This window comes from Quercus robur, chromosome 9 (assembly GCF_932294415.1).
Source record: "Quercus robur chromosome 9, dhQueRobu3.1, whole genome shotgun sequence".
Lineage (NCBI taxonomy): Eukaryota > Viridiplantae > Streptophyta > Magnoliopsida > Fagales > Fagaceae > Quercus > Quercus robur.
The window spans coordinates 41,055,901-41,127,989 of record NC_065542.1 but is presented as its reverse complement, the minus strand read 5'-3'; the positions used below and the strand labels follow the sequence as shown (position 1 = coordinate 41,127,989).

Here is a 72,089-nt window from a genome sequence, read left to right as displayed (position 1 = left end):
AAAAGGCCAAGAACCAGAGCCTCCTAGATCGCCTCAAGGAGAAAGACTCCTCGAGTGAACACGGTTTAACTCTGTATGAACACCACGACTAACCACCGTCCGATGACCAAGGCCTAGCCTTTCAAACCCACGCTCTACAAATGATGTTGTTTGAGCCTTTTTACGTGCGAACCCAATATCATTTTGGGTCGTTACAAATTGAGTCCTTACATTATCTTTTTTTTTTTTTCCCTTTTACTATTAGATGTTATCCTTTGACATTATATATATATATATATATATATTCTTCTTTCTTTTAGTGGATTTTTAATTCTTTATTGCACATCTAATTTAGGTTAATAAATTTTTGTGTTGACTCTACTTTGGATTGATGCGATTTGGTTGTATTTTAATTTGTTATCCTTTTTTTTTTCTTTAACTATTGGATGTTATCCTTTGACATTATATAGTGATATAATATTATTATATTATGTAACATGACTTGGATAATTTGGTAATTACAACTATACATTTTTTTTAGTATTTTTCTACTCATCTTCTTTTATATAATTTTGCTATTTCTCCCACATTCTCTCCCCAAAAAAAAAAAAAAAAAAAATTATTCTCTCTCCCTATCATTTATTCTTTCTTGCAACTCTACTTTAGATTAATGAATTTTTGTGTTTTTTGTATCTCTAATTTGGGTTGATACATTTTGGTGGTACGTTTTTTGAGTTCTCCATCACGTGTACTCTTTCTTCTTCTTATAATTTTGGTTTGAGTTAATTCTTAAATATTTTGGAAGTAAAAGTTTGAGTTTATATAAAAATACAATCTACATGACTATGTATTTGAATGTGCCTATCAATAATTTGAGTAATGTCAATTGTAAATTTGTGATGAGGTTTGATTATCATAATAATCTCCTTAAGAGAACAAGAAATTTAAATAATTAATTTGAAACTTAAAGTTTAGCTGTCAAAAAAAAAAAAAGAAAAAAAAAGAAGAAGAAAGAAAGTAAAACATAACATACTATAACAAAAGTTTGAAGAATATAGACCACTTGAAAAAAAAAATAATATCAATCAAATACACCAAAGTTTTTTAACCCAAAAAAAAAAAAAAAACCTGAAATAATAGAATGATATATTTGTAGAGATAAAGATAGAAAATACTTTTAAAAATAGTTCAATTTTTGAGGAGAAAAATTATCTTCAGTAAATTTTAAAGAATAAATCATATATTATACCACATTATAAAATAATTATATATTTTCAAGCATCGCGTGCATTTGCTACTAATTAAAGTTAAAAACGATGAAGTCCCACTTCTTGATACCATTATTGACTTTGATTAGTGTTACGTAAAGAAATTAATAATGTACCGGGGACTGGAAACCATTTCAGTGCAACAGGGAAATAAAATGCTTCGGTATCACTAAATACTTGTGTGGGTTTCGGGGTTATTATTGCAATGTATGTATTATTGTTTATATATGTTTTGTTCAAAGCATATATAATAACTTATTAAGAGTAAAGAGTTTTAAAAAAAATATCAAAGTCCAGCCAATAATAATTTGTAATACATGTGTACACATGCCTATCTAGATAAATGAAAATAAATAAATAAATGGTAAAGATGGAACAGGGCCACGTGGCCTGAAGCTTGAGTGGAGATATCTTTTTGACTCGTCAAGAATTTTCTATAGAGCATGTTTCTAGTCATATACAAAGTAGTAGGAAGATTAGATAATGAAAAAAAAAAAAAAAAATGTTGTACACAAGGTGTACTGCCCAAAACAACTAAAATCATGATTTTGAGCCACATTACACTTGAAAATGTGACTTAATATCGCATGTTGATAGTGTGTAAATGCAGGTATATGTACAACAGAATTTTCCAAAAAAAAAGAAAAGAAAAAAAGGTCAAGATGCAATTAAGACGGCCACATGGCCTGATGCTTCTTTTTGGCTCTCCAAGATTCTTCCATAGATAGAGAATGTTCCTAGTCATATACAATGTAGTATGAATGAATAAGACGTTATTACGCATGATCAAGAGATGTTCCTGATGGCTTAACGCAATTTAGATAAAGCCATAGACAAAGAAAGGCCAAATCGATGTATGTTTCCATATTTTGGGAAATACAGTGATAGTTCCTTTGCTTTTCCAGTTCCACCGCATGATTTTTATCAGAAAAAGGAAGTTAAAAGAGGCCAACAAGCATGGGGGCTTGAGTAGAGTTGTCCACTGAAGGAGGTGATGAAAAGTGCAAAATTGCATTTGTCAAAATCTAATAATTTTCAATTTGGAAATGTGCATGCAGGGGAGACTAGCGGCTGCAAAGATACGGGGTTGTAGTGTTCGGAATCCAATGCTAATTCATTCTCACACAACTATGCTACTGAAGTTCTTAACTTACATGATGTTATATATACTTCCAGCTGATAAGGTTGGAGTTGCTTTCATGAAAATGGTCTGTTGCAGAAACCTGAATCCTTTGACATTAATTAAAGTCCATATAGATTTGGAGAAACTGGACTTTCAAACTGAGTCAATTAAGTCACATGGATATATTGAACCCATCTTTGAATTTCCCTGCTGGATGTGAGCTTCTGTGTGTCTCTCGGACCAGCTTTACTGAAAAAGAGAGATTATTTTGATTGGCAAGGTGAGAAGACTAAAGATAGAACAGCTCTTGTGATGCCAGTGGAATGAGCATTAGCCAGTTGACATCTGAGTCTCACCTGATAATCTTCTAGAAGTTGTAGTGGCCAATGTTTGCCAAAGTGGTATTGATGTTTGAGAGTTACAACAACTCTATATGTTTAGACCCTAAATTAATTAGGGCTTAGTTAATTTTAGGATAATTTAACAATTTAAGGCCTAATTGTGCTCATGAATCACAATTAACATAAGCATGCATGGAATAATATCTATAACAATACAACCACAGAAAATTACAATCACAATAATACACAGATGTGTTCTTGAAGAGAAAAATCCGAGTACCGAGTATAAAACCTCTTTGCGAGCTCATCACTGAAAATGATCCACTAGAAGAAATAGTTTCAGTACATCTTACATACAAAGCCTCCAAGCTAAGAAGTAAACAATATACACAAGCCCTTTAAGCTTCTACTCACAACCGACTCCTCGAGTCCTTTCTCTCTCTAATCACCGGATTTGTAATTGAGCTCCAATTACAATCTCCAAGTCTCCTTGGTTGTTTTGTGGTGACTCTGATGCTTCCCAAGCTCCAATCAACACAATAACTCTGAAGATTTGTTTATATATATATATGATGGATTTAATCTCCTCCTTAGGATTTGGCAATAATGAAAGGAAGAAAATATAGAGATAGGTCTGGGTTTTTCTTTAGGCTTTATAGTTTCTCTCCAAATCTTCAAATGGGAATTAGGTCTTGCAAATTCATGTGAAATGGGGCTTAAATAGCTAGGTAGGCAAAGGGGCCGTAATAGCAAAGAATATTTCATAATATAATTATTAGGGTTCAGTCAAGTTCATACCTACGAACATGATATGAATAAAGGGCGAACTCATTATCCAGCAGAATTTCAAACCTAAAGTTTGTATCTTAGTTCATCTTTGGACTTTGCAGTTTGTAGGAGTGAAATCCACTTCAGTTGTCCTCCATTTTTTGCATTTTGACCACTTAACTATACAAGCCCAATACAAGTAGAAGCCCACAAAATTACATGAAACAATGAAATTTTGAAACCCTAAATACAATCAAATTTTACATGAAATTAGCCAACACTACAAGACTTAACAATTTTAAAAGTGAGAAACCATTCTATAAACTATTGCAGTCTCTATTAACAACAAAAGTCAATCCAAATCCTTCTAGCCATACTATAAGCATATTATTACGTGAGTAGCGTATTCATTTGAGCAATTCACTCTTGTAAGGGATGATTAACAGCACTGCTTCAGCTCATCAGGGGTTTGTGGGGGCAATATTCCAACGAGTTTTTGTGAGAGACCGCGCCCCCAACTCACCTAATCAAAGTTGGGTTAAACTTGTGTGAACGAGTGGAGTCATGTTAGTATATCTCAAAATGGCGGTTTGATTGATTATACATTTCCCCCTAGGTTAAGGGTTTTACATTGGAGTTGTCACCTATTTTATTTAAACAGAAAAGAAAAAAAAGAAAACCACATGAAAAATATATCATTTTATTGATTGAAAATTTGTACATCAATTTGAACGTACCTAGGGTTTTACATTGCTTTGGTCCAATATACAATCTAAAGAAATGTACATGGCTTTGATTCTAGATAAATTCTAGAAATTGAAAATTACATAAACACGACTCTAGTTTATGAAGTGTTCATGGATAAGAATGGTTTGGAGAGGTCTATTTACTGTGGAGGAGAGAAGATTCTGGAGAGGGAATGCATTAAAGTTGGGGTTAGTGAGAATTGAGGTAAAAGATGGAGCCACAAATTTGAAAATCAAAATCTATTGGGTCCAAGTGTCGATTGACATTTGGATCCCCATTTTATTTTTATCTACGAATTGTCACTTGGATTTTGTAATGACGCAATTAATTCATTTTTTTTTTCTCTAGTCATACTTATTTATCTTGATTTTCTTCCGTATTTTAACCCAATTAATCTCTAATAAGGTATTAATAAACCCCAATTCCCTCAAATTAATTATAATTACCAATCAATTATAATCTATTCAAACCAAAATTAAGGAATTTTAATGTTTAACCATCAAATGGAATTTTATATTAGACTTAAAATGGATCAATTAAAATTGATTGTTCACAATCTCACATGGTTGGGCCCAATTTATGCAGATACATCTTTACGTGCTAAAACGTGATTTGACAATATCTTTCAATTTGGTGGTTCGATTGGGGCATGTGTGCTATCGTTTTAATTGTTATGACTTCGAGATTTATTTTGTCTAAAGTAGTTGGGAATAAAATGGCCAAAATTACAGTCTTATCCCTGGCATGAAATTACCATTTTACCCCATATGTGAGGTTAATTGCAAGTTGCAGAACGGGATGTCTACGGGTTTTTCATCAAAATGTCCACGTAGTAAGCAGCTGGAGAATTCATCAGAACCAGCTAAGAACAACAGAAAAAGAGCCAGGCCTGGTGAAAATTGTAGGCCTAGGCCCAGGGACAGACAATTGATCCAAGATCGTATTAAGGAGCTGTGGGATCTGGTGCCCAACGATCAAAGGTAACTTTCTTGCAATCTGTTCTGCCTGCTGAGCTTTGGTCTGGCGATAGTTGCAGTTATTTATGAATATTGTGATGAAATTTTCGGGAGCATTGCACAGCGAGGTATTGATTCACTGCTGGAACGCACAATCAAGCACGTGCATTCTGCAAAGCATAACTAAGCACGCTGACAAGATAAATAAATGTGCCAATTTGAAGGTAAAGGCTTAGGCATCCAATGCATGTGTCAAGTATCTTCTATCTAGACCGGGCTTGGTGGATGATGATTACTTATGATTGGAAGTATAATCAAATGCTTGTAAATAATCACTGTCGTACTCGTACGTGGAGAAATTGAGTGTTACATAATACATATACCGATATACGTTTCCCAACTTTCTGCTATGTAACAAACAGCCAGCCTTCAAATTTATATTATCCAACTTGGATTTTTGAGTTCTACTGCCTATGAGAAAGTTTTAATGTTTGACAACTTATATTATATATCACTCTCTTTCTTCTTATATATTACGGCTGAATTTGCAGTTGCGTAACAAGGAACCAGGTATGGTAGCATGCTATAGATCTGAACATGGTTCAATAATAGTAGAGAATCTTAACAAGAATGGGCAGATGCTTGTAGAGGTACTATGCAGTATGCACAGGTCATTAACTTTTGTGAAAGGTCTTATTTTATATTGGGAAAACGAAAAGGAAAAAAAAAAAAAACCACAGAACAGAATATTTATGCATGCTAGTCCAAGGAAGTTGCTTTCTATATATTTCCAGTATTAATTATTACTATAGCTGATATGGGCAGATGTTGTGTGAATTAATTATGCAGCCATTTTCTTGAGATAGCATAGGTTAGATTTTAAAATGAGCAAGGGCTGAGTTGCCATCCAGTCCCTTTGATCCAAAGTGCGCAGGCGCAGCGTATTCATAAAAATGAGTTTCCCTGTATATGGGTGGGTTGTTGTCAGATAGAAACTCCATTAATGGCCCAAATTTTCGTGCAGTAGTTAGATTGTAAAAGCATGCATGATGCAACTGAAATTCTGTGCCCAATACGTCTAGCCAGTACGCTATGCTCCACGCTTCTGAACTTGTCGTTGGTGATTAGCTACAAAATTTTTCAAAAGAGAATAAGGGTCTGTTTGGGACGTGTATTTAAACAATAGTTTTCAGTTTTTTTAAAAATACATGTAGGTGAAAAAATATGTAGAAATACGTATAATGTTGTTATTAAAAACATATGTTCAAAATTGTGTACCAAACAGGACCCAAGATTGCGATGTAAAATGGATTATACATTTATATTAAAAAAAAGAAAAGGAAAAAGTAATAGCATTCAAGCAAAGTATTTGCCTCTATTATATTATTGGATGTACGCACCATCTCTTTCAAAGCATGATGTTGAATTCTATAGTCATGTGGAATTCATGTGTTATAAAAAGAATGATGCATATATAACAACTGTATGATTCAAACATTGCACCCAAAAAAAAAAAAAAAAAAAAAAAAGAAAAAAGAAAAAAGAAAAAGAAGATGGTGCATATATCTTATTGCATAAGATACCTTCTCAGGGTAGGGGCTCAATGGCCATTCTTATTGCATATGATACATTCTCCAAGTTTTTATTGGCTTTTCCCTTTTGCATTTTTCTACTTTCTCCTATTTTTTTTACAGTTCTAGGTTCGTTATCTTATATATGTTTTTTTTTTTTTTTTAACAAAACTTACATTAATATTTGGTGAGATTTTTTATTTTAACAACATAGAAAAATAAATAAGGAGTGACATATTTATGAGAAAATAAATGAGAATTGTCAAATTGATCATCTGGATCAAATTTTCTTATATAATTTAAACTTTAACGGTTAATACAATTAATTCTAGACGTAAATTTATTGGGTAAATAGTATTTTACAGTTTAAACTTTAACCATTTTCCAATTTATTTCTTTATGTCAGTGAAAGAATTTATTAGTTTATTTAGGGGACATAAGTGTTTTGAGGTTAACCAAAGACTGAAAATTTTCAGTTTAATAAAAGTTGGTATTTAATGCCAAAAATCTTGTAGCTTGGTGATATTATCTACACTTTTTATGAGGAAAACTAGAATTTAAATCCCCTTTCTCCTATTGATGTAATTATTAGAATATTTTATTAAAAAAATAAAGATGACATCTAATTCAAGACAAGGATGAATATGGTAAAAGCTTTATTAGTTTATTTAGTGAACATAATTGTTTTGAGGTTGACCAATGAATGACAATTTTCAATTCATAGGAAGTTGATATTTAATGTCAAAAGTCTAATAGTCAAATTATTTCCCAACCCCCTCGTCCCTCGTTAGTATAGCTTAAATATGTGTGCAGGAGTCCATTAATCCTAACCAAGGATATTGGGTTACAAACCAAAAAGATACTCATCACACTTTGTTCGCTCGAAAGACTTTATTAATAGAACATATAATAAAGCTGTTACTTGACTGGATAAAGAAGTATGTGAACAGAACAACTCTACCTGCATAAAGTCACCAATGTTGGCTACTAATGCTCCTTGCACTGGAGGACCTGCAGGCCACCAATATTGTCTTGCAAGAGTAATGTTAGAGAGGATGGGTCTACATGCTTTGCTGTGCCAAGGGTCAACTCCGGTTCAGGACAAAGCGGGTAATACTGGCCCACCAACCATTCATATTTCATGCATTCTATGTTTTCTAGGTAGTCAGTGTTAAGCCCCAAAGCCTCTGATAGTCACTTACAGCCTCCCTGAAAAATAACTCATAATGTTAGGTCATTTTTCATTGACGGTATATATATTGCATGTCTTTTTCAATTCATTTTCACTAGCTAGTACTAGTAGTATTATTAGTACCTGCATACTATTACTAGGGGAAGTGCTTCAGGGTTTAGGGGACCATCTTCGAAATTAAATGCAATTGAATCCCTCCAACTTGCTTGTTTGGACACTAGGAGATCCATATTGCTGTAATACTTAACTCTTTGCATGAAATCACGTGAGTACCACTCCATCTCCTCTTTCTTTGGTTGGTCATGGAATTGTCGAACCGCTTCTAACATTTTGTCCAAAACACTAACTGGAACTCCATGATTAATCATTTGAAAGAAACCCCATGTTTCTGATGCTTTACGTATTTCATCAACTATCTCCATCCGCCGGCAACTTTGTTCAAAGCCTTGGAGATCTATCACTGGAACTTCGAATTGGGTAGTGGCCGGAGATAGCATTGGAAGGCTCTCTGGTGGATGGATGAGGAACCTTGGGACCTTGGTCACTCCAGAGTCTACTAGCTAGTCCATTAATTCCAGCTTTTGTTTCATCAAACTCCTTTACTTCCTTGTCTCTGTCATAGTCCAATTCAACTCCTGGATCTCCTGGAGCAAGTTTTCGAACACTAGAAGTGAGTTCCATCCTAGGGGTGGTGGATTTTGGATTATGGAAATGGAATTGGTTACAAGTTGAGGGCTTCGAAGTGGTCATATATATAGAAAAAGAATGGTACTATATGCGTATGTTGAATGAACTGGTAAATCAGATGCCTATGATTATAAAAATGTAAAGGCTATATACGTAAGTTGGACAAAGAGTCCAATAGATAATGGGATACCCACTCTTGTCCTTTGCCTAACAAACACAATCTTTGGACGTTTACAGTAGTATATGTTGAACAGATAATGCTTTGCCTTGGATTTCTTTAAATTTTAATTTTTTTTTTTAATTTTATAGAAACTTTTTTTTTTCTAACTTGATTTCGCATCCCCCCTCCCCTCTCTTGAAAGTCTTTTAATATAATGTTAAAATGTTTAGGAATGACTAACAGTTTTAGACTATTTGGTTGGGATGATTTGGTGGGATAGAAAAATGGAGAAAAAAAATATTTTCGGGAGTTTGTTTGGGAGGAAAAAATATGTGTGCGATTTTGGTGGGATTCAGGTGTTTTTCCCTGAACCCACCAAAATGTAATCTTTTCAATTCAGAGAAGAAAAAAAAAAAAAACGAAAAAAAAAAAAAAACAAAACTAGAGTGATTTTATGGACAATACTTCAGTCCGCGACTTCTATTTTTCTACCCATATTTATAACATGCAACTACCCTAGTAACCATACACTTCTTCCTTAATCTCTTTCTTTCTCTTTCCACTAAGTTTTAACAAATAAATGATTTTCAGCATTTAAAAATTGCAATATTCAATTCAAACTATAAAATTTTACTTCTAGTTGCTTTTCTAACCAAAACTTTTTTCTTTGTAAATTTATTTCTAATTTAACTTTCGCATCCTCCCGCCCCCTCTCCTTAAATGTCCTTTAATATAATGCTTAGGAATGACCATCAATTTTAGGCTCCATTTGATTGGGGGTGATTTTGGGGATAGAAAATGGGGAAAAAAAGTGGAGAGAAAATAATACATATTTTTGGGTGTTTGCTTGTTTGGTTTTGTGAGGAAAAAATGTGTGAGATTTTGGTGAGGTTTGGGTATTTTCTTTCTAGACCTACCAAAATGTATCTTTCCAACCGCACACTTCTTCCTTTATCTTTTTCTTCCTCTTTCCACTATTGTATATATAGGTATATATATGGATAAGTTGTAATAATGATGTTTGAGTTTTGAGAGTATTGTTTCATAAAGTGAAAATTCAAGTTTTGAAATTTTCTAAGTGACATTCGAACTAAAGGATTTTCGATCGGCCGAAACTTTTGCTCGATTGATCGAAATTATGAAGAAAATAATCATAGTCTCTGGATGATTTGATCGCTATTCGATTCCTATTTGATTGATCGAAAGAAACTCTCGACTGATCAAAACTCATAAAACTAAGTTTTCTTTAGAATTTTCTAGTAACTATTCTGAATGCTTAAAGATGTTTCAACAAGCCTTGTGAATGGTTTTATAAAATATTTTGACTCTCCATACGTGTTTTTTGATAAAATATAACCCTATGGATATAAATAGAGAGAAACAAAAAAAATCCTATGGTTATTCTCTAAAATTGCTATCTGTAAAACCCAAAAACTTGGTTGTATATCTTGGGAATAAGTTTGCGATAACCTTTTGGCAACAAGAGTTTGGGGGCAAATATTGTTTAAGGATAACAATTTTGTACCTCCAAGTTTTCTATTTCTGTTTGTCTTTTGTGTTATCCTTATTCTTCCTTTATTACTTTGTATATTATTCCCAACATCCATTACATTCCACAAATCTTCCTCTCTACCCAACTAAACATGTCCTATTTCTTCCTTCTTTTTTATTTTATTTGAACTAATATGACCATTCAAGTTCACCTAATTGTTATATATATATATATATATATATATATATATATATTTTAAACTAACATGACCATTCAGGTTCACCTAATTGTTTTATATAATAATAATAATAATAATAATAATAATAAGGGTTCAGTTTTATAAGATGTTATTTTATTGATTTTAATTGATAATAAGTAATATTTTTGTTATTTAACAAGTTCAAAGAAATTATTTCTTATATATTATGTAATAAAGATATAAGAGTAAATTTAGACTTCTTCCATTCCAAATTTTTGGTCATTGGTGCGACTAGGTTAATTCAAACCCAAGTGCAGATTATTCACACACAATAATATCTCAGTGAATCTGAGGTTGATCCATAGTGAATGATTGACACTAATGTCAAAACCTCTATTATTATGCATAAAATAAAATAATTTTTTTTTTTTGTTTTTGTTTTCCCACCCAAAGATGGAGCAAGATAATATTGAAATTACAATTGAAACTGAAAGTTCAAATAGTGTATAAAACACTATGAACGTTTAGATCCCCAATAATAAAATTACCAATTCAAGCTTTATGACAAACAATAAGTGTGCGGAACATAAATAAGCTTAATACAGAATTGATAAACAATCTAAACCAAATAAAATCACATCCATAGCAGAAATTAAATGGCAAAGATTAAGGGAAGAGAGATACAAACACAAGGACAACACACGATGTGTTATCGAAGAGGAAACCAAAATCCTCGGCATAAAACTTCTCCACCGCCCTCCAAGCGGTAAGTAATCCACTAGAAAATGTAGTTAGGATACATGAACAGTAATAGACCCTCCAAGCCTAATCTACCCAGTGTACCTAAGCCCTCCAAGCTTCTTGCTCCAACAAGGTTGCGCCGAACCTATTTATTTTCTAGCTTCCCAGATTCCGCTACTTGACCATAGCATCAACCAATGTGAAATTGGTTCCTTCCTAACTGCTTCCCAAAGCACCAAACAGCCTTCTCACAGAAATGGATATGGTGAGAAAATGTTTTGGTAATAAGCCTCTCAAGGATTTAACAATGGAGAGGAAGAGAGTTGAGAAATTTGAAGAGTCTCTAAATGAAGATTGGGAATGAATCAATCTTGTTTTTCTCTAGGGTTTCTCTCTCAAAATTCTCTCTGGAAGCTCTCTTTCTTTCGTGGGTATAAGGGGTATTTATACTGGGGTGAGAATGGAATGTGAAGAGTTAGGTTTTTCAAAACAAGGCTGGCTCGCGGCTTGACTGAGTTGCAAGTTCCAACCGCAAGGTAACTGAACGGCCAGTTGTCCTATTTTGTCCTGTAGTGCTCCAGCTAGCATGACGCTTCAACTTCTGGCATGTCTGGCACGTGTGCAGCTTCTGGCGGCTTGTAGCTGCAAGTCACCCGCGAGATCCAGTTGCAAATCCCTGTTTTTCTTGTACACTCTTGAGCATTTCTTCACACTATCTCACTCACTACCCTTACAAGAATCCCACCTAAATACAGGGTTACTAATTGCTGAAATACAAGCAAATTCGGCATGAAATAAAACCAACAAGATGGTTAATTAAATTCAACCTTACAGAAACTACCAAAATAAATTTAAGAGAAATTAATGAAGAAAAACACTAGGGATTTAAGGATGCACATAATATTTTATCATATGAACTTAGATTATTTTTAACTCAATTAGGGTAAAGAGGCAACTCACCTAATCAGACGATAAAACATAAAAATACTCAAACAAGGTGTAAAGTAGATTGAATATGAGTGATTGAGCAAATTATTCAATTGACATGTTACAATGGAGATTAAGCATTTAGTATATTCTTAAATAATAACAAATCAAGGAGTTCAAGCAATTGATGTTTATAAAAAAAAAAAAAAATCATATTAAATCTTAAGAACATTTCAATATGCAATGATTCCAAATAGTAAATCAATTTCATAATTCAATCATCAATCCATAGAAAGCACATAGATAATCCCAAGAACGCATGATAAAAATATTAGTTTTAACCTCTAATCCTAGTTAGAGATTTAGCCACACATAGTTATGCAAAATAAATCCATAAAAACAATGCTAAACGTCTAAAACAATTTATTTATTTATTTTTAAAGATGAAAATTTTTCTAGGGTTTTTTCTTCTCTATAACCTCAGTCTCCTTAAAAAGAAAAAGAGAAAATTCCTCAAATTAAGGAAGTGAGTTCCTTAATATTCGGTTAGTTTTTTTTTTTTTTTTTTTTGAATTTGTGGTAAACTAAAAAGTTTTAGATCTTTGAGACTTCTTTCTATAGCCGCAAGAATTTGGTAAATCGAACATCTGTGTAAGAAGTTATGACAAAAATATTGAGATTGTGCAAGATGTTTCTCTATATTGGGATTTTTCCAATTTTGGCTTGAATGAATTTCTTTATTCCCTTTTTTATTTTCTCATGTTTTTGACTTATTTAATGCTTCAAAAACCATGCCCCAATTGATCTTGACCTTTGGATTTTCTTGGCTGCATGTTTGCATGATTAATTGACTACTTTTAATCTCATTCAAGAGAAAAATACACGTAATGAATATATTTCAGTGAAATCTTTCAAAGTCATATATTTACCAAGGTTGTCTGACCCGAACCGTACTCTTATTTAATTCAATGTCATTCTTTCAAAACTATCCCCATTAATTTATAATATAGAGAAAGAATGACATTGACTTTTTAAATAAAATAAAGGAAAGATAAGAATTTTATTTATTAATTTTGGAAAGAAGAATTTATTTTGGGACATCCCAAAATGGAATAAGGACCAACAATTTGGGATAAAGGGAGGATAATTTACCTTTTCAATCCTTTTACTTTTCTCTTCAATCAAATAAAAGAATTTTCTACCTTTTCACTTTTTCATCCCCCTTCCGAACACAAATAGGAAAAACTAAATCTCTTCTACACTCCCCCCCCCCCCCCCTTTTTGTCCATCCCCCACCATTTTTTGTCATCCCATTTTTTTCTATCCTCCCAACTAAGTAAAGGCTTTGGGTGTGTTTGGTTGGGGTAAAAACCAGGTGGATAGAAAATGGGAGAGAGAATATGGGTAATGGGTGTGTTTGGTTGGGAGAAGAGAAAAAGGTTGAGCCCGGTAGTTTTCTTTCCAAACCCACGAAAATTCAATCCTTCCAAAATGGAGGGAAAATTAGAGGGGAGGCACGGAGATGGGTTGATGGAATTACACATTTACCCCCAATCCTCCCTCACATAGCATTTGAGGTTGATTTTTTCCCATTTTTTTCCATTTTAAATTACTCTTTTGGCTTTATTATTTTTACCTCAACTTTTGTTTTATATTTTTTCCTAATAAGATATTATATATATAAAAGTATTTATTATACAACCTATGTTTTCTATTCTCTCATTTTTCTTTTCAACCAAATAAAAGAGTTTTCATCACTCTACTTTTCCACCATTCTAGCCAAACAACATGAGGGAGAACTAATTTTTTTTTCTATTTTCCTATTTTTCCATCCTCTCCCCATTTTCTATTCTGATACTTTTCTATTCCCAACCAAATCAATATCAATATATTACTAAAAGCTGAAGCGTAGCATTTAATGTTGCTATGCTTCCATTGAGCCACGTCAGCAGCTATGTCATTATCAATTTTTTTTTCAATTTTTTTATACAATTTTTTAACATTTAAAGTGAATTAAAAACTCTATTATATTACAATTATATTACAATCAAATATCATATTTAATTTATCTTATTTTTAATTATTCTTATTTATTATTAAATTTTCAATTCCATTTTAACTTTTCATATCCCCACTACTCTCTACCTTAACTTTCTTCAACCTTTCTCATTCCATTTCAACTTTTCATATCCCCACTACTCTCAATATTAATATTATTCTATCTTTTTATCTTCCTTTATTTTTGACTCTTCTTATTCTTACCCTCATGCTATAAAATTGTCATTCTCCCTCTTATTCCATGCATAATTTCTATTTTTCCACACACAAAAGCCCCTCTCTCTCTCTCTCTCTCTCTCTCTCTCTATATATATATATATATATATATATTTAATTTTAGTGTAACAGGTTGACCATCAAAACATACTGATGCAGTATTGAAAGCTCTACCAAATGCATCGCAGAAATCAGTTTTAGACTACTAGAAGTCAGTTAGTTTGCTAAAATTGGAATTGACAGGTAATCCAGCTTGATACGATTTAGTTTTATATTTTATGTTGTTATCTTTTTTATTCACATTGGTTGTTAAATGTTATATTATTGCATTATAAAGATAGTATATAAAAATATAATATTATTTTATTACATAGCATAACTAAAATAATATGGTGTTTATTGCTATACATTTCATTTTTATTATTTTATTCTCATCTTATTTTATTCAACATTTAAATTTAGCAACATCCTCCATATCATAATTATTTATATTTTGTCTCATTTTTTTTTAAAATTAAACGTATAATATTTTATTCAATAAATAAAAATTGTTCTTATAAAGTCTTCCCATGAAATGTTACAATGCATCAATGGAAAAATGAAATACAAAACAAATATCAATTTAGAAACACTCAGTTTAAAAAAAAAAAAAAAGAATAAACAATTTTCTTATAAAGTATTCCCATAAAAAGTTACAATGCATTAATAGAAAAAGAGAATACAAAAAACATGCTATTTTAGAAACACTAAATTTATAATAATAATAATAATATCAAACCAAACATATCATAAAATAATAAACTAATAGTTATGGATGTACTAACTTCATGGCAGCAAAATGGAGTAAAATAAAAATAAAAATAAACGTTACAATATGCATATTTAGTACATTAGAATTATCATCAAATTTTGGAAAACAATAGGATGTTAACAAAGAGGAAGAGAAAGAGATTAGTAAAAGTAATCAAACGTCAATTAAATAAATTAATTAGTAACCGTTAATTGGAAAACAAAGAGACCGATGGCTAAAGGAGTAAAAAGTTAATTAAAGATGACCCTACGAATGTTATTATAAACTTTACAATGCAAATAAATAAATCGTTTATTCACTTAATTAAATCATATAATCAACAATTAAATAAAATCATACAAAATTTAAGCTTGAAACTAATCAAACTCTAATCTAGAAAATCATATTTATTATCAAAACTAAAAGGAAAACGTTCTTCAGTAATAATAGAAACTAGTGTTTAACCCGCGCAATACGCGGGATCATTTAAAATCTCTTAAGTATAAGCAAAATACAGCTGATTGCTTTTAATATATACTATACATTGTAAAGACACTTAGTCATCACAACCCTATTTTTGATGGTATTTACGAAGGATCCTGACAAATTACATTGAAATAAAGAGGACATGTTTTTTAGTGTATAACTAACCCTCCTAAAAAACTTAAATCAAAACCAACCCAACCAAAACACTCTGAACTAACTCATATTTCTTAGTTCGTAATGAAATTAAAGGGAAAAAAAAAAAAAAAAAAAGATAGTAACGTTCAATTTCACTTATGCCGTACTTAATTCACCAAAATGACTCAAATTAAGCATCATTTACATATTCACTAAATTATTGACAGCCTTGTTCTAAATTAAGTGTTAACAATTCCAAATTAGCAATTGGTACACAGGAATAAAGTAATATAGATTTAAAAAAAAAAATAGAAACTTCATAAAAAAATTTATAAACTTGAATCATAGTAGATTTAAAATGTACTTGAAAAATGTGATATTCTTATGTACCATTCCTATGAACCACAATGAACAAAAGATTTCAATTTTAACTAAAGAAAAAACTGCTTGTAGAGGTAATCTGCTTTGATGCAGTAGCTGAACAAACATAACTTAAAATAATTGTCAACACATCATACTTCTTACTTTACAACAGAACAATAGGGGAAAATGTAATTTTTGGGAATATACAATGGCCTTATTGAATGTAATTTTTGTGATTTCTAATCTTTAAATGTCGTCCAAACTCAGGACCTTTGAGTTTTAGATACAAAAGTATATATATGTCAAAAGAAAGACTAAAGCAATCAGGTTTGTTCTTTGTTTTCGTTCTGAGAATCCAATTGACTTTGTTGTTGGCAAGCAGATCAACTTCAATAATTTGTTGTTTAACATGACAAATAACCTGTAAAATATTTAATTTCTAAGCGTGAATCATGTTGGTAGCCATAAGTACAAGACTGGTATTATAGTAGGGATGTTAGGCAATTTTTTATTTAATTAGGTAGCATAACCATTATTTGAATGAAAGTTACAGATCTTGTTGCCAGAGCACATGCTCTTGGCCTACAGGTTCATATATTTTATTGGTGCAGTAGAATTTTTAGCAAATTAAAAGAAGTATATGTAAATCAATCAAATGTTTGATACGCCTTTGCAGCTTCAGTTTTGTGGTCATGCCACATTGGCTACTGCACATACAATCTTTGAAAGTATTCTACAGTATGAAACTCAAAGAAAAAGAGGTGTGCTCCAACCAAACATGATCTACTAAATGAATTACAAACAATTTCTGTCAATTTAATAGTAATTACATTCATTGTTTTATAAATGAAAATTCACCTACCAGCAACCATAGAGTTACAACAACAAAAATACATTACACTTTCAGATTTCAAAGTCTTACAATTTTAATCGCTATTCAAAAACAGTAGATCAGGTAGGATGGAAAACAGTTTGAAATAGTGATAATGCTTTCTTTTTTTTAGCGCTCTGTCTCCCCTTGAATAGTAAGCAGTAAGTCATTGGTTTATTTTCAATAATAAGTAAAATGGGCTGAAACTGCTGTTTTTGTTAGGATGACAGCAAGTACAGATTGGCAGTTAATGAGTCCCCTATTAAAAAAAATGAACCTTAAGATCAATAGGATGCCAAAAAAAGAAAAAAAAGAAAAAGAAGGAAAGTGTAATAAGCAGGAAATCAAATGGTATCAAATTATTTTGCTCAATCAATCCAAAGAAATATAAAAAGCAATACAAATTCTGTTAAGTTCAAACAGTAATATAATAATTGATAAGAAGTAAATTACAGTCCAAACTCTAGCCATGGTTTAATAGTTTAGGAAGTTGTAGATATGAAGTTCGGATTTCTTTTTTTTCTTTTCAAGTGAGGGAGGGGAGAGATATGAAATCAGGTTCACCCAATGAGGAAACAGGACAGTGCCACCAACCGACAAAGCTCATTGTTAACTTTGATTTAGTTCGTCAAAAAAATTAAACAGAATTAGTTGAAGGCCAGTTACCTGGAGTCTCTAAGGTCAATATTGTAAAGTCCTTTATCCTCTCAACAAAAATCATTCGATTTTCCACTGAGCAGTTGATATATATGGAAATGCAGTCTTTAATTTCCCAAGCTGCTTCTGATGTAATATTTGTAAACTCTTTTATCCTCTCATTTGAAACCTTTCGATTTTCCACTGGGCAGTTCATATATATGGCCCAGAACAACACACAAGTTAAGGGCAATCCATAGAAGAGAGATAAACCAACATGTTCTGAATGAAGTAAGAATAAATGAATTAGTTCATTTTCTTCTTTTACACTAAGATTTTCCCATTATCAGTACTCTTCTTGTTACTACTAAATCTGAGATCTCTTATTAAATCTGAAATGTTTTAGATAATCCTTTCAAGCATTGTATTACAGCAGATATTAGTTTTTCTTGTCATTGGATACCTTATCAGATTTAGACCGTCATGCTGACTGGGAAGTAACATACTGTAGAGTCTGAAAAAAATTTGTTTGATCAAAATTCACAGCCTTTTGCCAATACAGAATTGTAATATTCCTAGCATTAACTCTCATCTACAATAAGATGTGATCAATTTCCCCTTGATGTTTAACCATATAAGGCCGAAGAAAGAATTATAAACATATAATGTTCCCTGGAAACAATTAAAAATACTTATGTCAAAGAAAATGTTAGGAATGTATAAGTTAATTAAACAAAATAGTTCTGTAAGTTGAAGATGCAGATATGAAAAAAAAAATTTAGATTTCTGTATCCATTTTTTTTTAATATTATTTTTTGTTTAAAAAAAAAAAATAAAACTTACCTATTAGTCAACCAAGATCATAGCAATATTGATCAGATCATGGTTGTTTGTTACGTTAACTGCATCTCACATTCTTTGATATCTGCTTCAAAGTTTTGTACTTCGTTGCGATATGAATCTGTAATATTAGAACATTTTAAACATTAGTAAAGTTTATATATAACAAGGGAGTAAAGTTTTGTACTTCTTTGTTTCTCATTGTCCCTAATAACAGTAAATAATTAAAGATTATAACTTGAGGCCAAAACATTGAAAGAAAGAGAATAAACGTCCGGATTTTTATTCAAATTCAAATAACAAAAAATAGCAGTGAGGATGTGAAATAAGAACTGAAATTAATGATTACATAATCATCACAAAAGAAATTCAAATCCTTCAAAACCAACACAATTTAATCATTGAGCTACACTGAATAGTAAAATTTAACAAAAACAAATAAGCCAAAATTAATAATTAACCCCCAATTGATTCTCCAAATAAAAACCAAAAACCCTTAATTTTTTAGTTTAAAGAAAACTTTACAGGAAGCAATTCCGGTAGTCTGATAGTGGATGGAGGCTTACGGTGATGACAGAACTTGTGGTGGTGCCCCTTTCTCAATCCATGGCGCATTAACTTAACAGTCTAATGATTATTCTTCCTATTCTTCCAAAAAAAAATCCAATCGGTCGATCTCTCTGAACTCTGTGACTAACCGACTCTCTCTCTACCGTTCTCGGACTTTTGGCCTCTAAACCTTGATTATCCAAAGCCAATTGTAAATACGCTAAAGCTAAACCAAAATCGAACACAAAATTAATTGAATCCAAATACTCCCAAAAGTTTTTAGTATTCTGAGAAACTAAATCAAATCAAAACCTAATGTAACCCAAATACCTAAATACAAATCAATTCAACCAAATTTCTCAAAACTATCAAAACCTATGGGACGTTTGATCGTATTTAGCTTTGACGGATGCCGATTCCACTGGTTCGTAGAGTCTAAAGAGGAGATCGCTAGGGTTTTAATCGCAAAACAGATCTAGAATATTCCGTAAATTGACGGAAACAGGGGAAAATTATCCCGAAATCACAGAGAAGTTTCAAAACCGAATCAAACAACAAAAACTCATAGAGAGAAGGAGAGGGAGAGGGAGAGAGAGCAGAACGTACCTAGAAAACTCAAAAGGGGATAGCGATGGTCGGCCAATCGAATCTCCAGTGTGGCCCAAGTTTTTTTTTTTTCTCCTAGCAGAGTTTGATGCAAAGAGATTGCCTCTATCGCAGTATGGCTAGGGTTTTTTTTACAGAGAAAAAATGTTAAAAAGACTGATGTGAAGAGGGTAGCGTTTTTTCCTTTTTCCTGTATCACTATATTGGCAGGGTTTTTTAATTTCTACTTTTTTTTTTTAATTTCATAGAGATTGGTAGATATTTTTTACTTTCTACGTTTTCTTTTTCCTTTAACAGCTTTTTTTTTTTTTTTTTTTTTTTGTTAATATAAACAATTACAACCAAACGGTGTTAATTTTTTGAAAACAATACAATGTATCGCTTTTTAAAGTTACACATGTCTGAATTTTAGATAAGGATTTTTCCTATTTGTCATTACCTCCTTAATTCTAGGAACTCATTTTCTCTCAGCTTCTGCTATTATATATATATATATATATATAGATATATAAGAAATAAAGATGAAAATTTTCATCTTTTTTTTTTTTTTGACATTTCATTTAACATTATTTATAAATAATAAAATATATAAAAAAGTCCTTAAATGCTTATATTCTTCACACACCATGACTTTTAAAATCTAATGAAAGGTTCGAAGAATTTAACTCTCATTTAATGCCTCTATTATGAAAATCAACAGCCAGTAAAATATGATAATAGTAAGAAATATTATAAATGAGAACATGAAAAAACTAATTAGCCACTATTATTATGGAATAGATGTCTTTTTTTTATGCATCTAAGAAAATGAACTGTATAAGGTATATATAAAGATTCACGTTAAAAAAACATGTAAAGGTTTTTTGAAAAAGAAAAGTAGATGTAAGGTTTTTATTAACTTAAAAGACAATGAAAAACCAATTTTTAATTACTACAACTGTCACTACTCTATAAATCACACACAACACTATATTCAATATCCTAAACAACATAGTTAGGCCATTTTGGATATACACCACCATATTCAACTTATAAATTACAACCCAAATCAATCATACAATTACACAATCAAAGTATGAACATGTAACATGTATAACCTTCTGAATTATTGCTTGGAATTTTCACAATTATTGAAAGAGAATCTCCAAATTTAATTTTTAGAAAACATCAAGACAAGGTGAATTTTATTCTTTTTAACTTCCATAGAAAAAAAAATATTACGCACATTATTTCAACCCTTATGGAAAAGAAGGTTTACATGTAGAATGCAAAACGTGTTTAATTGACTTAGAGATGTAAAAATTAGTCAACCAACTATGGTAGAATTAAGGTTTCAAATTTTAAATAAAACAATTCTACAATAATAAAAAATTATTTTGTAATAAATATGATTATGAAATGCATTACTTTTCATTAAATTAGTTCAAATTACAAAATAATAATAATACTAATGAGATCACCATAAAAAATAATTACGCGCAACGCGCGAGTCTGTGACTAGTAGAACATTAAAGTCTTGTCCCTTTTGACACAAGAAAAACAAATAACCATTCCCACAATAACTAAACAATCCACTCATGACCTTGGAAAGAAGAAAAACATAAAAACAAAACCTACAACTTGCCTAACACCTAAAAATTAGGCGCTACGTTCCTAAAAAATAAATAAATAAACTCACTTTTGCAACATTTAAAAATAATTATAAATAAATAAATAACTCACTTTAGTTGTTGTCACACATTTTTACCACACCACTGGCCTGTACATGCGATTTTTTTTTTCTTGAGTAATACTAGGGATGCATAAAATGACACAACTTGTACCACAACTTGCCAATATGGCGAGTTGTGAGTGGTAGAGGTGTGTCCCCACATGAATCCACCATCACACCTTTACTAGACTGTCACTCACAACTTGTCACATGGGCAAACTGTAGCACAAGTTATGTAATTTTATGTGTCTCGAGCATTACTCTTTTTTCTCCTCTCATCCTAATTAATTCCTTTCCAAATTCGCATGGGCCAAGTATGGCAACTTTTTTCCTTGTATCAATTCTAGAGATTGCATGGATCTACCACTTTTTTTCTTCTTTGGTCAAGTTAAGGAATGCTCTTAGGGCAATTGTTAATAAGTTATATTAGGAAAGTTTTTTAACACCACTTTCATTGGAAATATAAAACGGTGTCAAAAAATTTAATTTCTTTATCATTTTCCCATAAAATATTTTTAAAAATAGTTCCAAAACCAATGTCTTTAGGGCATTTGTTAACATTTCCCCTTCTTCATTACTCATAGTAAACCACATAAGATAGTTGTAATAAAGGGTTTGAGAAAGGGTGTAGTCCTAGAATTACTGCTACAGATTTATTGAAAGCAATCAAGGCACTGACACTATATAACTTTACAAGTAAATTATTGTACTCTTAACACTTTTAGATTGAATTATTTTTCAATTTTTTTTTTTTATGGAATCAAATTAAATGTCTAAACTTTATATATTTAGATTAATTTCATATTATGATTGTTAGTAACTATGAATTGGTTCATTTTGTTTCTTTATTTTAGTTATATGTAAATATATTTGTAGTTAAATTAAGATTATGGAGAATCCTGAGTGTAAATCAAGAGTAATTAATGGGAATGAAGAAATCATGTAAAGATTTCAAAATATAAAAATTGTCGAGTGCTGCTGTGTAAATCAAACTAGTTACAAAAAATAAATAAATTATAGTTTGCTTTTATATTAGATTATGTGTGATAATTACAATAATTTATTTATTTTTTCATTAATATCAATTACTATTGTTTAGGTTATTTTTTTAAAAATATTTCCTTTTAATCTTACCCTCCCTAAACTAAAATCCTAGCTATGCCATTAAGAATGGTGAAACTTTCTAGTTGATAGTTTGGTTTTCAAAAAATTAGGCCAAATACAAAAACAGATACTCAAAAGACAAACAAACTCCAACCATGAACATCCACAACAATATAATGTGGACACAATTTGGGCGTGTGTATTTGGAATAAATTTACTCTTTTTTTTGATAAGTAAGAAATAAATTTTACTTATTGTTGAATAAATTAATATTCAAATGATGCCAAAGTCGTCTTATTGCGCACTGCATGCCTGCCCTAATTTATGTTAGTCACGTTTGGTAAGATGTAAGGGAAATATCAAATGATCTTCACACAAATAGGGAAGTACCATATGGAAATGAATCTAGTAAAAGCCTCATTGCGTATATCCTGTTGTTTGTGATGAATTATATCACTCCTACCAAATGCTTAGGATTGACAGGTAATGAAAAATTAATCATTTTTATCATGCATGACATTGTTCATATGAGATTAAATTCTATAAGGACGTGGTGTAAAACCCATGTTTTACTTCTTCAATCTCAACATGCCACATCATCTTATCACATATTTAAGAATAAATACAATCACACTCAATCAATTCTAATACCTATATATAAATCCAAAAAAATTGGGAATTTATTGAGATATTATTAGGTGTGTTAAAATGTATTGAATTTTAACTAAAATGCTGACACTTATTAGATGGTGTAAAACATGGATTTTATACTCCATCCTTATAGAATTTAATCTCTATGTAATTTCTTGATAACTAATAAAAATGAGTGTTTTTCCTTGCTCTTTATTGATACCACTGGAATTAGAATTACATTTTATCATCTGGGTATTCTAAATTATAAACTTTTTTAAGGCTTTACAAGATTGTCCTGTTGTTATGTCATTTTCTTTATTAAGGAATCCCAATTCTAATCTCAATTTTTATTATGTATTGGTTTTAAGGTAGGTTTAGTGGCCCCAAAAGAAAGCTTTCTATAATCGAAAAATGGCTTAAAGGCCAAGTGACCAGTTTCTATGAGTAATTCTCCTCCCTTGGTTTGTTTTTGTTGGTAGGCAGCCGAGTTTCTCCTTGTACACAATTGTACGTTCTTGGCTACACAGTTTTTTAGGTGGAATATTTTATAATCTTAGAATTTTAATTAAAGTTTTTCTTATCTGTCTTGTGCAAATAATGTGATTAGGAAAAGAAAAAAGAAAATAAAAGAAAAAAGATTATACACCGTCCTGATTGTATATCTAATACATGGGCCATGCCCTCATTCAGATTATATTGTGTTGTTCCTGTGCTAAGAAACTTGAAAGAATTATTACATTGTGTGAGAAACCATCCAAATAAGTATAAGTGTTTGTGAGTATGGGGGAAAGGGCTAGGATTCAAGTTTTCAAAAAAAAGCTTCACACACATATACATTTAAATTAAGTTAAAATAGAATTTCTATCTTATATAAAAAAATAAAAATAAAAAGTTAGAAAAGAAAAAGATAGAATTTTCCCAAAATTATTGTCTCTTTTTTTAAGCACTTTTAAATGTTATAAATAAATTCTAAAATTGACCTTAACCACTATGTTTTATAATCCCAAACTAGTTATCTTTAAAAACAACTATGTGCTCAGACAGAGCAACTAATATCCTTTTTATAATATATAAAAAAAAAGATTCACCTACTACTACTAATAATAATAATAATCTATATATATATATATATATATATAAAACCGAAACTTCTGAAACTCCCACAATTTTCCACGTCGTCACTATTTTCTTTTTCTTTTTTATTTTAGGTTTTTTACTTTAATGTATTTCCTACTTCATTTTAGACTCTATAAAATAATAAATTTGAATTATTCCTCCACGGCACTAACCTTAAACCTAATACAACTTCTTTTTATTTGACTTATAATCCTACGGTAAAGCAAGTTAGAAAGATTCCCAAGATGAGGAGGGATCGTTCCATCAAGCCATGTAGCAAAGAGATCAAGATAAAGCAAGTTAGAAAGATTCTCAATTTGGGGAGGGATCGTTCCAACATAGTATGTATAGGAGAGATTAAGGTAAGTAAACTTATTGAGAGAACCAATGAAATTTGGGATGGGAATTTCTTGGAAATAGTTGTGGCTTTGGTCCAAGTAATTTAGATATTTAATTCAAGCAAAGAAGGAGATAAAACACCACCCAAAGGCGTCCAACATGTATAACCAGACATTTGATCACATAAAAGTTGGCCATTGAGGTCGAGTTTTATGATGTTACCTGTTCGATTGCTAAAGCCTACTCCCAACCAGTTGCAGCAATCTTTGCCAACCCAGAAGGAAAGAGTTCTTGAAGGATCATCAAGACCTTCCTTAAATTTAAGAAGGGCTTCCCTTTCCATGTCAATGCAACCCACAGTGGAGTTGCCAGCACTAGAATTGGACCATATAGCTTCAAGTGAAATAAACTCAGTTTACAAAAGAAGGAACCTTATTAGAGAGCAACCTTATTGCAAGGCTGAAGGTAATAAAAATTTTCCACCCATTTGTTTTTTTTTAATACGTGTTTTTCATGATTTCAAATCCTGATGAGAATCACTTTTGCTATGGAATACCAGACATATTTCACCATTAATATGTTACGAATATATTTGTATTTTAGCATTCATATACAATGATGCTAGGTGTAATCAAGAAACTATAATAATTTATAATAAAAAAAAACTAACACATAAAATAATTGTAAACTTTGATTTATAACTTTGTTTTATTTTTTTTTATTGTTGGTATGTAAAGAAAAGGTTGGCTAAGAGGCATGAAATACATCTTTATAGATTTGAATTTATTTTTAAATTATGAAATATGTTATTAGTAGCCCATCTTCTGTTTGAATTTAATGCCTCACCCTTTATTTATTTATTTTTTTCATATATTTGATCAATTTGCATTTTTACTCGATTAATACTCTTTTTTGCCCTTTCAATTGGTACATCTTCTTCTTTTTTACATTCATATATTTCAACATCTATTCTTTCCAAATTTCTCAGATTTGTGTGCGTGATGAGGGTTTGTTTTGTTTATTGGCTTAAAAGTGTCCAAATGAATTTTTTTTAAAAAAAATAGTTTTACTATTTAAGCCAGATGACTAAAGCAATCTTTACTCAATATTTGATACATTTATTTGTCTTCGCTCCCTAATAATGTCATTTTATTCATCTGAAGGTTGAGACTATACAACATTATTGGTGTTAGAGTTTTACTTTTGGTCTTAGTATTTTATTTTTCCTCTTAAGTTGTAACTTTTATAAGTGAAAATTTATAACTTTTGTTCGACTCTTCCGTGCATTGCACGGGTTAGCGACTAGTAATAATAATCAATGTTATTAAATCCGTTCCGTTCCGGCCGGAATGGTCAGAATATTTCGTATTGGGATGTAATCCGGAACGGTAATACCACCCATTCCACCTTAGGTCTAATTCCGGCCAATTTCGGGTCATTCCGGCCATTCCGGCCGATTCCGATCAATTTCATTTCGGCCGGTAACAGTTTATACCCAAAAAAAAAAAAAAAAAAACCTTAAACTAACAAACCCATCAGCACAGCATGTTTCCACCACTGATCACCTGAAGAAGTTCAAATCAAATCTGCTATGAAGCTACCAAATGATTTGAAAAAAAAAAAAAAAAAAAAACAAAGGAAGAAGAAGAGAACAGATCTGTGTTGTGGAGGAAGCTCAAATTTCAGCTGCATTTGAAACTTTCTTCTTCAGTCCTACACTTAAACGTGGGTCTGGGTTTCTTAAACTTTCCAATACTCCTGTAAGTGTAAGTGACTGATGGGAATATAAAATGAAGAAGAAAGAGTGGAGGAGAAGGTGTAAGGAATGCACGTGGGTGATGGAATGGGATTAGGTGAAAAGGTGAAAGAGGGCTACCTAGAAGCTTCCTATTTTATAAAATATTAACATTTTTATTTACAAAAATACCTAAATCTGAATTTTAAAATAACCAAACTAATCACTTGATTATTATGGTAATATTTATTTTAAAACACTATATTACATTCATTAAATGATGATATTACATTTATAAAATTTGGTTTAAGAATAACAATGAGTAATAACATTTTTTTTAATTACTAATATATATATATATATATATATATATATAAAAAGTGGTAATTCCGAAACGGTCTAAAACGGTATGCCGAAATAGGCCGGTACCGAAATATTCCGTTCCAATAGACAAACCGAAACGGCCACCGAAACGGTATTCATAACAATGATAATAATAACTCAAGATGCAAGAAGATCACGTGCAAGAAGACCACATGGCCTGATATTTAAGTGGAGATAAACTCACTAAATTTTGAGAAGTTTTTAGTTTCTCTAATTTATTCACCACAGTTTTTCACGTAGGTGGGAAGTGGGATTATAGAAAAAACGTTTCTATCATTTATGTACCATTTGGCAAGGGGTAATAATTTAAGATTCTTAGGAGTTAGAAGTGTTGAAGAAGTTTCACATTTGGTTGCAAATTACAATAGAGAATCAGATGCTACGAACCTGATTAGTAGGAGGATTTTTGTTTTTGTTTTCAAAACAGTATAAAAACAATTTCCAAACAATTGAACTTGAAATTATTTTTCAGATAATTTTTATATTATACATGTTTGGCTCCTACTTTTAAGAACAATTTTCAAAATACTAAAAACAAAAAATTATTGTAATTGTTTGGGAGACTATTTCTAATTTTGAGATTTAAAAAAGAATATATATATTTACAAAAAATAACGTGTAGAATCTGTAGATTACTTTTTTTTTTTTTTTGTGGATAATGATAAGGGCTCATCTTGTACTTTTTTTTAATGATAAGTTTCAAATTTGAAGTGTAACAATTTTTTTTATGATAAAGATTAGTTCATTAATTTAAGAGATAAAAGAGTTTGGACAAATATGTAGGGCCCACTGTTTTCAATTTATTTACAACTATGTTATTAAAAACATTTTATATATTCTGAAAACACCCCTTTAGCCATTTTCAAAATCTTATTCTAAACCAGGAAAATAGGATATAGTTTTTGAAAAGAGATGTACTATGTCCACAACATTTTTACAATAAATCATAGGTAGTTAGTTGTTATTGGTTCTAATTTGAACCTATCACTGAAGTTACTTTTCTACCCCACTAATAACAATTCATAACAACTTGCCACATAGGATTTGTTGTGAAAATATTGTGAACATAACATTTCTCTTTTTGAAAACTGTATTTAGAAAATATTAGCCAAAAAATAAATTCAAATGTGGGATCCACCATTTTATGGATTGCGAAACAAAAAATTATATTTAAATACTCTTACTAAACAGACCCAAAGAGTCTATATATTTTCTCTCAACACGGCAATACCCCTTTTTTGGGACTATAGATTCCATTAAAAAAAGAAGAAGGTAAATACTCACATTTTTATGCCAAGATAAAGTTATATATTGTATAAATTGACAATTTTATCTATTCTCCCTACTCTTTTACCACTAAGAATCAAATAAAATTATTATTATAAATTAACGATTTAAATAATTTTTTATTATGCATTTCATTTAAAAAAATGTTATTCTTTATTTTTTTTTTATTGAATTTTTCATGATTTATAGTTTATATTTTATTTCTTGTAATTTATTTGGAGGAAAATTTTATTTAAAAAAAGAAAAGAAAAGAAAAGAGATTTGATGTTGTATTTATGAAGCAAATGGTATTTTGGGAAAAAAAAATAGATAAGAGTTTTAGAAATAAATCAAATAGAAGCATCTCTCATATTCTCACAAATTTTATGTGATTTCAAATCGAATCATACATAGAAATAATTACATTCTCAGACATCCAGATTGCCAAGCATTAAATTTTCCAAGAATTTAGATGTTAGGGATAATGTTGATTTCCCCATATCAAATGCCACCTTCGAGTATGTTTAGTCTGGGGTGAAAATTGGGGATGGAAAAGGGGGGAAAATGAAAAGTGGAAAAAAAAAAGGGTTATTGCCAAGAAGAAAATTGCTATTCTTCTTCTCAAAAAAAAAAAAAAAAAAAAAATTTGGCATTTGTTTATGAATAAAATTTTCAGTTCATTTAAAAAAAAAAAAAAACTTTTTGAAGGAAGCTAGAAATAAAAGTTAATAAGAATGATAGGCTTGTGGCTGACATTTAGGGGGAGTACATCCAAAAAGACTAAAAAAGATGCAAGTAATTAAGCAAATTGGAAAGAAAATAGACAGGTAGGAAAAAGAGGGGGGGGGGGGGGGGGGCGACCTACTCTTTCCAAAAATGCATTGGTGGCTTAGATAATATACCTACTCTCTCCCTCAGTAGGAGTTTTTCTCTCTTGTTTTGTGCAAGTCCTTCTCCCTCTTCCATTTTCGGGTCTCTCTAAGTCTTTGTAGCCTACAAAGGTTTGTTGAAATCCTCTCAGCAACATGGATCAAGCAAATATTGGTGGGTTTTTTTTTTTTTTTTTTTTTTTTTTTTTTTTTTTTTTTTTTTTTTTTTTTGCATTTTCAACTCACTTCAGTGGAGGAAGTTAAAATCTCCATTTCAACCAGGAGATCGGACCTTTCAGAGGAGTGCATGCGAGCCTTCAAGTCATCTCTAAGAACTGCCTGGAAGATGGGTCCGGTTTTAAGGTTTGTAGATTTGAGAATAAGGGTCTTCCATTTTAAGTTCTGTTCTTGTTTTCAAATGGAGTGGCTTCCTTTCTTTTGCTTTATTTGTGGTGCTTTGGGTCTTGGTGTGAATCATTGTGCTGGGATTAAAGGTAGGTCTGATTGTCACTGGCATTTTAGGGACTGGACCGGTAAAACAGTGGTCTTTTGGGGGTTTCTGAGAAATATGGAGCTGATTGCAGGGGTGGGTCGGTGGAGAAAAGAAGGGAAGAAGTCGCCGGTGTCCAACACGCTCCAATGGGCGCTTGTTTGGCGAGTCTGGGTAAGGAGCACTCAATTGATTCATCAAATCACCAGGGGCTAGGTGGCTGGTCAGAGATGCTATTAGTGGTTCGCCCCTTGAGCCTAGTGCCCTCCTCTATTGTGCACTCTTGTGTTTCCCAAAGATTCTCAATGATGGGTATGGGCTTTCAACTACTATCCCCTGTGGCCCAAAAACTATCAAGTCTGAAACCCGCAAGTAAGCCCTCCCCTAAATATGAGCCCATCAGTATCCCTTTATGCCCAATGAGAGGGATTTTAAAAAGGGTCACTAGAGCCCAGGAAAAGAAATTCCAAAATTTTAATAGGCAAGCACAAGAATACCTCTGGGCTCTTGGGTTCATTAGGTGGGGGGGGGGGGGGGTGTAGTCGTCTGTGGTGTATTCTCCTAGTTGTTTGTTTGCTTTCCTTGTTGTATCTCTTTTCAGTTGAATGAACAGTTCATGTTTTCTATCAAAAAAAAACTTTTTACTTTTACCATTTTCCAAGTAATTAACTTTTACCATTTCACCTACTATAGATAATTTTTTATACATTTTTGGGGGGCCATGGTCCCCCTACTGTCAACGGGTCTTCATTAACTAGGAATTCACATGGCGGACAAAACAAGGAAATTCCAAAAAGAAAAATAGCAAACTAAAGAAGAAGAAGAAGAAGAACATGGACAGAGAGGCAACATGCATGAAGACATGGAAGAAGAAGCAGCAGCTAGGGAAAGGGTGGTCAACGGCGATGAAATTGAATTTTTAATTATTTGAGGTAGTGGTTATAGATAATTACTTGACTCTTTGTGAAATTATAATGATCTGGGAAAATAATCACTGTTGTACATGGAGAAATTGAGCATTACATATATGTTTCCCAATTGCTAGACGTAAAATTGATTTTATCGAACTAGCATGATAGGGCGTGGCTTAGTGGTACGAGTACTCATATCGCTTCACAGGAGTGATCATACTTGATAAAAAGTTGAGCAGATTGAATAGTAGAGTTTCAATGAATGTGTTGTACCTACAATGGTAGTCTCATCAAAGTTCTTGTGGCACATGTAAGATCTATTTGGGATCCGTTTATTTTGCTAAAATTGAAAACTTTTTTCTGAAAGTACTGTAGATAAATGTAAAAGTTAGCTGATAACTGAAATAGTATAGTAAGACACATGAATAGTATCAAAAAGTGTAGTGAGGCCATGAATAGTAGAAAAAATAAGCTGGATAGTAAAAAAAGTTGGCTTTTTAAGCTGGAACTAAACACACACATAGGGTGTATTTGGATACTGCTTATTTGCTAAAAATTGAAAACTTATTGTTGAAAAAATTATAGCAAAATAATTTTTAAAGGTGTGAATAGTGCTATGGGACTAAAAAATGCATTGGTATGCGTGTTTTTGTGTGTTTGGCTGGGTCATGAACTGTGCCATGAAACCTAGCCAAAAACACAAACGCTGGAAAGGCACCCCTCATCGCTAGCAAAAATTATTTTTGCCAACTAATTTGATTATTCAGCTTATTTTTGCTACTATTCATGGATCTCACTGTACTTTTTGGTACTATTTATGGGTCCCTATTGTACTATTTTAGTTAACTTTTACCTTTTTTTACAGTATTTTCAGCAAAAAGTTTTTAATTTCAGTAAAATAAGCAGATCTCAAACAGATCCGTAGTATTATCAATTACTGTCACACGTTGTGAAGTTGATGAATGCGCACTAGAGAGTGGAGACCCCTGTTCTTATCCAACTTGGATTTTTAACCATCTGGTGCATATCAGAAAGAACTTGTATGTTTTGATGACTTAAATACATGGTTGTCAAAATCGCGATCCGGATCATAAAATCGCATGATTTTACGATCCCACCTCACCAAAAAGTTTAAAATCGTAGTAGGATCGCAAAAATGGTAGGATCGTATGTAGGATCATGTAGGATCGCATAGAATCGTAGGATCGTATGGGATCCTACCGATCCTACCATTTGGCTTGATTTTTTTTTTTTTTTTTTTTTTTTTTTTTTTTTTTTTTTTTAAGTGGGATTCATTTGGGTAAGATAATCCACCTAAACCCACAAGCCTCATAAGCCCAATACTGAATTAAAGTCCCAAATTTACCCTTATGTCTACATAAAATCTCAAAAAAAACCTATAGTACTTAAGTTTAATGTTTTCAAAAACAAAACCTAAAATATTTAGATGATGAAATGGGATATGACAATGACAGTGATTAGATTAGAAGAATCTTAGAATGAGAATTCTCTTTTGGATTTCATATTTGTAATTAGTTAGTTTACCTTAGATTGAAAATTCTCTTTTGGATTACATATTGTAAATTTGTAGTTAGCTAGTTTTTATATGCTAACTAGCCTAATTTATTTTGGATTTGGAACTTAGAATTTGGAAAACATTTTCCATATGTGTAGATAATATTTTGGTACTTAGTTGCTAATTAAACATGTACTGAACTTTTTAGATACATTATGTCAAAAGTTAAATATATTTTGTTTCGTTAGAATGACATAAGAACGATGTAGTGCGTGCAAATTACATTTTATGATGCAATTTTTTTTTTAATGGATGGATTCATATTTTAAGTGATTATATAACATACAGTCACTATCAATAGGTTTTTTGCTTAAAATTTGAAAATAGGTAGGATCTTACGATCCACGATCCGATCCTACGATTTACGATCCTACCTACCTCCCACGATCCTACGTACGATCCCGATTTTGACAACCTTGCTTAAATATATTACATTCTTTTTTCTTCTTCGAAAAACGAGATGTAAAATAATAATAATATAAAATAAAGTAAAGATAGAAATAGATATATAGTAATACCAAAAGTTTATCAACGTACTTCAATACAGATTGCTTAAGAGAATCCATCAACTTAAGAATTAAAATTTGCAATACCTTAAACTTATTACTTTCCATTGCTAGCATAGGTTATAAAAGTTTAAAATGAGTCAAGGGTTGAGTTGCCATCCAATCTCTTTGATGTATAGTGAGCAATGTATCCACTAATATGAGGGCTTGTTTGGTAACGTTGTTTGTATTTTTTAGAAATATGTGTGAGCGAAAAATGTGTAAAAATACGTGTAATGTTGTTTAAAAACTAAAAATTATTACTCAAAATCGCATACCAAACTACCTCTTTTATTGGCCCAATTTTTAGTGCAGGAATTGGATGGAAAAAGCATACAGCTAAACAGTGACAAAGCTAGAAATTTTGAGTTAGGGGGCTGAACTATATATTTTGTCAAGATAAACTCAAATAAAAAATAGACACTCCCCTAAAAAATCCACATAATATATGTGTGTGTGTGTGTGTGAAAATATAAAATATATAAATTATTTGCAAAACTTCATCCATGTTTGACAAATCAATATCGTAATGTTATAATTGAATTATCATATGAGCTTTTTTATTTCATGATAAAATCTTGAGAATAGGAAATTTCAACCAAATTGCATATATTATCAATGTTGAATGATTTGAACGTATTAATTGGAATTGAAATTGAGCTAAAAATTAGGGATTCCACACTTCTACTATTTACTCACAAAACTTACTATCTAACTATTTCATTATATTGCAATTGTATATCAACTCTAAACTCTCTTTTTTTTTTAGGAAAAATTACTAAATTATTTGATCAATGCTTTCTTGGGGGGGGGGGCAACTCCTATTTTTTTCATATAACTTTTAAATATTTATAAAATCTAATAAAATTTTAAAAAAAAAAAAAAAAAAAAAAAAAAAAAGTTGGAGGGGCCAAGGCCCCCCCCCCCCCCCCCCCCCCAAGGATACATGTGGCTCCGCCATTGCAACTGAAATTCTGGGCCCAATACGTCCAACCAGTACCCTATGCTCCACACTTCTGAACTTGTCATTTGTGATTGGCTACAATTCTTTTTTTTTTTTAAAAAAAAAACAGAACATGATTGTGACGCAAAATGGATTATACTATAAAAATAGCAGAAGTATTCAAGAAGAGTATTTGCCTCTATTATATTACCTAATGTAGGTGAATTCCAGTAACATGGAATTCATGAGCCATGAAAAGAATGAGTCCACGTTGCGAAAGGAACGGTGCATATTATATCTTATTGCTTAAGAACGAAATACTTTAAGAGCAATCACATCCGTGTGTGAATAATTGTGTATAATACAAAAAATGCTTAAATTTACGCATTTTTCACTAAAAACTATCCACATTAGTGGGGGTATAAGAGCATTTACAGCAGTGGAGTTAAAAATTTAGCTATTTAGCTCTATCAAAAGTTACTTTATCTATTTTACCTACACACATGCTGCAGCAATGGATTTATTTTAGCTTTCAACACAATAAAATAATATAAATATCACAATAAAATAATATATCTACTACAATAAAATAATCCTTCTCACTACAATAAAAACACCACAAATTGATCCACCACCACGGCCAACCAAGAACAACCACCCACAACCACTGCCAAAAATCCAAATTAGCCAAAAACCACCACACAAATCACCACCAACACAGCCACACCACCACTGACCCACGAAACTTAGCCACCATGAAACCCATCCAAACCGCCATCACGAAACCTAGAGAAACCCACGAAATCCAGCCATACCGATGAAATCCAACCACGAAATCCGCGGCGCTCTTGAGTTCGATGAAGGCGGTGCCGGTGGAGCTTGGATCGACGATGAAGCTTAGGTGGGCAATGGAGCTTTGATCGGCAGTGAGATGGAGGACTGGGCGAGATGGGTTGACGACGTGGGACAGCGATGTGGGACGGCGATGAAGATGAAGATCGGCAATGAAGATGAACCCAGAACAGATTGACGATGAAGATGAAGATCCAGAACAGATCGGAAAAGTAGAGAGTAGATGAGGGAGAGAAAAAAAAATGAGAAGGAAAAGGAAGAAAGAAGAGAAGCCAGAGAGAGAAAAAGAAAGAAAGAGAAAATATTTTTTAAATGAAAGAGGAGAGAGAAATTTAATAATATATATATTTTAGCTCTCAGCTACAGTGCATATCTATCTATAGATGTGCACTGTAGCAATGAAGCTAAAAAAAATAGCTATACCTCCATTGCTAGATGGTGGTTTTTTGTGGAGCTAAAATAGCTATATAGCTATTTAGCTCCATTGCTGCAAGTGCTCTAAGTTTGCAAATATACAAAGCCAGTTTGTGGTGGTTGATTGGTTGAACCCATAGCGTTCGACCATGGTGGTCTAGGCTAGGTGGGATTCAGGTTTAGAGAACTAAAAAGAGTAGGGGTTTAATTTATGTGGGTTTCTGCCTTTGTGATGGTTATGTGATATTCGGCCATGGCCATGGAGCTCTAGCCATGGAGTTTTGGCTTTGTGATGTTGAAGAGAGAAGAGAGGTGAGAGATGAGAGAGAACTTTTTACCTTTTTTTTTTTTTTTTTTGAAGGAACTTTTTACCTTCTTGAGGAGATGAGAATGCACATGAAGAAAAGAATAGTCATAAAGTATAAAGTAAAATATATATATATATATATATATATTATTTAAATGAAATGAAATGTATAATAGATAATTTGATGTGGGTGCTTAGTAAAAGTGGTCGTGTAAAACACAAAAAACTCAGTTTTTATGCTAAAATGGACAGAAAATTTTACAAAGACTGATGCAAATGCTTAGAGTAGGGGAATAGGGGTTTAACGGCCATTCTTCAGGTTTTGAGCTTCACTTTTGCATTTTTTCCCCTCATTTTTTGGGTTTCTAAATTCTTTATCTTATATATATATATATATATATATATATATGTATGTATATATATAACTTACATCATCCTTTGGTGAGATTTTTAATTTTAACAACATAGAAAATAAATTTAAAATTAAGTGAGAAGTGACGGATTTATGAAGAAATAAAAGAGAATAGTCAAATTGGTGTGGATGAAGTTTTCTTAAATACTTTAAACCCTAACAGTTAATATAATTATTAATATTGGGAATACATATGTGAATGAAATCTTATATTAAATAATAATGAAAAATGTAAATTATTAATATAATATAATTGGCCTTCAACTCATGGGCTTAGAGCTTTTGCGGTAAATAATGTCCTTATATGTTATGTCAACAATTAATAAACATAAATTTATTGTACTTATAAAGGTAAAAATAGTTTCTTACACATGTTAAATATTTTTTAATTTATTTTTTATGTTAGTTGTTAGGGTTATATTTTCTATGTAATTGGTTAATCCTTTGACAAACACACTTGTAATTAAGTAGATCTAAGTTGGGTTTAATATATCAAGAAGTATGTTATTTAAACATAACAAATGATATCATTAAAGACATGAAGTTTGATCTAAGAAACAAATGAAGAAAAGCTATTTCATTAAAGCTTGGCACAAGCTCGACACTTGCTGCTATTAAGGATTAATGAAGAAGTTGGACACAAGCTCGATCTATCGAAAATTACGATTTTAGAATTCTCAGATCTGAAATTCAGCCCATGATGACTTGAATGATTAGGGTTTCTCTCTCTACAACCCTAGTTATATATAAGACTTATTTTAAAAGTCATCAAGTATGGAAACAAAGTCCTAAAACTCATATACTCTGTGGAAGCTATTGCGTATGTATGTCTTAGGGTTTTGTAACCAAGTGCTTCTTGATCTTCATTGTTTATGAAACGAAGAACTTTACATCCAACAACAATCAATCAGGTTACTGGAGTTAGTCACGTACTAGGATCCATGCAAAAGAGTTAATCACAGATTAGAGATTTGTGTAAAGCAAAGAAGTCTACTACACGATCAAGTCCAATTGGGTATTTGAGCAAAGGTTCAACTGTAGATAGGTATTTTGGGATAGGCCAAGGTAATGGTAAAATCCTTATACTTGTAACCACTTGTTCTTAATTAGTAGATTCTTGGGAGTGGAAACCTGAAGTTCATCCAATAGGATTTTTTTTTTTTTTGCGAGAGGTTTCCTCCATTCATCAACAAATCACCGTGTCAATTTAATTTCTATTGCACTTAGTTTATGTGGTAATTTGTTGGTGCCTCCACGATTTGCATGTAATTTGATCTCAATTTGGGTAGTTAAATTAATTAATCGGGGCCAATTTATTTTAACCCAACATTAGCAAAAAAAATCTTTCGGTTTTTTAGTGGAAATAAGTGTTTGGAGGTTGATTGTGGAATGACAATTTTCAATTTGATAGAAGTTTGTATCTAATGCCAAAAGTCTTTAACATTGGTGATATTATCTACTCTTTTTATGAGGAAAACCAAAATTTAAATCCCCACTCTCCTATTGTTGTAACTATCTCTATTTTTTTTTTTTTTTTTTTGTAATTGATATCTAATTCAAGGAAGGAAAATAGTGAAGAATTCAATAATTTATTTGGTGGACATAAGTGTTTTCCAATTGACCAAGGAATGGCAATTTTCATTTCAATAGAAATTGATATCTAATTCCTGAAGTCTTGTGGCCCAATGATTTTTATTTTCCCCCCTCTTTTATGAGGCGAACTAGAGTTCAAATCCACTCTCCCATATTGATATAACTAATGGATTTTTTTTTTTTTTTTTTTTTTTTTTTTTTTTTTTTTTTTTTTTAAGTTGGATATCTAATTCAAGAGAAGGAAGGAAAACAGTGTGATTTGGTGAAATCTCAGAATGTTCAATCCATGATATTTTTTGTATGATATTCTTTTGCATTTAGGCTTTTAGCACTTTTAAGTTTTCATACACATCTAGTTTGCTTGACTCATGACTGAATAAAGAAGGAAAAAGAATCATGTGAACAGAACTAGTCTCTACCTGCATATAGTCACCAATGTTGACTACTAATGTTTCGTGCACTAGAGGAAAGTCAACCCAATGATCTTGATGGAGGACCTGTAGGCCACCAATATTGTCTTGCAAGAGTATGGTTAGAGAGGAAGGGTTTGAAAGCTTTGTTGCGGCAAGGGTCAAGTCGGGTTCAGGACAAGCCGAGTAATAGTGGCACACCAATGTTTCCACTTTCATGCATTCTATGTTTTCTAGGTAATCATTACTCAGCCCCAAAGCCTCTGATAGTAATTCTGATACTGTCTTGCTTAGTTCAATCATTTGTTTGACATATTCACTTACAACCTCCCTAAAAATAAGACACAAATAAAGTGTTAGCTAATTTTGCATAGACACAGTGTGTGTGTATATATATATATATATATTAATTGCATGTAGTAGTATTATTAGTACCTGCAAACTAGGGGAAGTTCTGTTAAAGAGAGCATTGAGAGCAGCACTGAAACTAGACTCAGAAGCAACGTTTGAAAATAGAAGAGGAAGATACATAACAACTAGTTTAATCTAACGTCTCTTTAGCTAAACGATGTCATGTTATTTAATTGAATCTGACTTGATATGGAAACGGTGTTTTTTAAGTTAATGAGAACGGTGTCGTTTGTGTTCATCCTCTTCAATTATATTCCAGACATGCTTTGTGCTCTACTCCTATGTGTATGCAAGGCTCATGGTCATGCTCTTCAGTGTTGCAGTTAAGACTCCAGTAATAACTGTCATCCAAGCTGTCACTCCTAAATTCACGGAGTAAAGATCGCAATTAGTTGTAAATCTATTAGAGCGGTTGTATTATTGGAATGTTCTAGTTGTATTGTACTTAAGCTATAAATACAGGACAGGTGTTAATGTATTCTTTAAGCTTGTGAAATAGATTTCTTTAAAGTGTTTCCAGAAACTTCTCTCCCATTCTTTTTCTCTCTCTCTCTTTCTCTCATTGTTTGTTCTTGTTTTTCCGCCATTGTTGTGCAATCTAGCAAGCTTCAAATTCTTTCATGGTATCAAAGCCAAGATCCATGGCTTCAACAACACCAACTAACACAGCACAATCTATGCACACAACTCCAATTCAACCAACTATAATACCTTCTACCTCCGCACCTTCTACTTCTACATCTTCCACCTCAATACAATCACCATTGTTATTACTCTCTAATATGTCAAATCTTATGTCCATTAAACTTGACTACACCAACTACATCCCATGGAGGCATCAGTTACTCACTATACTAGAGGCTTACTCATTGGTGGCACAGCACCAAAGCCATCACCTTTTGCACTTGATGCTGCTGGCAATGCAACTTCAGTTGCTAATCCATAATTTCAAGCTTGGAAAATCAAGGATAAGGCACTCCTTTCTTTGATCAACTCAACTCTCACTCCACAAGTCTTTTAACTTGTTGTTGGTATCACTAGCTCAAGGTAAGTATGGAACACTTTAGAACAAAGGTTCACTTCCACATCAAGAGCTAACATATTGAATCTCAAGCTTGAATTGCAAAGTATCAAGAAAGGTAATGAATCTGTGAATTCATTCCTTCAGAAGATTAAAGTTGCTCATGACAAACTCCTTGCTGTTGGAGTTATAATTGATAATGAAGAGTTGATTTGCATTGTGCTAAGAGGGTTTCCTAGAGAATTTGCACATTTCTATTCTGCAATTCACACTAGGAGTGATCCAATCACTTATGAGCAACTTGCTATTATGTTGCAAAGTGAGGAATAAGCTATGACTGATCACTTGGATTCAGTTTCTCACACTCTTGCCATGTTTGCTTCCAATGGAAAAGCAAATGGCAATACATCAAATCAATCACAGAATCATGGTTCAGGAAGATGAAGGAATAATGCAAATAGAGGACGAGGTGGAGGCAGGTTCAATCATGGTGAAAGTCAGCAGCAATTCTCACCACAAGCCTCTCACAATTTCTCTCCTCAAAATTTTCCTTCTCAGAATTTCACTTATCAACATTCATCTCAAGGTTTTAAGCATGAAAGACCAACATGTCAAATTTGTGGGAAGTCTAGACATCAAGCTTTGGACTGCTATCATAGGATGGATTTTGCTTATCAAGGCAAAAATCCTCCCATCAAGCTTGCTGCTATGGCTAGTGCTTCTAGGGCAGTGATCACCAACAATCAAGATCCATTGCTTATTGATAGAGGTACATCTAACCATCTCACTACCAACTCAGTAATCTCTTTGTTCAATCTCAGTACAAGGGGTCAGAACAAGTTACTGTTGGGAATGGCTAATCCTTACCAATCAACCATATAGGTAATGCTTCCTTACACACAAAATATCATACCTTTACCCTTAGAAATGTCCTTTATTTACCAAGAATTGCTGTGAATTTACTTTTAGTTCACAAATTTTGTTTGCATAATAATTGTTCTAGCTATTTTGATGCAAATCATATCAAAATTTAGGATATTCCTACGGGGAGACTCCTTTACAAGGGCTTGAGTGAGAATGGAGTTTATCCAATCTACTCCAAGAATTTCAACAAGTCACCCTCTTACTTCAACTCTATGTCATTTTCACACAAGCATTCTCACTTCAACTCTGAGTCATCTCCACACAAGCATCCTTCTACGATTGCTTCTTTTCCATCAAGTTTTCATGTAAATAAACAAAATAAATGGTTGCTATGGCACCATAGGTTAGGACACCCAAGTGATAAAGTTCTTGATGTAGCTTTATCTTCTATTGATAATATTAGTATCTCAGATGATAATAAAAGTTTTTCCCATTGTAAACATTGCTTGAGTGGTAAAATGCATCAATTTTCTTTTCTTGTTTCTGTTTTTCAAGCTTCCAAACCCCTTGAATTAGTGCATTCTGATGTCTGGGGTCCAGCTCCTGTCAAATCCTCAAATGATTTTCAGTACTATGTGCTTTTTGTTGATGAGTATTCCAAGTTTACTTGGCTCTATCTTCTTAAGCATAAATTTGATCTTCTTAATATTTTTAAGTTCTTTGAAGCAACTGCAGAGAATCAATTGGACTCTAAAATCAAAGTTTTGAGAACTGATAATGGTGGAGAGTTTACACCCAATGCTTTTAAGAATTTTTGTTCCTCACATGGTCTTATTTAGCAATTCTCATGTCCTCACACACCTCAACAAAATGGGGTGGCTGAGAGAAAACATAGGCATATAGTTGAGTGTGCTCTCACTATGCTTTCCTTTTCTCAATTGCCACCATCTTATTGGTCTTATGCTGTTTCTACAGCTGTTCATATCATCAATAGGCTTCCTACTCCCATCCTTAAGAATTCTACTCCTTGGGAAGTCTTGTTCAAGTACGAACCTGATATTACTCATTTAAGATCCTTTGGTTGTGTCTGTTTTCCCTTGTTAAGATCTTACAACACACACAAGCTCCTTCCACATACTACTCCTTGCATCTTTCTTAGTTATCCTACCCATACAAAAGGTTACATCTGTCAAGATCCTATCACATCTCAGATCTACATCTCAAGGCATGTTCATTTCAATGAAGAAGAATTCATTTCCCCACCGTCTTTACCCATTGGTACCTCTGTTGATCCTAGTCCAACACCTACTCCAGCTCATTTTTTTTTATACCTTTACTGCAAACACAGAGTCCTACTCCTGCCTCACAACCTACCTCACAACCTGGTTTTCCTCATGCCACTCCATCACAGCCTTTATCTGATCAGTCTATATCATCTCCACCTACTCACCCTCATATCCCTGCACCTTTATCTGATCGGTCTTCCTCCTCTCCATCACCTTCTTCCCATTTACTTGTATCTTTACCTCACATAGAGTCATCCCAAAACCAGCCTACTTTCCTTCTTTATCCCATTCCCACAGTAGCTTCACAGGCTCCTCTTACAGTCAAAAATCATTCAATGATTACTAGGTCCAAAGATGGCATCTTTCAGCCAAAGGCTCTTGCTGCCTTACCTACTGCAATTCAATCAGTACCCACTACAACACAACATGCCTCTTTATGCATACCTGTTGCTGATTCAGTGTAGTGTCCTAAGTCTCTAGCCTTTTCTTGCACTCCTACCAGTGCCAAGTTCAAAGTCCAAAAAGGTCAGCTCTAATCCTATGCTTGATTACTCCATTATTGAATCTCCTACTTAAAAGTTAACTGCTCAATACCCTCAATGGTGCTCTACAATGGATGATGAGTTTGCTGCTCTCCAAAGGCAGGGTACTTGGGTTTTGGTTCCACCTTCTCCTACTTAGAATTTGGTTGGTTGTAAGTAGGTGTTTAAACTCAAACGCAACAGTGATGGGTCTATTAACAGATATAAGACCAGGTTTGTTGCCAAGGGATTTCATCAACAATATAGGGTTGACTTTGAGGAAACCTTCAGCCTTGTCATTAAACCTCCTACTGTGAGGATTATTTTATCTTTGGCAGTTCAATTTAACTGGCCTCTCAGACAACTTGATGTAAGCAATGCTTTCTTCATGGTTACCTTAGAGAGGAGGTTTATATGATTCAACCCCCTAGTTATGTGGATTCTACTCATCCTAATCATGCTTGTAAACTTCTAAAGTCTCTCTATGGGCTCAAACAAGCCCCTAGAGCTTGGTTTGAGAGGTTTTCTACTTAGCTTCTTCATATGGGCTTTCAGGCATCACTTGCTGATTCTTCCTTGTTTATTCTCAGACAAGGAAAGCTGGTGGTCTATCTTCTTGTCTATATTGATGATATAGTCATGTTAGGAAATGATCCAAGTTTTGTGTCTTCTTTGATTGCTCAACTCAGTGCTACATTTGAGCTTAAAGACTTGGGTCCTCTTCATTACTTCCTTGGACTTCAAATTATCAAAACTTCCAAAGGGTTGTTTTTATCTCAGTCCAAGTATGCTCAAGTCTTACTCCTCAAAGCTAATATGCACACTTCTAAACCTGCTCGTACACCTTGCGCTCCTCATGCTAGATTGGTTCCTACTGAGGGTTCCTTGCTTTCTAACCCTCATGAGTTTAGAAGCTTGGTTGGTTCTCTCCATTATTTAACCTTCACAAGGCCTGATCTTAGTTTTTCAGTGCAACAAATCTATCAATTTATGTCTACTCCTACTGATGTTCACTTAATTGCTGCTAAAAGAATACTTAGGTATGTTAATGGTACCTTGCATTGTGGTATCTTTCTTCAACCAGGGCCTCTCTCCCTTTTTGCCTTTTCAAATTCAGATTGGGCAGGAGATCCCTATGATAGACACTTAATCATTGGTTACATAGTCTATCTTGGTTATAATCCCATCACTTGGAGAGCGAAGAAGCAGGATACAATCTCTAGATCCTCCACTAAATCAAAGTATAGAGCTTTGGCCACCACTGCTCCTGAGCTCTATTGGCTTCGCCAGGTTTTAAAAGGCCTTGGGATTTTCCTTCCTGTCCCTCCTAAGCTCTGGTGTGACAATGTGTCTACCTTTGCCATTGCTTCAAATCCTGTATTTCATGCGCGCACCAAACATATAGAAGTGGATTACCATTTTGTTCATGAAAAGGTGTTGCGCAGGAATCTTCAAGTCAAGTACATTGCCACGGGTGATTAGTTTGCTGATGTGTTTACCAAGTGCCTATCTACTTCAAGATTTGCTTTTCTTCGCTCCAAAATCATGGTGTCTATTGACCCCATGGTTTTGAGGGGGGATGTTAAAGAGAGCACTGAGAACAGCACTGAAACTCAGACTCAGAAGTATCATTTGAAAATAGAAGAGGAAGATACATAATGGCTAGTTTAATCTAACGTCTCTTTAGCTAAATGATGTCGTGTTATTTAAGTGAATTTGACTTGATATGGAAACGGTGTTGTTTAAGTTAATGAGTACGGTGTCGTTTGTGTTCATCCTCTTCAATTAATATTCCAGAAGTGCTCTGTGCTCTACTCCTGTGTGTACTCGAGGCTCATGGTCATGCTCTTCAGTGTTGCAATTAAGACTAGCAATTACTGCCATCCAGGTTGTCACTCCTAAATTCATGGAGTAAAGATTGCAATTAGTTGTAAATCTATTAGAGCAGTTGTATTATTGGAATGTTCTAGTTGTGTTGTACTTAAGCTATAAATACAAGGCAGGTGTTAATGTATTCTTTAAGCTTGTGAAATAGATTTCTTTGAAGTATTTCCAGAAACTTCTCTCTCTCTCTCATTGTTTGTTCTTGTTTGTCCGCCATTGTTGTGCAATCTAGCAAGCTTCAAATTCTTTCAAGTTCATCAAGGTTTAGAGGACTATCTTGGAATTCAAATAAAATTTTATCCCTCCAATCTGCTGCTCTGGACACTAAGAGAGCACCATTGCAGTAATACTTAACTCGTTGCTTCTGATCACGCGAGTACCACTCCATCTTCTCTTCCTTTGGTTGCTCATGGAATTGTCGCACAGCTTCTAACGTGTCTATAACACTAACGAATTCCATGATTAATCATCTGGAAGAAGCCCCATGTTTCTGACGCTTTACGAACTTGATCAACGATCTCCATCCTTCGGCAACTTTGTTCAAAGCCTTGGACATCTATCACTGGAACGTGGAAGTGGGTAGTGGCTGGAGATAGCATTGGATTTGGAAGGCTCTCTGGTGGATGGATGAGGAACCTTGGGACCTTGGTCACTCCAGAGTTCACTTGTCCTTTAACTCCATCTTTTGTTTCATCAAACTCCTTCACTTCCTTGGCTCTGTCATAGCCCAATTCATCTCCTGGAACAAGTTTATTTCCTACACTAGAAGTGAGTTCCATCCTAGAGGTGGTGGAATTTGGATTGTCAAAATGGAATTACTTAAAATTTGAGGGGTTGGAAGTGCCCATATTAGCAAACTAAAGAAGGGTACAAGATGCCTATGTTGAATAAACTGGTAGATCAGATGCCTACGATTGTTGGCCCTTCAAAATCTTTGGACCTTACAATATATAATTTATAGTATGTCTTTTCCTTTGATCGTTGGCCCTTCACAGATCACCATAACCAAAAAAAGAATGTCGTAGTGATAAGTTTCGGCTACATTTAGTCACTATTAGCCAAACAAAATGAGGGAACGGTTGTGGAATTATAATCAATTGTTGGTTAAATAATCACTGTTGCATACATTTCCCAACTGCCAGACTTCAAATTGAAATTATCCAACTTGGATTTTTGACCATCTACTGGCAAAAATCGGAAAGAACTTGAGTGTTTGATGACTTAATAATGTACTCTCTTTTCTTCTTGTTCAAGAAAATAGATGTAAATTTTTAAAATAAAAGTTAACAAATTTGCTATAATCATTGATTTAGGAAATAGTTTTAAAATTTTTTTATGGAAAAAGAATAAAGTAACTGATTTTGTTTTTATAACTTTTTATATTTTCTATAAAAGTTGTATAATTTTTTTTTTTAAATTGTCTACTCAAATAACTTAAGAACAACGGTCTATATAATAATAAAAAGTAAAGATATAAATTGAAAGTAATAGCAAAAGTTTATTAACGTCAATACAAATTGCTATAGAGAATTCAACAACTTAGGAATTAAAATTTGCAATGCCTTGAACTTCAATTCTATTAATTGCTAGCATAGTTTGTAAAAGCTTAAAATGAGAAAGGGCTGAGTTTCCTCCCTTTGATGTATAGTGAGCATTGTATTCACTAATATGAGTTTCCCTGTAGATGGGTGGGTTGCTGTCAGATAGAAACTCCTTTATTGGCCCAAGTTTTCGTCCAGGACTTGGATGGAGAAAGCATGCAGCTGAAATTCTGGGCCCAATACGTCCAGCCAGTACCCTATGCTCCACACTTCTGAACTTGTCGTTTGTGATTAGCTACAATTTATTAAAGAAAAAAAAAAGAACAAGATTATGACGCAAAATGGATTATACCATATACTAATAGCGTAAGTATTGAAGCAGAGTATTTGCCTCAATTTATTGTACTATTGGATGTATGCACCCTCTCTTTTAAAGTATGTAGGTGAATTCCAATTAATAATGTAGAATTCAAGTATTATGAGGAGAATGATGCACATATATATTGACTCAATGATCCACACGTTGAGCAAAAAATTATGCATATATCTTATTGCGTGAGATATCTTCTTAGAATAGGGATAGACGCGGTTTGATGCATTTGGGAGCCTAAGGTGAAAACTAATTATCTTGTTTTAAATGAAAACTTACTACTAATTAACATGAATCACGTAGAATTTTTTCTTATTTTAGAAATTTTATAGACACAAAAAACATGGCAAAACTTTTCGTACTTGTTGATGTGGCAGATTAATAGTAATAAGTAAAAGAATAATGTTAATGGTAGACCTAAATGAGAACTAGTAAAAGTTTACCAACTCAGCTATTGTAAAAAATGTTATGAATTTTTCTATGTATTGCTCTTTTCTTTTTTCTTTTTTTGGTGAGAAGTGAAACATTCATAATATTTTTCACAACAAATGCTAAGTGTTAAGTTGCTACTTGTTTTCTATTTGAACCCACCACTATAATTATTTTTTGTCATCAATAATAAGTAATAACAACCTGCTACTTAAAATTTGTTGTAAAAATTTTGTAAAAAAATGTTGTCAACGTAACATTTCTTTCTCTTTTTTGTTTGTTTTCATTTGATGAAAAAAATATTATTTTATTTATTGGTTATAAATAATCATATTGGTTAAAATTTGGGGGCCTTTTTTTTACTTGTAGACTTAGACGACCGCATCAACTGCATCTAGCCAGCACTGGGTAGGAATTAGGGGTTCAATAGCCATTCTCCAAGTTTTTAGCTTCCCTTTTGCATATGTTTTCCTATTTTTTCCCTCATTTTTCAGGTTTTCTAGATTCTTTATATTATATATGTTTTTTCAAAAAACTTACTTCAATCTTTCGTGAGATTTTTAATTTTAACAACATAGAAAAGGAACTAAAATTTAAAATTAAGGGGCAACGCACTACAAAAAAAGGGGTCTAAAGCTGCGTCTGAAAAACGCAGCTTAAGACCCCAAAAACGCGGCTATAGGCTTTTAGCCGCGTTTCCTATGGCTGCGTTTATAAACGCGGCCTAAAGTCCGCAGCTCAAAGCCTATAGCCGCTTTGTTTGAAAACGCGGCTAAAACCAGACCTATAGTTGCGTTTTCTAACCGCGGCTATAGGATTCGGTCTATAGCTGCGTTTTTGGAAACGCAGCAGTAGACCCCCACCTATAGCCGCGTTTGTAACAAACGCGGCTCTAGGACAGATTTGAGCTGCGGTTATGAACGCGGCTAAGGCTTCGGACCTATAGCCGCGTTTTTAAAAACGCAGCTATAGGTTCGTCCAAGCAGCTGAATAAAAGTCTATAGCTACGTTCAAAACGCAGCTCAAACCTAACCTATAGTTTTCAAGGTTATGCCATCATTTTCCATTTGTACTCATCTTATTGCTAGCAAAGCAGCAAAACGAACAGATTAGAAAACATGTTACTAATATCTTTTGGATAATAGGATAAGAAAATTTAATGAAAAATCTACCATTCTGAGAGGAATTACTTGTTAAGTGTTTGACATCCCAACCAAAATCTATTATATGATAATTACAATTCCAATTGATCATTCTTGAATTAAATTTTCTGGCAGGATATACATTACTCCCCACATTACTCAAATGTTCTTCCAAACATGAATCATACATTACCAACAAAATAATTGAATAAATAAAAAATGCACAATGTGGAAGACTGAACTAAATGTCATCTGAAGGATACTTGAAGAATAGCAATGAAATAAAAAAACTCAGAAGGTCCGATTTAGAGTATCCTATGTCAGAGAAAATAACAACACTTACCTGTAATTCCTGCTTGTGCAGTTCCTCCTTTCTTGCTTCTGATCTGGAACTTCTTTGCACCTCAAAAATAACAGCAGCTCCAGCAACCTATAAAGATAACCAAGTAAATAAGTTTTTAAGTTTAAAATTGACTTAACGCATCAAGAAAGAAGTAAAATTGAGATTAATAGTCCATTGACAGGCCATTCTCCCAAAATTTGCTGTACAAACAAAGTTAATTTGTTGCAGGCCAGATTGAAGATCCCTTGGGTCAATTAGTCATACAAAGATATCTTTCTGATTACCATGTTATTTTATGGAAACGAAAAAAGAATAATATTTGGCTAAATCATATTTGTAAGTTATCTAATCAGTCTTTTCTCCGAGTTGGACTTGCCAAATTTGTGGTCTCATATACCAGAGAGTACCACATTATATCCTGCCATATTATGTCATTAAAACAAAGACATAGGACATGTTTTGGGCTTTAGGGCTGAAACTTTGGTTTTAGGGTGGAGAATTATAAAAACACAATGCTTAAGGTTAGTATTTGTATGGCTAAAATATTGTTTCTGTCCCTAAAGTTTGCATGAATTTCGTTTTCCATCCCTAAGATATTTATAATATAAGCTTCAAAACCATATAGGTGATAGGTCTTGCTTCAATTCAATGTGGCATGATGGCCCCACATATTACAAGCCCTTAACTTTCCAAAATTGAAAATCGCTCCAAAGATAGAAACCTGACTTTTCTTCCATGGCCGAATCACATAAGCATTTCCTAGCAATATGGTAAAACATCCTTCAAAAAGATCAACATATAAGAATGGAGTTCCAGTTGATAATATCACATTATGTAAATAGAGACAACCATGACATACTTTAGCAGAACCAGCACCATGCCTTCAACAGGCAAGATAACAAACCCACCACCACCAGTCAAAATATCTACTAATTTAAGTCTGATATTAAAACAAGGCAAGGGCATCTGTGCATGCACAAATGATATGCAGAAGCATCTCTTGTTACATAGACAAGGGAATATTTGGTGACAATCTCAGATCACAAGTAGGAACTGGAAATTATTAGTACCGTGAAGATAAAGAGTTCCCCAAGAAGATCTGCAGCAGCTTGTACAGCTTTCTCCTCATTAAGTGGGTGTATTGCAGCATTAGTTGCCTGAACATAAATGCATCTTTGCATTTTTGTTGTGAATCGATGATTTGCCTAATTCCATACCATAAGTAACATATAGTAGAAATCATCAGTACCATATTTCAAATTATAAAATTGATAATTTTTTACTTAAATTATTAAAATACAAAATATTTTTTTGATAAGTAAAAGGGCAACTCCTTTTTTTTTCATTCCTTCAATGGAAATTATGATTTGTTTATAGATGTGAATTTGTTTCTTTTTTTTCTTTTTCTTTTTGTTAATTATTTTTTTATTTTGGTTGGGGGGAGCGAGGGAGGGGGGGTGGGGTTGGTAGATAACAAATTAAACTACAAAACTAACTGGTATGATATCAATATTGGATTTATTTATTTATTTCACCAAAATGTGGAACACCTTAATTCTTGTGACCGTAGAAAGGGTTGAAAAGATTTCAAAACACACAACAAAAAAATTTCCATCCCATGAACTCCTGTTCAAACTCCCCTCTATCTATTCCCAGTCCATAAAGATTCTAAAGGAGAAACACCCTTGAACTTTATGAAAATATCGAGCACATAAACAGAATACAGCTTCAAAATGACCTCCCAAAAAAAAAAAAAAAAAAAAAAAAATCAACTTAACTTAACAACTGAAATCAGCAAATGTGTTTACTGAATATAATTTTACAGCATTTACTCTGAATGGCTTACACAAATTACAACAACAATGCCTTGTTCTCAAAATTTTAGGGTTATGGATTCTCAACAAGTTAGTTAGGGTTGGCCACATGTATTTCCATTCATAATAAAGTGATTAAATTTATGTTGGTTGTCAACCTACTACAACCCTCCTCCTTTTCCCAAACTTGAGACCTGCTGTGAAACAAATATGTGACACTAAGCACCGACACAGGCGGACACATGTTGCAAATAGTCAAAATTAATTAGAGGTAATCAAATCTACAACAGTAGTGTAATTACTTTTTCTTTTTCTTTTTTTTTTTGATAAGTAATTACTTTTTCTTTTTCTTTTTTGGGATGGGGACGAATGATCAAATTTCACTTAACTAGAAGAAAATTTTACAACCAGCTCAGAAGTACAAAAGCAATACAAGATACTATTAACAAACTAACTAATAACCGCCAAACTCAATACTAATAAAAAACAGAAACATGGACATTCTGAAAAGTACAAAGAATTTTATTCCAAATAGGTTTTGGAAATTTCTTTATTGTAGGCTGTAGCTAATGGGAATCTTACGACATCCAAGGTTAATTGTACTAATCCCTCTTCATTTTTTATTGTCTTTATGAACTTGAGAGTTTTACTCTAACTAGAGGAAGTATATAGTTGTAGACCAAGCCAATTTACAAAGAGAAGCCTTGAAACTTTTACCCTTCAAATAGTTTACTTCTTAATTGAATTTATCACTCAAATCACTTATATCTCCTCTGATCTAACATTTGCTGAAAACAATCTTCTGTACTCAGTAAAGAAACATTAATGAAAAAAATGGTCTCCACTCTCAAGCTTAATTCTGCAGAAAGTATATAGAGAATCAACCATTTATCCTCTGCTTATCAAATTATCTCTGGTAGAAAGAATAATTTACAACAACTAAAGGAATGCTTGAGAATGGCTCCGCTAAACTAGATTAGCTTCCACCAGTTTACTTAAGCCAACTTTCTTCTTATTTCTTTCTGTTTCTTGAGACAATAGAAACTATTAATCTTGGAAGGCAATTAGAGGGCCAAGATGGCTGCATGTTTATCATTTAATGAAACTTCATGTAGCCTTCTTTGAATTTCAACCAGATAATCTGATCTAACCAGAGGCCATATCCATGTCCCTCTTTGCAAAATATGATATACTTTAGTTTGCATTTAACTTGTAATATTATACAAGTCTCAGTGCCCATATTTCAAATAGAGTAGTCCTGCATAGTGCCAAAGATAATTCCCTTTCTCCACTTTAGAGTTCAGTAAAGGTCAAGAAATGCTCCCTAGCTGAAGAATTTCACTCAAGCCCCTTGTAATGTGAGGTACAGCCCAAAATATCCTTCTAAGCAAGTAGTCTTTAACCCATGCAACCCATATTGAACTAGCCTAAGCAAAAATTCCAAAATAATGACAAAATTGTAATTCTATAGTTTTATTTTTATTTTTATTATATATGTTATGAGAAAAGATGAGAGAGGAAGCTGGTGCTTACCAAGTTGTTCTAGGTGAGATCTTTAATATTTTCATATTCATTCTTAGTTTTGGTCTAAATGATTATTCAATGATGCCTCACTCACAGTCACAGAAGTTTGTTAACCAGTCCACTTAGCATGGACATAAAGCCTGTTAACACAACCCTAGTTTTATATACGCACCATGAAAAAATTCCTTCACCCTCTAGATGATTACTGAAAAAAAAAAAAAAAAAAACATGAACACAAAACTAGGCCTTTCACTTCTATCTCATCATACGTGTAGCTTCAAAAAAAACTATCAAACTAGATAGTCCCACAAGCCTCAATCACTAAATTCCATCAATTTCCCACGCATCAATCACATTCTCCATTGCCCTACTCTTCTCAATTGTCACAAAAATCAAATATCTAACACATAACTACAACCATTGTCACAAACCAAACACAGCACCCAGTAAACACAATCACAAAAATCAAACAGCTAACAAAGAACTACAACAATAATCACAAGCCAAACAGACGAGTCCCAGATCCCAAAAGAAACACATAGCACATACAAAAAGCAATCACTACACACTTACATCCAATATCAAATCTTTCAACAAAAAAACACCAAAAATTTCTACCAAATTAACCGCTTTTCCAACCGACCCATCAACCCACTCATCCACATATAAAGTCCTGTACATAAAGCTTCACATACACACAAATATATACATACTTTCAACCAGTACAAACAAACAAACAAACAAAAAATAACAACTTCATACAAATTCACCATTTTTACAACAGACCCATCACTCCATTTTACCAAATGCACAGTCCTATACATATATCATTAAACACCTTCAATCCCACACAAAGAAATATATACTATCAACCCGAACAAACAGGAAGAAAAAATCACAACTTTTTACAATTTCAGCATTTCCCATCAAGCCCAACATCCATATACACAGTCCTACACATATAGCTATATATAGCTTCACACACACACACACACAGATACATACTCTCAAGTTTCAATCAGAACAAACAAGAAACATGCGCATTTAAAACAGACCCATCAACCCAAATATCCAAATACACATCCCTATACATACATAACATCACACGGAAACATACACACACACACACACAGAAACAGTGAGAGAGAGAGAGAGACCTGAAAGTGTTGAAGAAAAGTAGAGACCTGAAAGATAACATCCTTAGCCGTACTTTTTGAATCCCAATCTACAATCAAATATTTAAATTCAACATTAAAACCCAAAATCAAAACCCTAGATCGACGATCGAAACCCTAAACCTAAAATCGAAACCGTAAACCAAAAATAGGAACCCCAAAACAGGAATCAAAACAAACAATTTTAAAAAAACTTACCGCTAGTCGGCCTTGGGAGAATGGGTGTGTGCCAGCGATCGATGAGAAAGAAAGGGAGAGGAGGAAGAGCGGAGGGAGGAAGGGGATTCACATAGGGTGGAAGTGAGGTCACTTGAGATCGGTGAGAGTGGTCTGAGATCGGTGAGGGGAGTGTGTTGGATCGGTGAGGGTTGTCTGCGATCGGTGAGGGGATCTACGATCGGTGAGATCGGTGAGGGGAGTGTGTGCGATTGGTGAGGGTTTTGTGCGATCGGTGAGAGGGTGAGAGTGGTCGATTTGAGAGCTTTTGTGGAGTTCGGTTTTGTGTGTTTCGATTATGAGGGATTTTTTTTTTTTTTTTTTTTTTTTAATGAAAGTTGAAGCCGCGTTTAAAGAAACGCAGCTCCAAACATGTAGAAGCTGCGTTTTTTAAACACAGCTCAATGTAAATGTCTAAGCTGCGTTTTAAACGCAGCTCCAGACTTGTAAAGTCCGTTTCAAGCATTTTTGAAGCTGCGTTTTTTAAACACAGCTCAATGTAAATGTCTAAAGCTGCGTTTTAAACGCAGCTCCAGACTTGTAAAGTCCGTTTCAAGCATTTTTGAAGCTGCGTTTTTTAAACGCAGCTTAAGCTATAATTTATAAAAAAAAAAAAAAAAAAAAAAAAAAAAAAAAAAAAAAAAAAAAAATCCCGGACGGGACTGAAGCCGCGTTTTTTAAAAACGTGGCTTCAGTCTGGGCAGCTAAACGCGGCTCAAGCCTTCCAAAAACACGGCTCGACCCCTGGTTTATAGCCGCGTTTAATAAACGCGGCTATAGGACCAGGGTGGAGCCGCGTTTTTGGAAAATGCGACTCCAGCCTTTCCTTTGAGCCGCGTTCATCAAAAACGCGGCTCAAAGGAAAGACTGTAGCCGCGTTTTCCAAAAAACACGGCTTCAGCCCGCGTTTTTTGTAGTGACGGATTTGTGGAGAAATAAATGAGAATAGTCGAACTAGTGTGGATCAAGTTTTCTTATGTATTTGAACTCTAGTAGTTGATGTAATTATTAATGTTGGGAATATAAATATGAATGAAGTCTCACATTAAATAATAATTAGTTGTAAATTCACACAATGCGTAAGAATACATAATTATTTTGTAATGTGATATAATATATAATTTATTTTCTAAAATTTATTGAAGATAGTTTGTTCTTATTAAAAAAATTGAACTATTTCTAAAAGTATTTTCCATCCCTCTATCTCTACAAATATATCATTCTATTCCGGTGAGTGTTTTTTTTTTTAGAACTTGAGTGTGTTTGACTGATATTATTCTTTATTGAAGTGATCTATATTTTTCAAAATTTTGTTATTGTGTGTTATATTTTCCTTTTTTTCTTTTTGGTACAACTAATTTTTTGTTATTTCAAATTAATTATTCAAAATTATCATTTTCTTAAGTAAATTATCATGATAATCAAACTTCATAACAAATTTACAATTGATATTACTCAAATAATCGATAGACACATTCAAATATATAGCCATGTAGATTTTGTTTTGTTATAAACTCAAACTCTCACTTCCAAAAATATATAAGATGGGGAACTAATCAAAAAACACACCACCAAAATTTATCAACTAGAAGTAAAGATACAAAAAACACAAAAAATCATCAATTCAAAGTAGAGTTGCATGAAAGAAAAAATAATCCAGAGAGAGATTTATATAGAAGAAGATGAGTAGAAGAATACTGAAAAGAAAATGTAAAGTTGTAAACACTAAGTTATCCAAGCCATTTTACGAAATAGAATAACATCATATTATTATATATATACTATATAATGTCTTTTGATAATATCTAAAAATCAAAGAAAATAAAAGAATAAAGATATCAAATTGAAACACAGCCAAATCACATCATCCCAAAATATAGTTTAACATAAAAAATTCATTAACCTAAAGTAGAGATGCAATAAAAAATTAAAAATCCACAAATTGAAAGGGGGAAAAAAAAGAAAAAAGAAGAAGAGAAAGATGGAGAGAGTATTCATCTTTTTTGTGTAGGAAAAATATAGATTGAATAGAAGAGAAAATAACAAATTTTTATGATAAATAAAATGGGAAGAAAAATAGTCAAAATGAAAGAAAAATGAAGGGATGGTAGAATTGTAACATTAAGGTATAAAGTAGTAGGGAAATAAAAAGGTAGAAGTAAGGGGTGAAATGTTGGAGGAAATATAATTGTAAAGTGAGAAATTAATAAGGAGAAAAATAGTTTAAAATGGGAGGGAAGTATTGGAAATAGGTGGATGATGTGGCTCAATAGAAGTTAAAAGTATAGCAACAATAACTGCTACACTTTAGCTTATATATATATATATATATATATATATAATTTGAGTGATTAATATAACATAATTGACTCTAAACTCATGAGCTATAGCATTTTGAATTTAGTGGTGCTCCTATTTGTTATTTCAACTACTAAATTGGAGTCTCTCAAAGTATTATTTCCCTGATAGTTACTAAACATAAATATATTGTACTTTATAAAGGTAGAAATAGTATCCAACACATGTTAACCATTTTTTTAATTTATTTCTTTATGTCAACAAAAGAATAAATCTTTAGGCTTTTTGGTTGACATAAGTGTTTTGAGATTGGCCAAGGAATAATATTTTTCAATTTGATAGAAGTTAAAGGTAGAAGTAGTATCTTACACATGTTAACCGTTTTTTTAATTTATTTCTTTTTTAGCAAAAGAATTAATCTTCAGGTTTTTTGGTGGACATAAGTGTTTTTAGATTGACGAAGGAATAATATTTTTCAATTTGATAGAAGTTTGAATCTAATGCCAAAAGTCTAGTACCTCGGTGATATTATCTACTCCTTTTATGAGAAAATAAAATTTCAAATCTCCTCTCTCCTATCGTTATAACTAAAGAATTTATTTATTTATTTTATAAAAGTTGATATCCAATTGAAGAAAAGGAAGGAATATAGTAAAGAATTCATTAGTGTATTTGATGGACATAAGTAGGGCTGTCCAGTCAACCGATGGACTCGACCCACCCGCTTCTTCCGACCGAACCCGACCCGCTGCCGACCGAACTAACTTCTCCGACGGTCGGTTCGAGTTCTTCAAAATTCGATAAACCCGATCCGATCGACCCACAAATATTCCAGCATTATTTGATAAATTTGGTGAGTTTTGAGAAGTTTTTTGGCTAGATTCGGCGAGATTTCGCTAGATCTAGTCGAGATCTTCGATATTTCTGACGAAATCTCAAAGGATTTTGGACAATTTTCATCTTCCGATGAGTTTTGAGATTTTTTTGGCTAGATCTTGGCTAGTCCCGCGAGATTTCGCTGGATCTAGTCGAGTTCTTGGCTAGATCCAGTGAGATATCGCCAAATCTAGTCGAGATCTTGGCTATTTCCGATGAAATCTCAGAGGATTTTGGTCGATTTTTGTCGTTTTCTCGCCGGATTTCCTCTATTTTCCAAATCTTGACTTCGACCTGAACCCAACTGCCGCTTCTTGGTGTTCCAACCAGCCGGAACCGATCATCCTCTTGGTCGGCGACAAGTTGAAAGTTTGTCCACCCGATCTGGTCGGGTCGGATACGGGTGAGCACAAACCCGACCCGACCCGACCCGTGGACAGGCCTAGACATAAGTGTTTTGAGGTTGACCATGGAATGGCAAATTTCAAGTTGATAAAAGTTGATATATAATGCCTAAAGCCTTGTAGATCGGTGATTTTTTTTTCCCATTCTTTTATGAGGAGAACTAGAGTTTAAATTTCATATTTCCTATTATTGTAACTATTGAAATATATATTTTAAAAAATAGATTTATAATTCAAGACAAGGAGAATGGTGTGATTTGGTGAAATCTCAGAGAGTTCAACCTGCGATTTTTTGGAATGATATATTTTCCTTCATTTAGGCTTAGCACTTCTCATTTTTCTCACACATCCCGTTTGCATGGCACACGACTAAATAAAGACGGAAAAAGAAATATGTGAACAGAACTATAGTTTCTACCTGCAGAAGGTCACCAATGTTGACTACTAATGCTCTGTGCACTGGAGGAACGTCAACCCAATGATCTTGATGGAGAACCTGCAGGCCACCAATATTGTCTTGCAAGAGTATAGTTATAGAGGATGGATCTGAATGCTTTTTGGTGCCAAGGGTCAAGTCTGATTCAGGACAAGCCGGATAATAGTGGCACACAAACAATGCAGATTTCATGCATTCTATGTTTGCTAGGTAGTCAGTGCTAAGCCCCAAAGCTTCTGATAGTAATTCTTTTAGTGCCTTGGTTAGTTCAATCATGTGTTTCCAATATTCGCTTACAGACTCCCTGAAAATTAAGACACATATAAGATATAAATCATATAACATAGACAGTATAAATATATTACATGTCTTTTTGCATTCATTTTCACTAGCTAGAAGAATTATTAGTACCTGAATGCTAGGGGAAGTGCTTCAAGGTTTAGGGGACCATATTTGAAATCAAATGAAATTGAATCCTTCCAACTTGCTGCTTTGGACACTAGGAGATCCATATTGCTGTAGTACTTAACTGGTTGCTTGAGATCACGTGAGTACCACTTTATCTTCTCTTCCTTTGGTTGCTCATGGAATTGTTGAACTGATTCAAACATTTTGTCCATAGCACTAACTGGAACTCCATGATTAATCATTTGAAAGAAGCCCCATGTTTCTGATGCTTTACGTATTTGATCAACGATCTCCATCCTCTGGCAACTTTGTTCAAAGCCTTGGAGATCTATCTCTGGAACGTGGAAGAGGGTAGTGGCTGGAGATAGCATTGGATTTGGAAGGCTCTCTGGTGGATGGATGAGGAACCTTGGGACCTTGGTCACTCCAGAGTCCACTAGTCCTTTAACTCCAGCTTTTGTTTCATCAAACTCCTTCACTTCCTTGGCTCTGTCATAGCTCAATTCATCTCCTGGAACAAGTTTATTTCCTACACTAGAAGTGAGATCCATCCTAAAGGTGGTGGAATTTGGATTGTCAAAATGGAATTACTTACAAATTGAGGGGTTGGAAGTGATCATATATATAAGCAAAAGAATGGTACAAGATAGATCAATGCCTTTGTTGACTGAACTGGTAGATTCGATATCTATGATTATAAAAATGCATGTAAAAGATAACTTACAAAAAGGCCAGTAGAGATATCCACTCTTGGACTTTGAGAAAATACACCATATTTCTTTTCTCTCACATGGAGATGGACTTCACATATGTGGGGTCTACCTCTATGTGAAAGGGAAGAAACATGTATTTAATGCATGGTATATCACCTCCTTGGACTTGGTCTAGACATTTACAATAATAATAAGGCGAAAAACCTATTTACGTCCCTATATTTTCACGTGATTCTTACTTTGATCCCTAACTTTTATTTTCCTAGCTTTTAGTCCTTATTCTGAAAAACACGTCTTGTTTTTGTCCCTGCCGTTACATTAGAGACAGAAAATGCACACGTGACAAACGGAGTGCACTATTGGCACACGCTGACGTGGCCATTAAAATAATAACAAAAAAAATGTTATTTGGCATTAAAAAATGCCACGTCAGCATTTAAATTAAAAAAAATAATTTATTAATTTTAACTAAAAAACAAAAAACAGAATTAAAAACTAAAAATCATATGAATTGAGATATAAGTGTGCCTTGAACAAGAATAACAAGAACACAAACCCAGAAATTAAAAAAAAAATAAAAATAAAAAACACTAAACCCTGAGATTTAAGTGTGTCTTGAACAAGAGCAACAAAAACACAATCCCAAATCTAAGAACAAAGAAAGAAAAAAACACCCACGTACACACACTTTCTTTCCTTCACTCAAACTTACTAAAAAAATCAACACCCAGATCTCAAATGTAACAACACCAACAACACCTCTATCTCTCTCTCTCTCTCTCTCTCTCTCTCTCTCTCTCTCTCTCTCTCTTCTCTAAAAAATGTCATCCCAACAACAGCAACAAGAAGAAGCCAAGAACCCAAATCCAATCCAAAAGCCACAAAGCAAAACACAAGATCTCCCTCCATATCTAGCAATGGTGGAGCTAAAGCAAAAAATCCTGACTTCTCTCTCAAAACTCTCTGACCGCCTATCGCGACACCATTGGATCGCTCTCCAACCTCTACCTCAAGGCTTTGAGGCTACTCCTCCCGTTGCCGCCATTGCGGCTGCATCGGAAAGAGCTAGCCAAGAATTAGGCGAGGCACCAATCATTACAGGAGAAGGAGGAGCATCATCGCCATTCATCGCCACCGCCACTGGAGTCTTCCATGTAGACTTCGACTTTGACTTGGTACCACTCGCTTCCTGATCATTCTCCGCCATCACCATCCCTCCTCCGATCGAACCCAGAACCAAAAAAAAAATCCCACCAAATCTTCTCTCACTCGTAGCTGCTAGAGAGAGAGTGAGTGAAAACAAACCCAGATTTTAGGTGTGGCCTGTTATGGGTCTTTGATGATTTTGTAGGGTTTAAGAAAATAGAGGCTTTGTGATTTATGAATTTGTATTTGAGCTAAATTTTTTGGGTTTATTTTGTGTTTGTTTCCTAAGAAAATATAGGTTTATGGTTTGTTGGAGATTGGTTTGTTTATTGGGTTTATGGGTTTGATTTACTGGAGAATTCGGTGTTGTATGGCTGATTAGTTATTCAATTATGGACTTTGTGAAAATCATGTGGATTAGTGATTTTCTTGAGAATTCGGTGTTGAAAGGGTTTTTTTTTTTTTTTTTTTTAATTTATGGGTTTGTGATCTTGGATCTGGGTTTGTGTTCTTGTTGTTCTTATTCAAGACACACTTAGATCTCAATTCATATGATTTTTAGTTTTTAATTCTGTTTTTAATTTTTTTTATTTAGTTATAATTAATAAATTAATTTTTTTTAAATTTAAATGCTGATGTAACATTTTTTAATGCTAAAGTGGGAATCGTTTGAAAATGTAAAGACGAAAATAGGTTTTTCGCCTAATAATAATAATAATATATGTTGAACAGAAAATGTCATTCCAAAGATCACCAATAAATGTCATTGTTAATGAGGAAACGGTTGTGCAACTAGTGTAGGTTCATTGCCTAAAACCTGGATCAGTCTAGCTTTTCAATATTTTCTTCCTAGTTGCTTTCTAAACAATCCCTCTTTGTAAATTGTTTTTTCTAACTTGACTTTTTCATCACGGAAATGTACAATGAATGAGCAGAATGGTGAAGTTTTCTGGTTGATAGTCTGGTTTCAAAACATTATCCTGAATACGTACAAAAATAGATATTCAAAGTAAGACCAAAAAAAAAAAAAAATGATCTCATCCATACAAATCCACAACTACATATTTGGACACAATTTAGGCACGTTTATTTGCGAGGGAAATATTTTACTAATTGTTGAATAAAATGACATGTTTTTTAATTTTTTTTTGATGGGGTAAAATGACATGTTTAATGATGTCAAAGGCTTCCTATTGCACAGTGCGTATATGCATTGCCTGCCGTAATTATGTAAGTGACGTTAGGTAAGATGCAAGGGACATTTCACTTGTCAAGCTGATGCAAATAATCTTCGCAAAAATAGTATTTTTATCAAAAGCCTCCTTCTTTTTTTTTTTTTTTTTTTTTTTTTTTTTTTTTTTTTTTTTTTTTTTTTTTTAACTTGTTAAGAAATATATAATTACTAAATATATCTCACCTCAACCTCCCTTCTTGGGCTGGAACCGAGTTCCAACATACCCCCAGGCCCCAGGGAGATACCCTCGATCGGGACTAATAATGAGTTTGGTAAAAGCCTCCTTGTTGAGCATTATTGGGCGTACTTATTACTCACCTTATCTTAATACAAAAGTTAAAGACTTTTAGGGCATCGCTTATATAAGAAATGAATCCAGCCTCATCACCCTTAAAGTGTTTGACAAGATTCCTAAAGCTAAATTCAAATTTGCTTCAATTTTTTTCTTTGATCTGTTTATGTTGTTGTGGATTTACATACACAAAGTGTTATTTTTGTTAGGTTAAAACTTATTACACATATGTGTATACACATTTTGTTTTTTGGAAAGAACTACACACACACACACATATATATATAAACTGAAGTGTAGTATTTATTTTTACTTTGCTCCTGTTGAGTTACATCAACAGCCACATTATCCATCCATTTTCAACATTCTCTCTCTTATTTTAAACTCTCTTTTTTCTTATTAATTTCCCAATTGTTATACTTTATCTAACTTTTCCCTTCCTTTTTCATCTCCCCATTACTATCTATCATAATACCACTTTTTCTCTATCCTTTTATCTTCCTTTATTTTTTGTTTTTCTTATTCCCCTCCTCCTACTATAAATTTACAAATCTCTTTCCCATTCTATACATAGTTTTCCCACGCACAAAATGTTATTTCTCTCTCTCTCTCTCTCTCTCTCTCTCTCTCTCGCTCTCATTTTTTTTTTCATTTTTGGTGGATTTTTTTTTCTTGCATCTATACTTTAGTTTGATGAATTTTGTATTATTTAGAACTCTACTTTGGGATGATGTGATTAAATTTTGTGTCTTTAAGTTGTTATCTTTTTTATTGTCTTTGATTTCATAGATGTTATCATATTGCATTATAAAGATAGTATATAATAATTTTCCTTTAAAAAAAATTTAGTATATAATAATATAATGTTATTTTATTACATAACATGAATTGAATAATTTGATGTTCTTACTATATTTTTTATTTTTACTTTGTTTTCTTCTCATATTAATTTCTATAAATTTCTTATTATTCTCTCTCACATTCTCTCTTGAAAAATGGTTATTTTCTTTCTCTTGATTTTTTATTCTTTCTTACAACTCTACTTATTGATGAATCATTGTGATTTTTAAAACTCTATTTTGGTTCATACATTTTGGTGTTGTATTTTTTAGTTCCTCATCACAAGTACTCTCTCTCTCTCTCTCTCTCTCTCTCTCTCTCTCTCTCTCTCTCTCTCTCTCTCTCTAAATAAAATTTAGCGAATAAATTATATATATTCAGTATAAATTTGATATGAGTTTGATTATCATGATAATCTCTTTTAAGAGAATGAATAATTTATTTAAATAAAAATTATACATACATACATGCATATATTTATTTTGCTTGAAGGTATAATTGACTGCATGCAATTCATTTAAAAGTAATGACGTTAAAACAAATGAATAACTACCCTAAAGATTACATTTATATATACATAGCTGTTGGGTTAAGATGGTTAGACTTTAGTTAATTTTTCAATTATCCAAGTTGATTAATTAAGTTCAATTTGTATGTAAAATGTGAAGGAACCAACAAATTGCTGTTGCTACCATATTTTGTCAGCCCTCGATTTGCATGTTAGACCCCGAAAAATCCAAAAATATTATTTTCTCTCCATGGGGCTGCGAGAACATCTAGAATGACATGGCGCAACCCGTTCGAACATCGAAGCACCCAAAGTGCATTTTTCAACTAAAATGACCAAAATGCCCCTAGTCAACCTAGAATTAACTGAAGGTCAAATAAGGTCAAAATTCTCACAAAACAATACTTTTCATGGTTTTTGTTTTTATCAAACCCGAGCTTCTTGGAGATTTTTGGCTAATTTGACCAAGTTTGACCAAAAGTTGATCTCTAGTGGGCCAAAAAACCCTAATTTTGATCCGATCATTAGAATGGGTTGGAACCAAAGTCATTGAGAAGATTATCTAATTCTCATTCCAACGACTATTTATGGGTCGAAATCGGAATTAGAATGGCTAAGATATCACGAAAACTGGGATAATGCACCAATTGATGCACCACTAACTTCCGAGAGCCTTAACTTTCGATCCGACCGTTGGATTTTCAAGATCCATACCTTTTCAGAAACAGGAAGTCAAAATATTTCTAGAGGTGTCAAGATCAACCCAATCCATGGCCGTTTGGAGGTGGCATCCCTCAAAAGGCTGCCGCCTTGAATGGCGTGCCAGGGCTATAAAAGGCCCTAGGCACCCTTTAGACAAAAAAAAAAAAAAAAAAAAAAAAAAAAAAAAAAAGAGAGGTCTCCCTTGGTTCTACTCTCTGCCTGAATGTCTTCTACACATTTTTCCTCTCTTCCAAACAAAAAAAACACATCAAAGTTTCTTGATTTTTCTCTGTTCACCAAAAACACAAGGTATTGTTCTTATACCCAATCTTCTTCTCCTTGGTTCTACATCTTGGATTTGGGGTTTAGGGGTGTGGATGTAGCTTTCTAGTTACTATCAACGCCCCTAACCTTCTAAATCTTTTTTCTAGTATTTATTTTGCCTTTATGCTTTAATAACATGATTCATTGCTTTCTTTAGCATGTTGCTTACTTTATTTGTGCTTCTAGCCTAAATCTCCTCGCTTTTTATGTGTTATGCCATGTTTCATGCTTAAATCTACATCCTTACATGCTTATATATTTATATCCACATGCCTTATGTTATATGCCATGTTTTCCTATGCTTTTTTCCTCTATTTGCTCTATGTTGATGTTAGGGTTACATGCTCACATGCTTGTATGATGTTGTTGGCTATGCCTTGCTTGGATCTATATGTTTTATGTGTTTATATCCATGCTATATGGTTAGATCCTTGTCTTCACATGCTTATATGCTTGGATTCATGTTCTTCCACGTTTATGTGCTAAGTTTCTACATGTTTACGTGCACGTTTCCATAACTATATGTTTTGAGCTATGGTTTCACATGCCTATGTGATTGGATCTATGTTCTCTACATGATTTATGCTATCTTTCATGTGCTTGCGTACATCACACCTTGTTTATGTGCTTAGGCCTAGACCTTGTTTGTCATGCCATGTGCTATTGTAGCCCTTTTGTTCCTTTTTATTGCATTTTCGTGTGTTTTGGCTTAATGGTTAGGACCCAATCTAGACCCTATGGTCTTTGTCATCGTCCATACACCAAGACCCACATCAAAGGGTTTGGATCATCCTATTTGCATGTCTACGCTTGCTTGCTTCTATGCTTTATGCTTGTGTTAGCCTCTCTAGTTCTAGGCTTTGCCACACTTGACGCCCTTAGTGGGTTTGTGGTTGTGTGGTTACATCCGATGCCCATGAGGCCTTGTTTGGATGTAACCATTTGGGATGCATCGCCATTATGCTGGTTGCTTCGTGCATACCTTTCCCCTCTTCCGTTCCATGTGATGATGTGCTTACCATGCTTGTTTGTGCCACTTGTTGGGTTTCTATGCATCTTTACATGCTTGCTTACATGTCCATGCATGAGTCTTGCTTGTTAGTGTGTCGTCCATGGTTCAACACAATGAAGTTATGGACATTCGATCCAAACCTACATTTGTCCCTTGCAAACACCACCTTTTGTTTGCTTTCTTTCTTTGTTTGCCTTCTCGCTTGTTTGCTTGCTTTCTTGTGCTTTGCTTGCCATGTCTATCGTGCTTATCTGATTTATGCCTCCTTCGTATGCACTTTGCATCTTTTCCTTCCATTGCTTGTCTGTTGGTTTCTTGTCTTTGCCTTTGCATGTACACACATGGAGCGAGGACGCATGGAGCTAGGGCACGGTCTCCCAGGTGCAAGTAAAAAGGGCACAGATGCAAGCATGTAGATATAAGCCAAGTGGCTACATTCAGTTAGGTTTAGGGGTCTAGCCTCTCCCTTTTGGTCATGTACTCTTTTAAAACCCCTTTCTCCTTCTTCCCTTTCTCTCTTAGATGGGTTGTATTAGGTATATCATGTCATGGACCATTCGTCCTCATCTTTAGAGTATGGTGATCCCTTTTTACTTTCATGCACCTATATTTTGGGCCATGCTCCAGGGATGTAGGCATTTACTTTCCTGCTCTGTGTACTTGCATTGTACATGATGTATGTATATATATACCTGCTCGCCCCTTTTGGTGTGATTGACACAGCCCATGTCACGTAAGCCGAAACAATGCCTAATTTCCACCACGAAAGTAAGGTGACATGTCGCAGGATTTTCGCTGTGAAAATCTGTTACTTTGCCTAAATGCCTTAGGAATGCATAGATTGGGACCACACCCATTCATAAGCCAAACCTCAAAACCCCCATGCATGCTAAGCCCCAAAAGCCAATGTCAAAATTATGTTTTTACTGCCAATCTCCAAAAATTAAGGTTTTATCAAAATAAAAGGAATGTCCTTGGACAGGTATTGTGGGGTGCCTAACACCTTCCCCATACGTAACCAAACTTCCAGACTCAAGAATCAAGATTTTTTTCCATCCACATTAGATTAGGAAAAATGCCATTTTTCTTAGCCAATGATTGGTAATGAAATCAACTAGAAACAGGTGACCAATCACACCTTGGAAAAACCCAATGATTGGTGGCGACTCCACTTACCTTTGGTAATCCCTTAAATTTGGCTCAGAATCCTACCACAACGCCAAAGGTAGACCTACCTTCTTCCACCGAGAGAGAGAGCACCTGAAGCCACGTGCAAACCATACCACACACTGTTACACATGCGCACACCCAATCGCCAATCGAGAGGGGGCCTCCAATGGGCCCCCCGCGTGCATGAGAGCGTCACCACAACAAGTGGTCGAACAAGGCCCGACGACGTCGGTGATTTTTCCACTACCGTTTTCGAGGCCAGGGCGTCAACAATCACCAAAAAACTAAGTGCAGTGGAAAATAAATTTAACACGATGATTTGTTGATGAATGGGGAAAACCTCGCAAGGCAAAAACCTCATCGAGTGATTTTAAGGTCACCACTCCTAAGAATCCACTAATCAATAATCAAGCGGTTACAAGTATAAAAAATCTTACCAACTACCCTTGGCCTATCTCGAAATACCAACCTACAGTTGAACCTTTACTCCAAAATCCAATTGGACTTGATCTTGTAGTAACCTTCTTTCCCTTGATGCACAAACCACCAATTTGTGACTAACCCTTTGCACGGATCTCAAGTACATGACTAATTCTAGCAACTTGAACAGATGTTGTTGGCTGCAAAGTTATTCATTTCATCAACATTGAAGATCTAGAGCACTTAGTTACAAAACCCTATGACGTACAAACATAGTAGCTTCACATAGAGAATATATGTCTCTTTTTGTCTCTGAATCTGTGTGACGGCCTTTAAAGTAAGCCTTATATATGTCTAGGGTTGTAAGAAAAGAAACCCCAAACAAATACACAAGACTGGGCTGAATTTCAGATTTGGAAATTTTGAAATCATAATTCTCGATAGATCGAGCTACTGTCGAGCTATCTATCGAGCTTCACATTAAGCCTTGATAGCAAGCATCTGTTGAGCTATTTGTCGAGACTTAATAAACAATTTTTCTTCACTTGTTTCTTGGACCAATCTTCATGTCTTTAATACTTGACTTGAACAACATGTTTCTTGAAGTACTAAACCCATCTTATCTCTACCCAATTACAAGTAAAAATCAATCAAGATCTAAGTAGTCGTTCAGTAAACTATTATACTTATCGCATGCAGTATCCGAGTCTTGCCCATTTAAGGAATATGGAGGAGGTATGTGTCCTCTCGGTCGCCTTGACCCATCATAGATCAGCCCGAAAGTACCCCTTTCTATTATGAAGATAGGGGTGGATGGTAGAGCTAGAACGGGCATAATCGTTGGAACAGCTAGAAGTAGGCCGACTATCTGTGCATTAAGTCAAAGGATTAGCCAATTACACAAAATATGACCCTAACAATAGCCTTTATGTTTATAAATACTTTCACTTAAATTTAGTTGTACCGAAGTGGACTGAACTGCTACGTTAATGTAGTTTAACAAAACCGTAGCAATAATAAGTACTGTGCTTAAGATTTTAGATATTACAAGTTTGATATTTATACACTTTTTAATAAATTTGGATTTAGAATAAGTACTTTCAGAGGAAGAGAATTCTGATTTTTAACATAAGGGACATCCCCCCTTATATAGGCAGAAAAAACGTAATGAACAACAAAAGTGTATAGTAACAGTGAACAATACCAGTGAACAGTAAAAGAGAACAGTAACTTTTCACTTTTCAACTCAAGTTAGCGGGAGCCCAGAACTTCAGTTCAAAGAACCAGTCTTTACTATTTTGGTATTTTGTGTCGAAAGTAACAAAGTTACCATAATCATTAGGAATCATCAAAAGCAGCATCTTTTGTGAGCAGTACAATAATTGGGACTTCACCAGGGAAAATATTGTAGCATTTTGGTCGTCGTGCAGGCCAGACAAATACGAGAATCAATTTTCTGTTAAATCAGGATTGTCTTCTTCATCATGACCAAATAGTTCCTAATTGTAGGGGTAATATGGGTTATTTGCAACAAATACTTCAGAGGACAGTTCATCTTCTGAATCATGATTATCAGCAGCTTCTTCCTCCTTCTATTTCATCTTGAGGAGGGCATATAGAGCATCAGGGTACTTGCGAATTTCTTCAAATCTTTTTAGGCTTAGTAGAGGACTTAACAGTTTTAGTAGATGTAGAAGCAGGTGCATTGGCTAGTTCAACTGTTTGCACTAGGAATGACTTAATCAGTATCAGGGGCATCAGTCGGGTAACTATCATAAGGGTCCCATGGAGGATCATTATTACATTCATGTTCATGATAAATAGCGTACTGGTTGCAGAATCTGCAATATAGAAGTGACTCATACTCCAGAGTTCTTCCTGGGATGATGAAGCTTCTTGGATTACTATGTTCTGCAAGTTGTAGGCGAGAAATGATAATATCATCAGTATCAATTTCAAACTTTGAAGCAAATTTGAATTTTACTTTCTGTCCAGAAGGATCAATAGTAATTACATCATGCTCAATAAGAAAAGGATTCAAAGCATTTATAAATGGAAGTCCAACAATCACTTTATCAGTCATGTTTTTAACAAGAACAGAGGGAAACTTGAAACAGACATTATCATGACAAACATGAGCATTATTTAATTCATATTTAATCTTCATTTGAGTACCATTAGCAGAATCCAATCTTCCAGTTGATTTTTCAAAATATTTGGAAGGGATTAATCCTTCTTGGATACAGTTCATATCCGCACCAGAATCAATCATAGCAATAACATTGAAATAATAATCATGGTATATATATATATATATATATAAATGCTAAAATGCAAAACTGACCCTCAGTTTTTTCAGATTTCATTTCAGTCCTCTAACTTTGCTTTTGTTCATTTCAATCCTCTAACTTTCAAGTTTATTCAACTATGATTTTTCCATAAACTTTTGTTATATGTTGTGGTTAATTTTTCAATTTTTTAGATTTTTCTCCAAAAATTTTTAATTAAAAAAATTCAATTAATAATTGAAAAATATTTTCCAGATTTAATTTTTTTTTTTTAATAAAAGTTGATTAAAAGGCCTTAATTGAATAAATCTAAAACTTAGAAGACTGAAATGAATGAAAGCAAAGTTAGAGAACTGAAATGAAATTTGAAAAAACTTAGAAAATCAGTTTTGCATTTTAGCCATTTTTATAAAGCTTTTACTATGTGCAGCTGCAAAAGTTGACCACTCCACTTCAAATGTAATAAAAATAAAAAATTAACTTAATGTCCGTTTGGGAACAACTTATCTATTTTTTGTTAAAAACATGCTAAAACATACTTATACCTTAAAAAAATGAGAACAAGTATACATAGTTTTTTATTACATTTGACCTGGAGTGGTTAAATTTTGCAGCTGCACATACTAAAAGCTTTATATATATATATATATATATATATATAAGTCAAATGTAATAATTTTTTATGTATTATAAATTTTAAAAATAAATCAAAATAAAATTCTATAAATTTATACAAAATTAGATAATTCTATTTTTTGTAAACAAGATAAAAGATTATAAAATAAAATAAAAACCTAGTTTTGAGGTTTGAGTTTGAATTCCAAAGAGGGGGCCTTATCTTATACTCTTATGCTATAATAATTGAGTACTGTCTATTATTCCATCTTAGTCAATACCATTATCTTTATCCAGCATGATTTGGACTTCGCTGGCTGCTAGCTAGGTTGCTTTACCGTAAATATAGGAGCTCAATATATAATTTTCGTAAATATAGAGGATTTGTTCAATCACGCAGCCATAAAAATTGCTTTTTTTTTTTTTTTAATAAATTTTTGAAAATTTCAATTGACTTTTCATTTTAAGTTTTTATTTATTAAGATAGAGCAATACTACATCAGTTTTGTTCTTGTAACCCCCGTTTGGTATCTAGGCACTCTCTAAGAGTACAAATGCAAAAGATCTCATACAGATGCAAAAGTTGGACATTGTTTTGTACTTTGTATGTATTCTTATAAGTTGCTTCTTTTCTCTCTCAGTCCCGTCTTAGAGCGTTAGTATTGGTTTCACAGTAGATGTGATGTAGAAGGACGATCCAAAAATTTTGGCTGAGGATTTTGCAATAATAAATTGATTAAAGAAATCAAATCCGGTGCAAGGACCCCGGATTAGAATCAATATCTTTTATTTATATACTTAAGTCCTAAGTTAAGCAAGAGTTAGACCCTGCATAACAGCCCATAACTCTGCAAAATTAATAGTTGAAAATCCGATCGATGTGGATCTAGCTACCTCGGCCACCTCTAAAAACAACCCCGAATTACCTAAAGTACTTTTGTCAATGTTAAGGGTGACAAATGGTGGCTTCCAGTTCCAGTTAATAATTTTAGTTTTGAAGATTCTTTCATTTCTAGATAGCCAAACACCAAAAGCGAATATGATATTCCTTGGAGTATAGTGAAAGACCATTGACTCATTTTTTCTTAGATTTCATTTGTAACCATAGAGCACAAGTGGTTTGTGGAAGAAGGATGTGGCCCTTTCTCCTGGAAATGAAACCCCAAACTCTTTGGCTCAAGGGCAATCTCGAATTACATGTAGAGCGGTTTCAGTTTGGCTACAAATTGGACATTCTTGATTAATTTCGGTTCTTTGTCTTTTTGCAGAGACAGGGCCAAGTGCGATGGTTAACATTTATCTCCCTCACAAAAAATTATTCAGATGTCAAAAAGAAAAATGTAGGTTCACGAATATCATGAGAATGATTAAGGCCACGCCAAGATTTCGCTATCAGACTGCCCAAGTGGGAGCCTATGTATGCGTATCTTGAAAATTCAATCAAATTAAAGATTTTAAACCAGTTGCAAACTTGCAATCATTTCGTAATTTAATACTATTCCTTATGCAATATCTATTTTCTTGCACTTCTTCAAATGTGATCAAAGAAACCAATTTTTGAACTTTTAGTTCGTTTGGTTGAAGGGGTAGAAAAGTAAGAGAATAGAAAATGAGGAAATAATATAAAAGTGGGAGGATAGAAAAATTTTAATTTTCTCTCATATGTGTTTGGTTGAAATGATGGAAAAGTGGAAAGAAGAAAAACTATGAAAAATGAAATTGGTATAAATTTACAATTATGTTCCTATGAAATAAAATAAAAGGCAATACAATTTTTTATACACATTTATTTATTTAAAAAATTATGTATGGATATTTCACTTTTTTTTTAATTATTATTTCAAAGGCACAGGCTAGATCCAAAGACTAGTGGAAAAAAATTGAGATAAAAAAATAAAAATAAAAATAAGAGCGCCCAAACTAACGTGAACATGTGTAGATTCAAAAAAAAAAAAAAAGGAGAAAGGAACTGTGGAAGAAAATAATATAAACAGAAGAAAAAAAGTGAGCTAAAACAAAAAAACCCAAAACAATGTCAATGTGCATAGATTAGTAACAAAGAAGAAATGAAAAATGTTAGCAAAGAAGAATGTGCAATGGCATTTTGGGTAGCTTATGTTAGTGATCTTCTTCCCCTAGTTTTCTCTCCATTTTGAGTAAAAAACTTTTTAGCGGGTTCAGGGAGAAAACACTTGAGTCCCACCACATTTTTTTCCACTCCCCTTCCCAACTAAACATCCATTAAAACTTCTTTCTCTCCACTTTTCCCTCTTAAATTTTCTCTCCAAAGCAAGCATGATTCAGGCAATGGATCCAATAAAACCATAATAATTTACTATGATAAAATACTAATGTTTCAAAATATTTTGTAATAGGTTTACGTGTTCACATTTTATATGATTTTGGGCCTAAAATACAAATCAGTGATGAGTGGTGCTAATAATTTTCATTGATAAATCAATAGTTTTTCACAGAGTGGGTGTCGGAGAAAGAGGATAGCCATTGTTTTTTGGTAAGGGCGTCTATCAAATTTGTTGGGGCCTCTTTGGTTAGTAGAAAAAAATTACTATTTTTTGTTTTCATTTTCAATTTTTAGTAGGTTCCACCACTAAAAAATGGGTTTGGTTTTAGCATTTATATTCGGTTTTTATTTTTAGTATCCTAAAAGTTGGATTTGAATACAAAAAAATCAATACAACTTTTCAACGCTTTCATTTTCTATGAATACAAATACAATGGGATATCTGTAAATATTGTGAAAACACAAAGTTACTTTTCTTTTTTAGTAATTTGACGTGTGTGAGTGAGAAAAGTCACTTAAAAAAAAAATAGAAAACAATAACCAAACCTGGGTATGATTTATTCTATACCCAAATTATGTATTCAAAACAACTTACCAAACATTACCAAGTGTGAAAATGAGTGATTTTTTCTATATTCAAATTCAGGAGTTGAATATAGAATAAATAAAATAAAAAGTGAAAACCACTTTTTAAAATAAAGAAGCCCTTAGCATCTTGAAATGGCATAAAAGATTTGAGATTGAATGTTTATTTTGGGAGAGATTAGTTTATTGAGTTTATTTAGAAAATGGTGGATAAATTATATGTTACTAGTTACTATTGGGTTGTTAGGAAGGGCATTTCCACTTTCAATCCCAAATTTTCTTTTTCCTTTTTCAGATTCAAGACAGAAATTCTATTTTAGCCTAATCTAAGTGTATGTGTATGTGTGTGTGTAAAGCTTTTTCTTGGATATTTGAACCTCAACCCTTACCCCCCAGCCCCACAAAGTCCCACAAAAACTTTATACTTATAGAGTAGCCATCACGCTAAAGATGAACGATAATAAGTCTCTAACTCTTAAATTGCCCCAACTTGTGTTCTACTAAGAAACACTATGAATAGCAAATTCTCAAATAGAAACAACTTTTTGTTGGATTAGTCCAATTTGAAACCAATTAGAAGGGCAAGTAGTAAGCATCAAAGCAATAACTCTTCATCCAGGCAAGGAAGTTTAGAAGCCAATGCTAAACAAATTGAATCCTTTATGCAAAAAAAAACATATAAACTGAGCCAAACAATACAACTTTTTTTTTTTTTTTTTGGGTAAGAAACAAAGAATTGACACAAAATAGTAAACTAGTTAAATAGGATATGTTTGTGCCCAAGACAACAAAATGATTAGAAACTTAATTACAAAACAAAAAATTATCTATCATATCAACAAAAAAACAATTACTATGTTTGCGATAGTTTAAGTTTAAAGAGTAAAAAAAATTTAATCTCCCTAGAGTTTTACTCTATTTCTCTCTCTATCAAAATTAAATTTAGAATTAATAGTTTTTCAGACAAATTCATTATTGAAATTTGTAGGGACACAGTTTGGGGCCCAAGCCCCAAATGTATGGAGTCTTGGTCCAATGAGCCCAATACAATAAATTTGTAGAAAATGGGTTAAAGAACTAGGTCCTAATGAATTGGACAACGGCTAGTATTGGGTTCAAAGACAATCAAGCACAAATAAGAGATATTGATGTCAGTGGACTTTCAATCCGAGAAGGCCATAATTATTGTATTTGATCACAGCTGGATACTAAAATAACTTGGATTGCTACAATATTTTCTCTTTCTTTTTATGATCCCCTTCTTATGGGGGTTCTTCCACATTATATAGCTCCTTTCTAATCATCTAGACCCTACACTTGTTGATCATCTGAATCCCTACTTGAGTGCCCATCCTATCAGACACCCCTTCCAGCCTTTTGTGAGTTGTGGTAGCTAAGGCGGCACTGTTCAAAGGTCCTCTCCACATTAATACGGTCAGAAAAGTAGCTGCAGTACATTTAATGCGGTGGTAGCAGCTTTTCCTTAGATATTTTGAGTTTCCTTCCCTCTCACATGTTCATGGGACACATTTCAATTGTTAGAGTACATACTTGGACTACATTCGTCGTGTCCGAGAAGGAATTCCTCCTCGGATCTCCTTCCCTTCATCTCCCGCTGATGAGACTTTTACTGGGAATTATTTAATAGTTATTTGCTCCTCCTC

The 72,089-nt window shown here is 33.2% G+C and overlaps 1 protein-coding gene, 1 long non-coding RNA gene and 2 pseudogenes across 6 annotated transcripts; all 4 read right to left on the bottom strand.

The window, feature by feature from the left end:
• Positions 1-6,054: 6,054 nt before the first annotated feature.
• Positions 6,055-8,626, bottom strand: LOC126701046 (1-aminocyclopropane-1-carboxylate oxidase homolog 1-like; annotated as a pseudogene).
• Positions 8,627-18,278: 9,652 nt separating this feature from the next.
• Positions 18,279-19,767, bottom strand: LOC126698391 (uncharacterized). Its single transcript, XR_007646448.1, has 3 exons — positions 19,702-19,767; positions 18,550-18,667; positions 18,279-18,378 (listed from the first exon to the last, which is right to left on the bottom strand). It is a non-coding gene; the product is annotated as an uncharacterized LOC126698391 (long non-coding RNA).
• Positions 19,768-32,630: 12,863 nt separating this feature from the next.
• LOC126701045 (1-aminocyclopropane-1-carboxylate oxidase homolog 1-like) lies at positions 32,631-44,730 on the bottom strand (annotated as a pseudogene).
• Positions 44,731-44,776: 46 nt separating this feature from the next.
• Positions 44,777-57,013, bottom strand: LOC126698388 (1-aminocyclopropane-1-carboxylate oxidase homolog 1-like). 5 transcript variants are annotated; one of them, XM_050395569.1, is made up of 6 exons: positions 56,278-57,013; positions 55,849-56,170; positions 51,619-51,686; positions 48,194-48,328; positions 47,124-47,210; positions 45,012-45,134 (listed from the first exon to the last, which is right to left on the bottom strand). In XM_050395569.1, the coding sequence occupies exons 1-6, from the start codon at positions 56,823-56,825 to the stop codon at positions 45,131-45,133; spliced, it is 1,164 nt and encodes a 387-aa protein (XP_050251526.1). In that variant the 5' UTR covers positions 56,826-57,013; the 3' UTR covers positions 45,012-45,130. The 5 variants fall into 5 exon arrangements, with proteins under 5 accessions (XP_050251523.1, XP_050251524.1, XP_050251525.1 ...); XM_050395570.1 differs by having other exon boundaries at positions 51,646-51,686; positions 56,278-57,012; XM_050395566.1 differs by lacking the exon at positions 51,619-51,686 and having other exon boundaries at positions 44,777-45,134; positions 56,278-57,012.
• Between the last annotated feature and the right edge of the window lie 15,076 nt (positions 57,014-72,089).

Bases quoted from the DNA above. Each gene is read 5' to 3' on its own strand.
- LOC126698388 (XM_050395566.1), bottom strand. From the start codon at position 56,825: ATGGATCTCACTTCTAGTGTAGGAAATAAACTTGTTCCAGGAGATGAA. The intron at 56,171-56,277 runs GTACTAATAATT...CTTAATTTTCAG, and splicing joins GCACTTCCCCTAGCATTCAG to GGAGTCTGTAAGCGAATATT. The intron at 48,329-55,848 runs GTAGAAACTATA...GTATGGAATTAG, and splicing joins ACATTGGTGACCTTCTGCAG to GCAAATCATCGATTCACAAC.